Source organism: Colias philodice, chromosome 18 (assembly GCF_061535455.1).
Source record: "Colias philodice isolate Cphi_HAF_F1 chromosome 18, ilColPhil1 Martin Lab GWU primary, whole genome shotgun sequence".
Classification (NCBI taxonomy): Eukaryota; Metazoa; Arthropoda; class Insecta; order Lepidoptera; family Pieridae; genus Colias; species Colias philodice.
Genome location: NC_143103.1, coordinates 8,812,766 through 8,884,854, shown reverse-complemented (window position 1 = coordinate 8,884,854; position 72,089 = coordinate 8,812,766). Strand labels below are relative to the sequence as shown.

Genomic DNA, 72,089 nt, shown 5'->3' with positions numbered 1-72,089 from the left:
CATGATAACAAGAACGAACCATAATCCAAAATTTAGCTAAACCGTTTTACACTTGGCTAGCCCACTGTCGTAATTTGCACTTTACCGCGTTAAAGCTAAGCCAGTTTATCGATATCGATGGTTACTGTACATCACTATTAAAAGACAAAATGCCTACACTCGCGGTACTGTGAAAAGGCAAAATATTAAACGCATTCCGCCACACTGTTGTAAAGGTGAATTTATCGGTTTTGCCTTTATAATCTGTGTTTAAAATCTCTTATATAATGTTTTTTAATTTAATGTTTATATTTTGTATAATAGAATAAGAGTAAATAATGAAAAATATATTTGGTTTGAAAATAAAATGGACGAGATGTCGATAGTTTTAATAGTTCTTTCAGCTCAGCTGCTGTAATTACCTGCTTAATTATCAAAAAAATGCATAAAAATTATGTACCAGTTTTCTTTGTAACTTTGAGGAAATAAAATCTTCTTTATAAAAAATGTTTCCTAACAGATACATAGAACATAATTTATTGTTAAGTAAGATGATACGATTATTTGAATTGATATTTATATATAAACTAGCGGTTCGCCCCGGCTTTGCCCGTGGTACATATTTACGTTTTCTCTACATAAAAACCATCCTCGTACTTCAAGGAATATAATAAAAAAAGAATTATCGAAATCGGTTCAGCCGTTCCCGAGTTATGCGTTTACCAACACATTTTGCGATTCATTTTTATATATAAGATTGATTGTGTAATTACATAGATATCAAAAGTGATACAAAAAATTTGTACCTACTTATATTTTCTGCTGATGCACGAAGAATCATATCCATAACAATTCCTCATTACTTTCTCTCTACTCTTATTGTGTTCATAATTTAACACATTGACTGCCAGAGTAATAATGACGAAAATCACAAAAAAAATTTTTAGTGCCAATTGATGTTATAGGTCTAGATATATATAGAATTAAATTTTGGGTTCAATCGGACGCAGGGTTCCGTAGAAAATTAAAAAAAAACTTCACGAGGTCACCGGTGCCCTACATGGCGCACAGAAATAATTAAGTTGATTTCTGTTACCAGGCGCCGTGCGGTCACCTATCCGGGCCTAAACTCCGGGCACCCGCGCACCTCAGTCAAAGACAAAAAGATTAATTAAATTATTTTTATTTTTCTTCCTATTGTAATGCATTCACAAGCATTTTTAACCAAATAAACCACAAACACCACCGTACAATACAAAAACAGCATTAATCTCTATTTTCCATACTTCCCGTACAAAGGCTCGGATTTTTTCATATTTTACATGAATCACTCGTATGTAGCAAAAGCATTGTCTTTCAAATACGATTACAGCGGTTTCAACGGAAAGAATAAAAATTGGTCAAGTGCGAGTCGGGACACTAAGGGTTCCGTATGGATAAGCTAAAGAGCAACTGAAAAAAATCCTACCCATGCAATGTGTGACCGCGCCAACCGTTGCTTAACCTTGTTTTTTTTATTATTTGTTGTTATATCGGCAACATATCTATGAGTTTTTCAACTCTATCACTGTTCATGAGATACAGGCCTGGTGACAGACGGGCGTACAAATAGCCAGAAAGATAATTAAAAGGTCCCGTTTTTACCATTTGTGTACGGAACCCTTAAAAGTATGGGGTTAGACATCTTCTTTTTGTGTGAACCGAGTGGATACATTTCTCTTTGTAATTTTTCGATTGTAAAACGATTCAGAGATTGGCGGACTATTGTACTTTTTAATTGAGTATTGAAATTGATTTGCGCTTTACTTTGGTTGGGAAATTTCTATGGTTTTATGGTAACATGAAGAAGAGTGAAAATTTCCTGATTCATAATATTATGTAGTGTTATGATTTTGTATAATTAATGTAAATTATATAAGGTAAATACAGGTAAATGTTAAAAATATGTTACAACGATTCGAAAGTGCTTTTATAAGAAATCTTATTGAATAAATAAATGTTTGTTTTTAAAGAGTTTAGTAGTGCTAAATTTAAAACTTATGTAGAAAATGTATTAGTACAGAGAGCTTATTACAGCGTTAAGGAATATATGGAAGATGAAAATCCATGGAGGGTTGTCGCGTAAGAACCACAGGACAGTTCTATGGCTTATAATGTATGTAGTTAGATATAAGTTACATATTGTGTAAAATTGAATTGTAGATATTCTCCATATATACTGCTTTCCGAATCGGTGGTAAATGTTAAAAATATTTAATGACGATTCGAAAGTGCTTCTAAAAGAAGTCTAATTGAATAAATAAATGTTTGAGTTTGAGTTTGAGTTTTGCGTTTGTATGTGAATGTAATGGAATTTAATTATATCTATACATGAAATATCAATAAGAATACAGTAATTACTCGTATTTAATTATTTTTGTATGTATGTTATATCTGTTCGATGTGCAGTAATGAAGTACATATATATATATTATGTAGCATCTGCAAAAATATAAATTTAAAGTAGTGCAATTCATACATTAAAGCAACAGTTTTCAACATAAAGGACAGCTAATCTCGCGATTGCTACATGAATATGAAAATCATAGTTTCTTAAGAAAAGTTTCTCTTTTTCTCTAGGGAGCCGATGTCTAGAACTACTACTATAAAGTGACGTACCTATTTCCAACAATTCTTCTTATTGTTTCTTAATATAGGATGTCTTATGTTTTTTAAATGAAACTTCTATAAGCGCGTTTAGAGTAAAATTTCAAGATCGCGTCATGGCAATACCGTCACGTCATGGAGTAAGGCTACGACTTTGTTTTCTTTGAATTTTGAAAGAAGTTTCACTTCTGACACGTGTGCTCGGCACACACGCTTTTTTTTCGTATCTTTTGAAGTCTCTCCTTTCAGTACAGATTGGTCAATTCACGAAAAGCACCCAATTCAAAACGTCGCCAAGCTAACCACGAAACCCAACGAGTGAAAAAATATTCGCAAAAGCATTTCACAATGAATATTACTCGCATTAAGGCGCTTCAGACAAATCACGGTTGTAACAAGATATTTATACAAATTCCGAGCTAACAGCCTGAGGCCACGAAGCACCTATTTACGAACATAAATGATTCATTTTTTGCTCTCTTTAAATTTTCCGCTTTCTTAACCGAAGCGCGGGTAATGACGTTTAGAAGCAACAATGACGTCATAAAACGTAGTCGAGCCTTGTAATAGGTTTTGGGGTCTTCACACCTGAACGTACTACGGCGTCTCAGATTTATCTCGATACGATCACGATTTGATTTAACTAGAACAAAACTAGGTTAAATAACAAAATGTAGGCATAGATACAATAATAATAAATAAATACACTTTATTTAGTACCAAATAAAAACAGACAATATAACAAAAGAAAAAAGACAATATAATATATAGCCAAAAAGGCGGCCTTATCGCTACTGAGCGATTTCTACCAGGCAACCTATGGGTAGGATACAATATTATGTGCATTGTACTGATCAAGCGTGAACTTTATAAAATTTATTAATTTTAGCTGATAAATGGTTGCTATTTAGGAAAAATAATTAAAATTAACATAATTCCTGCTTATAACAGTTATAACAGTGGAGCCATTGAAATTGAATGAGATATAATTATTATGAAATAAAAGCTGAATTTTATAGTGTTTAAAAAAACCTTCTTGTTCTGTGAATTGCTTCTTGTTATATTTTTATTATATTTGTCCTTTTTATGTCGCTGATATTTTCATAATATTTTATAAGAAAACAATATCGTGGTAACACAGTCTGTTACATTCCCGCTGAATAGGTATTTTAATTATAATCTCGAATATTAAAAACTCCTTTCGTTTTCTTTATGTTGGGGAAAATGCGCGAAATTAAAGGATCAAAGTGCGCCCCTCGTAAACCTTAATGGCATACTTATATTATATTTACTGTTAAAAGTCTATGATACTTTTATTTTTGCTTTCATCACTAACACTTTAATTAACGAATCATTTTTAACTACCCGACAAACGCATTTATAGCTTCTCTAAAAATCATGTATAAAATGTATAAAATCACAAGATTTTAACTGTGAGTTAAAAATAAGACTAGAATTTGAAACATGGACGAGGATAATAAACCCAACAATTCATTCCATACACGACAATAAACAAAATGTACCAACAATTATGAAGCAAAGTATAAAAAGACACTAACAATACGCCATCTAAACCTTTGTACACATTTTCAAACGACAGAACCTCAGAATGCAGAAGATTTTAATTAGCACAACCAAAACAGTTCTTTTTATCCAGAACCTAAAAAGAGATGCCGAATTTAAATTGAAAATGACATAAATGATGTTAAATCTACACGGTATAAGTTTCACGATCACGATACAAAGACAATGGCGCTATTATATTGAGCTCACAATGTACTGATTAAGCGCTACCCTGGTGATCGTAAATTATTTCGATCTTAGGCCCGTTGGGACGCTTCAGACGAGACGCTTTTACAAGCTAAAACCACGATATCTAATATTGTCTTGTATTATGCAAATTATTGCCTAGCTCAACCTGCTATCACTAATTACTACTGTTAAATGGTAACCTTTGAAAAATTACTTCCAAATAGCTCTTCTATTTTGCCACCTTTATCAAAAAGACGATAAAATAAAGTTGAATTATTCAAACTGTGATATTTGTAAAGCATAAGTAAGTGGTCAATATCAAGGTATATCCTTCATATTGTCAAACTACTCTGCCAGAGTACAAAATTAACTCTTTCATTATTAAACTTAGTTCGTCTGAAACGCCTTTTCGATACGTACACAACAGGTATTGTACTAAAACGCATTGATGAAAATGATTTACTTTTGATAGCTCCATTATGAAGTCCATGATAATAAATTCGCTTAGAAATTGACGCGTAATTTCGTGAAATTGATGAATAAATTTATGATTATGAGTAGAACGTGTTTTGAATAGAGAGCCATAAAATTTTGATAAAGACGTGGTAATTATATTTATAGATCTTTCTTATTTTAAACATTTATATTATTCAAGTAATAAAGTACTAATTAGCCTTTTAAAAACGCTATCCAATGCAACAAAAGCAGACTCGAGTGCCATACGCCAACAATAAGTAGGCTTTAAAAATGGCTTATATTGTTTGTAGACGAATAAAAGTAAGCATTGCTTACAAACTAGTAATGCATCATGCTTACAAACAATTATATTATTATAATGAGTAATTCGAGTAGACAAGTATCAAAATTAAATCCCTATATTATAAATTATCGTCACATATTTTACGATAAGATAGCCAAACCCAAATAACATCGGAACTTAGAGTAATGCAAGGTGCCTAACAATGAAGACCTATTTAGTATTTTTATTAACAATAATTCTTGGAACCTCAGCTCTAAAACAAACGTTTGAAGGTTATAAAGTTTACAAAATCATTCCTAGGACTCAAGATGAGGTGAATACTGTTAAAGATTTACAGAAGAATGGGATCGGGCAACTATGGGATGATCAAGTAAATATTAATTATGAAGCTAGAGTAATGGTACCACCACACAAAGATGATGCATTTAAAAACGCTTTGGTCCGTGATCATATAGGTGCGGAAGAGTTAATCAGTGATATGCAAAGGTAAAATTATTTAAAAGGTTCTAATTAAAAGTGTTAAAGAAACTGAGAAATTTTTTAATTGTAATTATAGCCATGCTTGAATTATGCATGCAAGATTTATTAATATCTTAAAAGATCAAAAGTTGCAACTGAAATAAATAAAATTCATATTATTAGTTTGTTTTAAGAAGTTGTTATTTGTATTATTGTTAAACCAATGTCATTTCACAGAGTTATAGATGATCAGCTACAACCAGTGAAAAGAAACTCAAGAAATAGCGAAGCATTTCTAGGCATGACGTGGGACAAATACCATACTTTAGATGAAATTTACAAATGGCTCGATGATCTGGCTGCTACATATCCAAATATAGTCAAAACAGTAGTAATGGGTACATCGTTCGAAAACCGAGAGATTAAAGGTATTATCATCAATTACAAACCAGAAAAAACAGAAAAAGTAATTGGCATGTTAGAAGGTACACTGCATGCAAGAGAGTGGATATCACCAGCTACTGTTAGTTGGATTGTTAAGGAATTTTTGACTAGTAATGATCCAGCAGTAAGAAGTATGGCAGAAAATATAGAATGGCATGTGTTTCCTGTAGTAAATCCTGATGGATATGTTTATACGTTCACTGATGTAAGTATAAGATAAGATTGTATTATTAATTAAATAAATTAGCATCTAAATCATAATATAAAGTTAAAAAATTTGATCTGATACGTACTTTAAATCTTACTCTTTGAAGACATTTTAAATATTATGTACCTATTTCTCTAACCTTTTTATTATATAAAATAGAAATTTTTGCTTCTTAGAAATTTCCCATGAAAAAATACATGTTGTTATGTTGTTGTTCTAATTTAGCTCCGTATGTGTAACGAAAAATGCATATTTTCAGAACAGAATGTGGAGAAAAAATCGTGGAACAAGAAACTTTACATCCTGTGCTGCATCAGGCTTAGTTGATGATGCAAGTAATGGCGTTGATTTGAACAGAAACTTTGATTTCGTTTGGATGTGTAAGATTTTTATTTGTTTAGTTTATTTTTTATTGATAAAGCTACTAATAGTAAAATAATTTCATCTTTAATCATTCGATACCTTGACCGTAAGCACAATGCTAATGAGCAGAACAATTATACTGTTCACATTTGAATAAAGAGATAATACAGTATTCTTCCCTTTTTATATACCGTGTATTAGGTTTTAAACCATCACCACGCTCGCCATGTCAACAAATTGTTTGCGCATTACATGTCGATAAATTTTTGGTTCTCGAAGTTCTGGTTGCCAAAATATTATTTCCTTCAATCATTAGATAGCAGAGATGTGGATAATGGTCTCAGATCAATTTAATGTAGTTGTTGCATTACTTATGATACTTTTTCTTTCAGCAATGGGAGCATCGTCTAATCCCTGTTTAAATACTTTTGCGGGATTAGCACCGTCATCAGAACCTGAAACAGTGGCTATTGTGAATTATGTCAAGAATATAAATGGTCAAGGAAAATTCATCTACTATTATTCGTTCCATTCCTACACTCAACTGATAGTCGTACCGTATAGCAATGTTACTGGCATGGATGTATTGAAGGCGGATAATTACGGTGATATGGTAATTTTACTTTTATCTATTTATGACGTCACATTTTCAAGGATACTGCTGTTTATATTTTTCTAGTACTGTGAGCAGTGTTCGGTGTATTCGATGGTGTCCCACATTTGATCTTCGTTAGAGTCTTCAAAAAAATCTGCTTTCAAAGAGGCTTTTCTTTCAGAAACTTAAGAAAAACTTGAAAGTTTACTTTTTAGTTAATTATCTTCACAAATATTATTATTTTATTTCACCATCATTCACACAACCACAATGTTCAAAGGAATGCCTCATGTACGTAATTAAATTATTCTATTCTCAAGAAAATGTCTTACAATTCACAGTGAAGCTCCATTTATATTATGACCTACTTAGATTAGATTCTATTCTCAGTTAATATTCTGAAACGAACATATTCAAGGCAATACTGGTAATCGAGAAATTGCATTTCAGTTTGAAATAGCAGCGAGAGGTGCGGCCAAGTTGAGACAGCGTTTCGGGACTGTTTATAGATATGGGATCGCGCATGATACTCTTTGTATGTATGAATTGATTTAATTTATCTAATTTAGAAAATAAGATTTTTAACGGATTTTAAACGCGATTTATTCATTTTATTATTACCGACGTTTCGCACACTTTGCAGCGAGCGTGTTAAAAATCTTTAATTTCTAAATGCATAATACTCGCGTAAAATCAAACACTAGAAAATATTAATAATTTATCTAAGCTGATATGAACAGATATTGGACAGTTTTGTTCGCTTGTAAAGGATTCACTGAAAAACTATTGGAACTGAATTGAAGATTCTTTCTAAAGTAGAAATCTACATGAGTGACATGATTAATTATCTTTTTCCATCCCGGGTTGTATTAAAAGTGTTCCGGTTGCAGTTTCCTTTCGTTTATACCATTTATGAAAAAGATATTAGTAGGTACTTATTTATACCCCAGAAAGTCAGAAACATAATCATTATTTAGAATTTAAGGATTATACTATCATCATCGTGTAGCTGCCACAAATATAGCTGAATAATCTGAAATTATTGCCAGCAATTTATTCAAACATTGTCCTATATAGAAGCTTACTATATTCAGAATTCAAAACGCTTACTAGTTTCACATCAAAGTAAGTAGGCAGGTTAGAGCGCGAATGTATCGCACAGTTTCAAGGCTCCAATGTTGCTATATTTAGATGTTATTTAAGCTGATAGAATATACCTAACATTAAGGATAAGAATCATCATATTGTAATCGTGTATAAAGAATTTGAATCATTTTATCAGCTCATCAGGTTTGATAATTGTGTAATTTTAGTACAATCGGCGGTCATCATTATTTTAAGTTACAACTAATTGTTATAAAATGATTATTTTGAAATCAATTATGGGTCACTTTTGATATAGGATATTGTTATTCACTATATCTTTACGTATTAGTAGTATTAGTTAATATTATTATAATGATAAAATTCACAGAATACACGATAAAACTGGCCCAATATATTTCAACCAAAACATTATGTTGTAATATTATGACGAGACAAATCACATATTCGTCAACTAGTTCCTTTTGTTAATATTACCTTTCTTACAGACGTAATGAGCGGGACCAGCTTTGACTGGGTGAAACAAGAGACAAATATACCTGTTAGCTGCCTTATTGAGTTAAGGGACTTAGGAGAATACGGCTTCCTGTTACCACCTGAACAAATCATACCTAACAATTTGGAAATTATGGACGCCCTAGTGGAAATGGATAGGGTGACGCGCCAGATGGGCTATTACTCTGGGACAATCCCAGTCGTTTGCACGTTGAGTGTGGTCACTTTGTGCGCTCTTGTGTCGCTTCTGATGTAATTAAATGAGATGAATTTAATGCGTGTTTTATTACACCTGCTTTCTTCCAACTGTTTAAATTTTACGTATTTTAATAGGTTAACTTCATAAAATAATAAAGTAACTGCTACGGTTCCAGTATTTCGATTCCACTGAATCTTAAAGGTTAACAATCTTGTGATATATTTCGTGGAATATTTTATATTGTGCGCTGTTAATTAATTTAAGAACAAAATAGTCTTCGGTGAAATATTCATAATCATTTATTTTTATTGATATAAGTGCACAAGTACTTTGTAATCAAGTATGACACGTGTTGCTTTCGATATAATATCAAATGATAATGTAATTTGACACCTAAATCACTCATTAATGCAAGACTGATAATAATTATCGCTTAATTTCATAGATTAGCTATTGAAATAATTTCAAGCAGCAGTAGTTAGTTGTAGGCTTACAAAATGATAGCCAAAATTGGAATAATATTTATAATAACAATATTAGCTGTGAATGCAGAATATGTTAATTACAAAAACTATAAGGTTTACAAAGTTACACCAACTACAGATGATGAAGTGAAAATTTTGAGTGAGTTAAAGGATCAAAATGGATACATGTTTTGGTTAGAGTATGTTAAAAAAGGCCATGAAGCGAAAATCATGGTCGAACCAAAAAAACAGAATACATTTGAAAGATATTTAGCAGATAGAAAAATTAAGAGTGAATTGATCATTGATGATGTTGAAAGGTAAGTCGACTTTATGCAATTATTATATAACCTAAAACATAACAATAAGAAGTATTGCTTATCTGATATGTGTATACGATACAAAGATAGAAGTAATAATTAGATAGCACGATATTAATAAAATTAAATGTAGTTCAAGCACAAAGAAACAAAATTAAGAAAATAAAACTATCACAAAAAGAGAATCGATAACATTGGATCTTAGAATTCGATTACTGTATTGACGACATTTATATAAAGTTTCAATTTATAATTTCAGTGCTATCAATAATCAGCGTAGACGTCCAGCTGCTCGATCATCAGAACCCTACAAATGGGATTACTATCAAACCTGGGAAGAAATAGAAGCATGGATGGAACAAATCGTAGAAGAATATCCAGATGTAGCATCCATAGTAACAGCTGGTCTGAGTGTTGAAGGACGTTTAATTAGAGGAATTAAAATCGATTACAAGAAACGTGAAAGACCAGTCATGGGTATGATTGAATCTGCACTCCATGCTAGAGAATGGATTACACCAGCAACAGCGACCTGGATTATAAATGAGTTTCTAACAAGCAATGATCCTGGTGTTAGAACTTTGGCTGAGAATGTTGAATGGCATATCTTTCCGGTGACCAATCCGGATGGTTACGTTTATTCTTTCACAGATGTAAGAGATATATCTTAAGATACTCTGAAAATAAGGGCTTCCGTAAATTTTTTGAAACGGGGTTGAGACTTAATTCATAGTCATCAATAGGTAACCAGATAAAACTCATAGTCTTATTGGTGAAGTGGCATTTTTCTTAAATTTGCCAATATTGGAATATAGAAGTGGCCTTTATTTTCTTTTGTTTAGTTTGTATGTTGAGATTGCACTTAATTTATTGATTAATGTATAATAATTGTTTTGTAGAATAGAATGTGGAGAAAGAACCGTAACAAATCGAGTTTCACGAACTGTAGTCAATGGAATCTTAATGACGATATCAGCAATGGAGTGGACTTAAACAGGAATTTTGGTTATTTATGGATGGGTATGAAAGTTTTATTACCTCTTTAAAAATTAAACGTACATGGAATTTTTTTAAATCGTAGATCGTATTGTTCCAATCCCTTTACTCAATTATTATGCATGTATCAGTAACAATAAACAATAAAGTCTTATTCGTATAAAATTTTATTTTATTAACAACAAAAGTAGATAATATCATAAGTTAAAATTATTAAAAGGTAGATAGATAGATTATTCTAATAATATTATGAAAATGTGTTATGTACACGTAATTACAAAATGAGAATAAAAACATGAGCATAGCTAGGAGAACATACCCCAAATTATTGTGCTATCTATGAAACTTCTACCATAAAATGTTACAAGCCTAATTTCGATTTAAAGTTAAATACATAAAATTTTACATTAACGATATTTATGTATTTTCCTTTTAGTAATAGGAGCTTCACAAAACCCGTGCGCTGAAACTTACGCGGGAAAATATGCCTTTTCTGAACCTGAAGCTATGGCAATTGCCAATTACGTCACAGGACTACAAAGGAGAGGAAATTTGGTGTATTATTTCGCTTTTCATTCATATTCACAGATGATTCTAGTACCATACAGTCATGTAGGAGGAGCTGATGTTGTAAACGTACCTAATTATGGAGATATGGTAAGTTTTAATGGTGACAATTTTATAATAGTTAAATTACTTTTTGATCAGCTTGCGTAATGTTGGTTTTATTTTTGTGAAAATGTAGCAGTGACGAAAATAATTCAACAATTAATAAAATCGGTCATTTTGTGACCATCAATTAAAATATTCTAAAACCATTCCCTTGACTTTAAATTAATATTCACGTATTTTATATTTCTTGGGATAATACAGGAGCATTTGTTCACAGTTTGAAATAGCTGCAAAAGGGGCAGAGAAGTTGACGCAGCGTCACAATACATCGTATGCTGTTGGGACATCTTTAGATATTTTATGTAAGTTAATTTTTTTATTTATTTGCGTATTAAATATTTGAGAAAAACTGAAAGAACACTGAATGTCGCCTTATATGATATTGTTGATAGAATGCAATGTAGGTTGTAATCTTATTGTTTTCGAAAAAAAAAACCATAGTTTTTTCAAATAAAAATATCGTAAACATAACAATTGACACACTCGATTAAAAAGTGATGACTTTCAATTAAAATTGACTATTTATTTACATCCAATTATAGCATGATAATAAACAAAATAAATATGAATTTCCTCTTTTTTAGACCCAGTAACTGGATCAGCATTTGATTGGGTAAAAGGAGGTGCTCATGTGCCCATCGTGCTGTTATACGAACTGCGTGATGTCGGAGAATATGGTTTCCTTCTACCACCAGAACAAATCATACCAAACAACGAAGAAGTAATGGACTCATTAGTTGAAATTGAAAAAGTAACAAGAGCACTAGGCTACTATGGCCATAGTTCTGCCAATGTGATAAAAATAAGCAGTGTTTTAGTAGCTATAGCTCTAATGTTCAATTTGTAAGATCATGTTCATAATAAACTACTTACAAACCCTATGTTTATGTTTGAGTGTTTGATCCCAGATCCGATTAATGATAATCTTATCTCTTATCGTTGTAGCACACGTTTATAGGTTTATTTAGATAAAACTAAATAACTGTAATATATTTTAACACCGTTCAATGTACTATTAGATATATTGTTCATTTCTGTGATGCAAGTGTTACAAATTTTCTAACCAAAAAAAATATGATTTATAATATGAAGTTTATTTATTTTATTTTGAATGCTATTGTGTTAAGCAATGCATATAAAAGTTATGAAAACTACAAAGTGTATAAAGTGATACCTAACTCAGAAATGCATCTGCAAATGCTGTCTGATTTACGTAAAGATGGTTATGATTTTTGGACTGATGTGCCAAAAGTTGGAGAAAATGTTAGAATAATGGTATCACCCTCGCAAGATGAAGAATTCATTGAATATGTAAATAGTGTTGATTTAAATCCTGAATTAGCTATACCTAATGTACAGGCGTAAGTATACGTTTTACTAAGAAAAATGACATTAGTATTAATTTAGCTATCCAAAGAAAATACAAGTTAAAAATATGTGCCGTGTTTTTAATTTTCACTAACGTTGTTAATTATTTTATGTTTTGCATTATTTTTTTTTAATGCGTATGAATGAAGACGTAACAAGAATATAAATAAAGCATCATCAATATTGTTTTTTAGATTAATAAATGATCAATTAAAACCGAGTACTAGCACAAAACGTAGTAGTCTCGGTTCTTACTCGTGGACAAAATATCACAATCTGGCAGAGATCCACGCATGGCTTGATGAACTAGTAGATTTATACCCTGGTATAGTATCAACAATTACAATAGGAAATTCGAACGAAGGTAGACCTATAAAGGGTGTTATTATTGACTTCAAAGAAGGTAAAAGAGGTGACAAGCCTCTAATAGGAATGCTAGAAGGAGGCATACATTCAAGGGAATGGATTTCCCCAGCAACTGTGACGTGGATTATAAAGGAATTTTTAATTAGTGATAACTCTGATGTGCGATTAATGGCTGAGGCTTTTGTGTGGCATATTTTCCCTGTTATCAATCCAGATGGCTACGAATATTCGTTTGTTGAGGTAGGTTTGTTATGTTCAGTTTTTTAATTTAAATTGAAGTTTAAAGTGATTTTAATAAAATTAGTTTTGTTGCGTAGTAGATAATATTAATATGTTGAAGTTTCCTTCATTTTCATTTTCATGATTTGAATATGTGAAATGCAAACGATATTAAAAATATTTAAACGTATTTAAAATGAGATTTATTTACACATGATAAATAATAAGTTATTAAAGTTGACGACATAATTATTTCTTACAGAATCGTATGTGGAGAAAGAACAGAAACTACCAGCATTCGACTAATTGCAGTTCGGACGATGATTTGAGCCACGGCATTGATCTTAACAGAAACTTTGATTATGTCTGGATGAGTTAGTATCTCTTATATAATATATAACTCTATTGTTTTTAATATGACAAATATTGAAACTAACTAGCTTAAATATGTAATTCGTAAAGATTTAAACCTTAGAATACTAAAAGGAAAACTAGTTCACAGTCCGAATAGTGTAAGTTTATTTTACTTTTGAGATGTTAAACACATTAATAACTTCGAATAATTATTATGGTAGCTTTTCCTAACATTTATTAAAATGTAAACAAATTAAACTTAAGTATGTTAGCATAGTCTAGTATAGCAAACATTTCAATCGGTATTAGCAAACAAGAAGCATTTTGATGTTACTTGTCATATTTTTCTACCTCTATATCAATGGCTTCTCATAATTATCTTATAGCGATGGGAGCATCATCAAACCCTTGCGACCAGACCTTTGCAGGACCTTCTCCTGCGTCTGAACCAGAGACGCAAGCGATATCGAATTATGTACAAAAACTAAAGGAATCTGGCAATATGATCTATTATATTGCTTTCCATTCCTATTCTCAGATGATTCTCATTCCCTATAGTCATGTTGGTGGTACCGATGTTCTGCAGGTGGAAAATTATGGTGATCTGGTAAGTAATTTTTCAGTTACTTTGTCGAAGAAGTTAAATAAACATTTTTTTTCGTTTATTATAACTCTATATCAAAATTTACATAATATATTAATTATTAAATAATTAAAAGTTTAACAATACAAATAAATGCGTAATGCCAGGTGGTTTACTTCACCCGATTTTATTTTGATCAATGCTTTGTATGCGTACATAAATTAAATATATTTTACAGTATGAAATAGCGATTCGTGGGATTCAAAAATTATCTGAAAAATACGGAACTCCGTATGTCACGGGAACATCACGGGATATTCTTTGTAAGTTTTAATGTTTCTTATTTTTTAGATGATATATTTTTGTATATAATAGCTGATTTCTAAAATACATTTAATTGGCAAAACTATCGAATTGGCATATTCAGTAATCATTTTTATCTCGTGAACAGTTTCATAATTATGTTAATTAAATTTAAACCTTACAGATGAAGTAACAGGGTCAAGTTTCGATTGGGTAAAGGGTGTAGCCAATATCTTTATAGTTTACCTGTTTGAGCTTCGCGACGTCGGAGAGTACGGGTTTCTCTTACCGACAGATCAAATAATACCAAATAATGAAGAAATTATGGCATGTCTGATTGAAATGGACAAAATTACTAGGGATTTGGGTTATTATTATTCGAGTTCTGGAACTATGTTAGCGTCGTTACTAGCGATATTGTTTAATGTTGTTCTGTTGTTTGTCGTGCAATAAAATTGATGATATTTTTGTTTTATTTTCTTTTATTTCTAGATAAATGTTAATGTTAATGGTGTGATTTTATAATGAGTAAGAAAGTATATCAAAATAGTGTGTATTATGTCGCAGTCATCTGGTTGAATCTGCTATTTGCTTGAATGACTATAGTATAGTATAGTATAGTCATTATATATATATATATATATATATATATATATATATATATATATATATAGTAATGACTATAGCGCGTTCATTAAATGATGACATTCCATTTAATGATTGGACATGTCGCAAAGTTTTTGAATGTCGTTCAACGTCTTGACAGAACGCATTTACCTAACATAGTTGTTGTTTTGGATAAGGGGATTGGGTAGTGGGTTTGGTTAGGTGCGTGTTATTTCTTTGAATTATTAGTGATTACTGATTAGTAATTAAATCAGAAACCAATAAGTATTTTCTACTAAACTTTTTTTAACTTAAGCATAGCATAGCTTAATTGCACCACACCATCTAAATAAGATCGTAGATTCTTCGCATTCTCATGAAATGTCTACGAATAATAACAAGAAATCACTTCAGACAAGGTATTCCGAGAAAAGGATGTTTAGATAATTAACTCTGGATATTTATGATGTTGGTAGACCTGATCACTCCCGTGGGTATTGGTTTGAAGATGTTTTAGTTTTCTTTGCCTCGAATTAGGACAAATTCATATTGGGAACAAATTGGAGAAACAACTATTCAAAATGTCAAGATGTTTATAAGGAATCTTCGGCTCATTGTGACAAATTCATATTGGAAACTATAAATGGAAGTTCCATAAAATTAATATTATAAATGCCATATTAAGAAAGTCTGTCTGCTACCCTTTTACGATAACTACAGTTCCGATTTGGACGGAGTTTATAATGAAAATAGTTAAACACAGGGATAAATACAGGCTATGATTTTAAAAAACAAGCCCGAGATAGTTGGATTAGGTTCATTTATTTTTTGCGGAAGTAATAAAACAGAAAGGAAAACCGGATCTGTTCCGGTAGTATTTAGTGTTTTTGACGAAAGAAACAAATATCGTAGTAAAACTAAAGTACAGTTTATTAATGACCCTATCCACTTAAAAACAGACTGAATAGGTATATCGTCAATATGTTTTCGTTTTGGTATCGAAACTTTTATATTGTTGTTGTATTTGTTTATCAGGCAACGTAATCTAGACGTCATAATATTATTTTTTCTTTTATGATTCATTTCAACAATAATTTATTGTAAGATTACATTTAAGACGTGGCTCTTAGTTGTAACATATTTGGACATTATTTTCCTTGTCTTATATTTTTAACCAACTTCAGAAAAGGAGGAAATTCTCAATTAAACTGTATTTTTTTGGCTTTATAATTTTATTTTATTATAATAACTTTCGACTGGGTGAACCGATTTTGACAATCCTTTTTTATTTGAAACCCTGTTTCCATATAAATTTGCTTTAGTTCTGACATTATCATTTTTTGTTTAAAAATAGTTATACCTAATATAACATACGTTCATTCATATTTAATAACATTATTTACACCAACACACGAGTGGGTTAACATAATATAAAAATAAACCATTACGTCTCACCGGATGATATGAGCAGTAATAAATTACGGAACCCCTGACACTGTGACGCTTGACTGAAATCAGATGTCATGCGGCCACAAATCATAGTCCACACCTATTTCACTTGTTTGGAACAGGAATGGAGTGGAGTCGCGTTTATTTCTTTTTTGTAGAAGTTTTTTTTTTGGTGGCCTGTGTGTGAGAGTGGATGTAGATGTTTATTGTGTGTAAGAAATGGTTCGTTATTTCTGTTTACAGAATCGTTATTATCCTAATTTTCTTATGAAATAACTGATAGTTTTTCGTTATAGGTGACGTGAAAGTTTATCTAGATTTGCATTTAAATGGCAAAACTTATTATTCACTTTTAGATAGATAGAAAGATAATTACACTGTAAATTAAAACAACTGTAGCAGTATGTATAAAATTCCCAACACCGATATTCAAAGATTAAATAATATTATAATAACTGCATCACTTGGAAATTACAAATAATAAAAGTGATTACCCATATTTAATAATAACGATATTTGATTAATGAAAGTAAATAGAAGGATTAGAGATCAACTAAAATAATAATAGTCAAATAAATTACAATATTGCATAACGGTACCTAACTATAAATACAGAAATATATTTAGCATATTCTGATGAAAATAGCCAGTTAATTTTGTTAAGCTGTCCATTTAGATACAGCTAGAAGATAAACTTTGTAACAATATTAACTAGATGTTCGATAAATTTAAGTGCTTATTAAATACAGAAAGCAATTTTTCACTTGCTTTTAACAGCGACTTTGCTTACAATATGTACGTCATCATGGAGAACTTTCTCTTAACACAATTCCATCATACCTACCAGTTTTATTATCGAAACAATTTATTTATATTAAAATATTCTCCAATGTTCTATCTATGTTCATCATGTTGCAACCTATGATATTTAGAAATAACATTTATATACTGTTGAAAGAAGTAAAAATTCCATGATATACAGGTCAAAATTATCTCTTATTCATATTTTTTAGATAATATTAAATGTAGACCATCACGTAATAATCCATACTAATATTATAAATGCGTAAGTAACTCTGTCTGTCTGTCTGTTACTCAATCACGCCTTAACTACTGAACCAATTTGCATGAAATTTGGTATAGAGATATTTTGATACCCGAGAAAGGACATAGGATAGGTTTTATCCCGGAAATCCCACGGGTAAGGTTTTTCTATGACTGCGCGGGCGATGCCGCGGGTGGAAAGCTAGTGTATAATATATATTATATACCATCTATCAAAATTCATTCAAATTCGTAACATGACAATTAACTTCCCCATTTATAATCTTAGTACGGATATTTCGTACAAAATTTTATATTTAAACACAAAATAGACGTGGCCGCAAGCCAAGTCTTAATTGGCAGCGCTTTTAATGAGAATCGTCTCCATGGTTTTCTTTAGCCAAAACGTTTTCAATTTATATGATAATATTTCGTAATGATCCTTTTTATTGTTTTCCCTTTTATCCTTGCGTAAAATTTAATTACGGAAAGGATTTAATGGATATATTGATTTTAATAGCTTAATGAATGTAGGGCCGGGATGTATACGATAATACCAAAATAAGTCTCTAGAAATCGAACTCAGAACAAAACAATCATCATGAAAATCCATACTAATATTATAAATGCGAAAGTAACTCTGTCTGTCTGTCTGTTACTCATTCACGCCTAAACTACTGAACCAATTTGCATGAAATTTGGTATGGAGATATTTTGATACCCGAGAAAGGACATAGGCTACCTTTTATTGCGAAATATGTACCACGGGCGAAGCCGGGGCGGACCTCTAGTGTGTTATATTTATCAAATGAAAGTATGTACCTACTTATAAAGGAATACTAGTCGACTACATAAATTAATATGTAACTAGGAATCGAACCCAGAAGTGCAATTTTCTTGAAAATGTATAAATTTTAGCAATATAATCTACATTATGAATGTTTGTAATTAATAAACGACCAACCCAACTGATTACCTACATGCATATATAAATATTTGACCATTTCAAATATTCAAGAATTTTTAATCTATATTCGTATAAATCAATCACCCAATCGTAAATGCAGCATACGTAAATATTTTCCTTCAAAACACCAATATTTTATGATCTGTCACTTTTATTAGGAAACTATACCAAACGATAAGCCACCAACATAACATGAACTACACAGTCGCATTTGAACCAAGCTACGCGAAGTCTCAAAAAACTGGTCCATATTTATCTTTTAAAATTAACTCAGTTTACGTCTAAAACTATTATAAAAGCCATAAACAAGTGGCATAGTCGTTTATTGATGCTTTAAACTTTAACGAATAGTTTTCAGTTATTTTTGTCTGAACGGATGCGTATTTGTATTCATTATGCATCAAACAGTTATTTTGACGGCCATATTTTATGATATTATGATCATAATCGAATGTTATGGATATAATTTTTGTACTCTTTTATGTGGCAGGAAGGTAAATGAATAACGATATAGGTAATGTATTATCTGATAGAAATGAGTGATTTACTGTTATTTAATTATTATTGAAGAAGTAATAGTTAAGTAACTAGTTCAGGATCCATCGCCCATTTTTGCAAGTGATTACTATCAAGCTAATTTTCCGTGAGTAGCTTTATTTTGATGAGATGACCAATAATTTCCTATACGAAACTCTCGATTGTGGTAGCTAACAGAGGTAACAAGGATACAATTTTTTGATTTGATGGTTCTCAAATATTTATTAACTGAACTGATTTTTTTTTTTGTTCAATCTCAAGATAATTACTTATCTAAATTATTCGAAAAAATATTTGTCCTACAAAATCTATGGTTTGATCAAAGAGTCCCCTCTTTCCAATGTGTATCGATACGAGGTCATCATAAATGATTACTAACCAGCTGATATTTTTGTTTTCACTCAGTTAATATTTATATAATTCAACAGACATATTGTCCTACAAATTATTGCGTAATCAATATTTGAGAACCATCAAATCAAAAAATTTTATCCTTGTTACCTCTGTTAGCTACCACAATCGTGAGTTTCGTACAGGAAATTATTGGTCGTCTCATCAAAATAAAGCTACTCACGGAAAATTAGCTTGATAGTAACCACTTGCAAAAATGGGCGATGGATCCTGAACTAAACTGAATTCTTTTAAGATTTTTCAAGACAAGTAAACGTGGCATTTGATGGTGATATCAAACGTGATAATAAGTTAATAATTAGAACAATATATGCGATCGAATGAATATTATTATTATCAATACTATCCGAACTGAAGTAATTTATTGCTTTTTGGTATCTAATAAATTCTTAAGTTGTTCTAAAATTAGTTTAGATAAATAAGTAAATTAATAAAAAACAAAAAATTATTCTTTTAATAATATAATGTAGAGTTTAGATTGTGGAATCTATATAATATGTACTTATATAAAATATTGTTTCGCGTTGTCACGGCATCACGTGTGAACGGCTGAACCGATTTCGATAATTCTTTTTTTATTATATTCCTTGACGTACGAGGATGGTTCTTATGTAGAGAAAACGTAAATATGTACCACGGGCGAAGCCGGGGCGGACCGCTAGTAGGTCATAAAACGATATTATTAAGGCAGTTTTGCTTTATTTGTATTAAGCTTTATCATTGTCTTTCACCGACTTCTCTTGCCGTTATTTCACTTTTTCGAGCTCATGCGATCCCTGTACAGATTTCTATCTCCTTAATTACATTTGTACCATACATAAAAAATTGTTTAGTGAAACTTTTATTACTTACATCGTCTCAAACTTTTTGGTCTGTGAAGCGCATGTCGCGTGACGGTCGGCTGCCGAGTAGGCATAAAGCAGTGTTCGGAAAGTTTCACTTTTACCGTGGTTTCATATTAAAACCACACAGTTTTTTATTTCTTTTCACCTACCTTATCTATTTATAACAACACTCACTCAAATCATCGTAATCCGTTCAAGTCTTAAACGAAAGACTACCCATGACTTTCACAACATTGGCACGTAGTATTTACACCAATAAGGGTGCACTCACACACATCAGTCACCGTCAAGTCACCGATGACTGATCGGTGACGGTTTGTGTACGTATCCACAAACACCAGTCACCGTCATGTTGTCCGTCAGTCACGTCGCCGGTTTGACTGAATCATTGAACACATACATCAGGTTAGTGAGTGATTAGACGTGTGTCACGCTAGAGAACATGTAGCAATTGACGGTAGCACGACGCTGACTGAACTGAGACGTGACGGCACCGGGTGAGTGGGGATAAAAGTATGATACATGTATGGAAAGATTATTTGACGTGCCTGACCGGGGACGTCACTGATAGATTTCGTGCCGGCGACTGTCGTGTGGGAACAGAGTCATACTAGAACTATTGATACATATTTTTTTTTAATCCTGTCCGGTGACGTGCCGTGACGGTGACTGATGTGTGTGAGTGCACCCTTATTGTCCAAAAGCGTCGAAGTGAACTAAATGAACGTTATGGGAGAGTGGTATAACGTAATTTATCACGTGGTGACAGGTTCGAGTCCGCCCCAGCGTTTGACGGGACGTCACAGATTGTCAACTCGTAAGGGTGTGGTTATAGGGACAAGATGTAGCAATTTATATTTTTGCCGTATTTTTGTTAACTAGTGATTATAATTTTTTTTAATTTTCATGATCCGTGGCGGTGGTGACAGACCATCAAGTGACACACCTACTCGTTTGTCCGCTCTAATCAAATTATTGAAAGTGGATGAGACTGAAGCCGTTTGCCATTAAATATTGTTTTATGACATTTCGTTTCATAAAATATAAAACAATTGACCAACGCTAATAGAGAAATATGATTTTTATGCTTAATGCTTGATTTACTGCTGTATTCGCATTTTTATTTTTGAACGACAACAGGAGCAAAAATCCATACTAATATTATAAATGCGAAAGTAACTCTGTCTGTCTGTCTGTTACTCAATCACGCCTAAACTACTGAACCAATTTGCATGAAATTTTGTATGGAGATATTTTGATACCCGAGAAAGGACATAGGCTACCTTTTATTGCGAAATATGTACCACGGGCGAAGCCGGGGCAGACCTCTAGTACTATATATAATAATAATAATAATTTTGTACTCTACTATTCCGTTGCCATTCATATATTATTACTTTATGTATATTAAATTGTATAAACCATATCTATACCTACTTAACAATAATAGTAATTGAAATTATTAAAGGGCATAATTTAAAATAATTTAATTACATAATATAATCACAAAAATCGCTTTCTCTCATAACATTCACACTTAAGTCCCTGAAACTTGTGATTTTTTACACAAATTCTTGTGCGCTTAGGGAGCATTTAGCGTTCAGTAATTATGTGTTTGTGACTTCCTTAATGCTTTGAAAAAATATTCTCATAACTAGCTGTGCCCGCGACTTCGTCCGCGTGGAATAGTGACTGCATAGTAGTTACTACTTAACACACAATTATTGAGTAAACACGTCTTGAAACACGTACTATCATATACAACTAAATTATAAGTACTTACACATTATTATAAAGTTAAGAAATAAAATAAATAATAACACAAAAGAACTGTTAGTAAAATTTATTACTAAACTGAGCTATAAAACTTAGGTACAGAAGAGTTTAAAATTTCCAGGATGTGGTTATTCTCCCGCTCCCATATTCCTTCTACTTTCACAGACGTTCAACTTTTCCCTTTCACCCCTAGTAAATGGCAGAACCGATTTTGATCTAAACCATGTCTAATCATACCTATATATTATGTACATGTCATATCCTTTCGTTTGGTACTCCATTTGGATTATTTATCCCCACTATCACCCCTAAGGTGCCCTATATGTAATAAACAGATTAACCAATTTTGATAAAACATGACTAATTGTAATTCACACGTCATTTGATATGCCGCTTGATTATATTATTTGACCACATTCGATTATTCATTCCCACTTTTACCACTATAAATCAATAAATGGATGAACCGATTTTGATTAAATATGCCTCATCATACTTCTCACGTCAGGTCATGCCCTTTCATTTGATATGCCACTTGGGTATATTATTTGACAACTTTTATTCCCACTTTTATACCTATATCCAATAAATGGATGAACCAATTTTGATAAAATATGTCTTATTGTACTTTAAACGTCATGTCTTTCATTAGATACGTCACTTGAGTATATTTGATAAAATTCATATATTTATTCCCACTTTTACCCCTATATCAAATAAATGGATGAACCGATTTTGATAAAATTTGACTAATTGTTTCTGACATGTCGTCTATTTTCATTTGATATATCACTTGGGTATAGCCTACATTAACAACCTACATTAACAACTAACATGCGTTTTTTTCACCCCTATAATAACTTATGTAACAAAAAAACGCATCTAATTCGTATTACCCGTTAGCGAGCTACGGTGGCACAGACAGACACGCAATACACACATAGCGGTCATAACACCCCTCTTTTTGCGTCGGGGGTTAAAAATATAATACCTACGACATAATTTCAAAGACCTTTTATATAGAAAATTTACCTAGAAGTAACCATAATGCTATTTGTGCAGGTTTTAGACTTATGAGCAAAAATCTAAATAAAGGTCCTTTGACCCTCCCCTACTACCCCCTCAGCATAACCACCCCCCCCCCCATGCTTGGGGACTTTCGATATGATCATCTGGACATGTCAAGGAATAACTTTAGCGTATAATTTACGTAATAAAGTAATTCATGTATAGAATGCCTTAGCAAATGTTCGCTGTGATTACTTAAATGGTCATAACTTTTTTATTTATGAACCGATTGACATGAAATAAACACTAAATGTTAAATGAAGCTTACCACAATATATTAGTGAAAACCGCATCTAAATCGGATAAGCCGTTTCTGAGATTAGCGTGTTCAAACATACAGACAAACAGACAAACCGACAAACAGACAAACAGACAAAAATTTTTTTAACAACAGTTTTGGGTTTGGGATCGATTTAGTAATAACCCCTGCTAATTTTTTTTTACATATTTTCATTGTACAGACACCACTTTTCTAGAATTTTATTATATGTATTGATGATGATTAGGTTACTTTTCTCTCATTAGTGGTTTCGTTTAGTTATTGGTTAGTGCCGTTTTATCGGTATTTATATTACTGTTTTAGTTAAAGTGAGATTTTATTTGGTTTTGGGCCATTTCGTTGGACTTTTAGCTAAGTGTGTTGTGGTTTTGAAACTTTAATGTAGAAATAGAAGTCGATGTTAAAACTGCTGATTTGAATGATTCTATTTTTAAGGATATTTTATTATTTTTGATCGGCAAGTTTTTTGAAATAAGTTTTCATAATACGGTCCAGTGTAACTTGCAAACGCCTAAATAACATAATTTTGCTATCCTTCTTCGTGGCAATGTCCTGATAACTTGAAATGTTTGTAAAATTACTTTACCTTAAGATCGACTCTGTTGTTAACTATTCAATAAATATAACGGAGAAAGACGGTGGTGATGCTAAATCCATACTATACTATCCATACTAATATTATAAATGCGAAAGTAACTCTGTCTGTCTGTCTGTTACTCAATCACGCCTAAACTACTGAACCAATTTGCATGAAATTTGGTATGGAGATATTTTGATACCCGAGAAAGGACATAGGCTACCTTTTATTGCGAAATATGTACCACGGGCGAAGCCGGGGCTGACCACTAGTAATATTATAAATGCGAAAGTAACTCTGTCTGTCTGTCTGTTACTCAATCAAGCCTAAACGACTGAACCAATTTTCATGAAATTTGGTATGGAGATATTTTGATACCCGAGAAAGGACATAGGCTACTTATTAACCTGGGAAAATGACGCAATCCCGGAAATCCCACGGGAACGGGAACTATGCGGGCTTTTCTTTGACTGCGCGGGCGAAGCCGCGGGCGGAAACCTAGTTATTATTAATTAAACAACTATTAATAATTTGTTCCGACAGATATTATTCTACACGCCATTACAGTAGGTATATTTTGTTATCAAAACAACGCTTTTCTTAATAAGTTAAACCTCAACCCTGTCCAGTATAACCATCATAATTCAATCTCAGTAACATAATCCTCCATTATTGAAATAGGTTAACAAAGGCATTGTTATGGAAATCCACAAGATATTTACGTCAACGGGAACCGAAACCACGTAACAATTAAATTAGTGAAGTTCGGATTTAATGCGGATATCTTCGAATAGTTTCGTGTCCGTTTAATTGTAAGCTTCTAGAAGTTTCTGGAAGTTTCGGGATGTGTCCTTGTCAACGAAATGTACGGTATGTGGTGAAAGTGTGTGAGGATATTGATTTGTATCTAGTATATCCTATCCTTCTTACTAATATTATAAATGCGAATGTTCGTGAGGATGGATGTATGTATGTTTGTTATTCTTTCACGCAAATACTACTGAACCGATTACAATGAAATTTAGCTCACGCCTCACATATAGGGGGTAACTTGGATTAACACATAGGATAGGTTTTATCCGGGGAAATATGCGGGGAAAATGCGGGCGAAGCCACGGGCAGAAAGCTAGTGCATACGGTACTTAGTATGTTTAAAACAAAGTCGTGTTAGTTGCTTATAACTCAAAATGAGAATAGAATAATAATGGTAGAAAAAAGCGATCTAGGCGGACCTTGGACGAACAGTAACCTAATTAAGTCCTGACTAAATACATTTCAGGACTCTTCACACCATCCGATATAACTCCATACGAAGAAAATCTCAAATAAAACATCTGTAGGACATTATCGCCTAACCATCACCGGTTCGAACCGGAAACCCGCCTTCCGTAACACTAGCTGCCAACAAGCAAATATAATTGATGGGGAAGCGACACGCCATTTCATCAGCTGTCACGTGATGATGACATTCGAGACAATGTTACAGAGGACGTTTAGAGCGTACGATATTTGCGGTACGATAGATCGTGTCGTGGTCGTTAGGTGTAATAATGTTTTGTAAGAAGACATCGGATATCGGATAAAGTTTATAATATGAATGTTAGGATGGATGTATTTTAATTTTATTAGAAGATGATTGATTTATCCTTAATTTAATGCGCAGATTATAATGATTGTATTGTTTACGTATTAATAAGCAAAGCTGCAGAAACGAGCTTATAATATAATAAAATAACGTGTGGCACACAATATACCAAAATCGTCGCCTTACTCCATGACGTGACGATATTGTCATGACGCGACCTTGAAAATTTACCGACATCGAGCCTAAATAAGTTTCACTTCAAAAATACTTATCATTAATTATACAATTATACATTCTTCTTATTTAAGTAGATTAATTTACAATCGTGTCGTACGCACTAAAAACAAATATTACTAGTTATGACAGTTGGGATGTTTTACCGTCGTATTTAAAAAGCTTTCAAGTTGTATTAATATAGCTATAATGGCTTGTTATTTTTACGGTTGTTTTTCAATGATCACCATTTTATGACAAATGTCGTGGGTTTTTTATGGTATTCAATTTCATTTCTATCAGAAATAGACGTTTTTTTTTATTAGTCAAATGCAACGTAGCTGATATGAATTCATGATTTATCTATTTTTGAGCATCAATGTACAACCAAATATTTAATTAATCCATCTAAACAAAAAAAAAAAACATTTTTGCTACGAAGTTTTTACTTTACATAAAAAAATCATGATTTTTCATTACCTACACCAAAATGCCAGTATTCCAAAACCTCAAATCAGCAATACATGAAAAATGTAAAAACATCGAGTCAACCAATTAAAAATAAAACAACAGTAATTAAAAAAAAATCGCACCCCGATTCGTTTGAGTTATTAACCCCAATGCTTGCTTTTTTGCTTTAACTTCTGTTTTTTTTTTACCTTATTAAATTGGGGTAATGGTCGAATAAATTGTTTATTTTAGGGCCGATTTTTCAATGCTTGGATAAAACTTATTCGTCGAATAATATATAAAACTACCATTTTAAAAACGTATTCTAATTGCCCGTATTTGACAGTTTACGTGACATTTTATAATTATCGTGTAATACTTTATTGGACGGATAAGTTTTATCCAAGCATTGAAAAATCGGCCCTTAACAAAATTGCAAAGTCATTTTTGTATGATAAATAAACAATACAATTTGATACACTCAGTTTGTGAATAAAGTGATCTGTAAATAATGTATAGGATTATTGAAGCTTTTAAAAATATTATCAAACTCAGTCAAAATGTTTTTGAGTCAAGACACTATAAACATTATAGGCAAACACATAATCTTTGCTATTTATAATTTTGTTTACATGTTAAAAACTATTCCAATTGGCAATTAATGAGTTACAACTTTTTGTTATAAACAGGCCCAACTTTAATTCTATCCAACTGAGTTTACAATTTTGTTTCTTAAAATAAATATTACGTTTTCTTTCATTGTTATAAATTATCTTCTATTAAAAGACAAATTCAAACTCAAATACTTTTCAAACTGACAAATAATATTATACAAGTATAACATAATTAATTGGCACTTTTGAGAGTTTCTAACTCGACAAATTATATACACAGAGTCTGATAAAACCGCTGTCTTTTAATAATTAATTTTGCTCAGAGATTATTAATATTGTTATTATTTCGTAAAGTTTACGTGTCGTGAGTTTACAATGAAACCGAGGGAAGGGAATTTTATAAATAATTTGGAAAATCCAAAAGTGCACGCCTCATAATTTTTTTTTAATAAATATTTATTAATTATTATTTTTGTTTATTTAATAACAATTAAACCACATCGAATCAGACCCTGAAAAATGAAAGGGTTCTATTCCTGAGCATACTCAAGCGTAAGAGAAAAAAAAAGACTCGATTAGTAAAGTATTTCGGTCGCTATCGTGTTAACAAGAAAAAGGATCCGCACATACAGACACACGGACGTCCAAGACAGAACTTTTTTAAACTGTTTTTTAACTCGTTTAAATAACAAAAATGACATCAAAAATATCATGAACGTTAAAAATAGTGTTTTTTCTTAATATGTGTGTGTATGTATTATCTTACAAGTGCAATGTATGATACATAAAGACATTTTAAGTTTGAAAAATCAGATGTTTTGCGCGAAGTGACAGTAACGTAACGGCACCAGTCTTGTACAGATTAAGGAAAAAATTGAAGTTTTTTGCAAATTTCTCGTAGGTTTTTTTACTTTATTGCATATTGTTTAGTTATACCTTTAGTTCAATGTTAGTTTAACGTAACCAATGTTAGAAAAAAGATTACAATGCATAAATAAAGAAGTTATTTATAAATTAAAAAAACACTTTTTTGCACCAGTGTTGGACAGTGAAAAATCTAATGATGGACACCCAGTTTTGGACAACATCCAGTTATGAACACCCATTTATGGACTGTACCTAATGTTGTTTCTCCAGTTATTTACACTTGGAGAAGACTTATAGTTAGCAATAGAATCTTGAAAATGATGATTGGAATACAATAAATCGGGGATGCATTTATGAAAAATAGTACTTAATAATTATTTTGCATACTTATAATATTTAAAACAGTCTTAATTTCCATTTTCTAGGCAAAAATTGGACAAATGCATCGATAAATACGAGTTATGTCCTTTAAGAAACACCATTATTGTTTTTTTTTTTCAATAAGTCAGGGATGAAAAATATAAGTACTGCCATTCCATCCATTTTGGGACTTCTTCTTCGTTATATCACTCTAGTCAGAGCGAACGTGGTCAACATGAGGTTTGGGAGGGTAGATGTTACCCGCTTCACCATGTTCCGCCATATCTCTCTGTTTCCTGGCATTCCGCTACACTCGTGAAGTGAATCGCCAATCTGAATCCGCCAGCAGCCTTAATCTGATCAGTCCATCGATATGGATTCCAAATTGTAGCACGAGGCAAAAAGCTTTTTTTAAACTGTTGTCAAGATGGTGTGGATGAAATTTAAGCGTGTATGCTATATGGTGGTGGAATTTAGCAGCAGACAACGATACAAACAGTTCATCAGAGAACTCTCTATGATAGATGCGTTACAATACGCATAAGTATGCGACTTCTCTACGCTGTGATAGAGAATGAAGCCGAGAACGAGTCGCACAGCACATAATGACCCATTGTTCTAAAATATATTCTTCATGTTTAGATAGATATTATGTTGTTGGACCCATTAGTGTAATTTTAACAAAAAATATCAATGTCCATTATTGGAACCAAAGCAAATCCAGTCATGGACAATTGTTGTACAATATTGGAACCCTTTGTTTGAAATGGTCGTGATAGGTATATTATTAATCAGAAAGAAAAGACAATACAGAGAAGCGCATGTAAATAATAACTTTAAAAAAAGTTTATTTTCGACATATGTCCATAAATGGATATATCCATAGAATTAAATCCAGTTATGGACACTGAAGAATTTTATTTAAACAACATAACGTATCATGATACTAAATCGTGTAATATTTCGTACACTTAACTACTATAAATAAAAGTAATATCAAATTTTGCTGACATTTATACAAAAATTCTTATAACCAAAATTGTGTCCTCACTTCCTTTCCTTAGTAAAAACGGATTTCTTCGAAACGAGTCGCAGCAACTAAACATAACGTTCTGCCATCTTCAAACATTTTGGCCGAATAAAATGAAGTGTCGTATTCTGATAGCTTATGAACCAAACTTTTATTTTAAGTATTGCCAAATTATATAATGTTAATTTTGGCCTTAATATTTAAATTTAATATTTATTTTGTCCATTACTGGATGCTTGTCCACGACTGGTGCCGTTACCTTAGTACCCACCTCAACGCTTCGCTTATGAGGCGTGCAATATGATAAGCTGTTTGCGCCGGTTTCATTTAAAATAAAATACTTTGATGTGGATTTCTCGTGGTGGGCATAATAGTAATTAATAACTATAATATATTTTATGTTACTTGCTGACGCACGTAAATTCGTCAGTCTTCCCCGACAAATAAACTAAATCTCAAAACTAAATATTTCAGTACTTAACTATTTTTTTAATTAATAGCGCGATAACTAAAACCCAACTAAAGGAAAACAAGAAATTTTATGTAGAAAATTTTCCTAGAAGTAACCGTAATGTGTTTTGTGCAGGTTTTAGACTTATGAGTAAACATCTAAAAAAGAGTCATTTGAAATATAGAAATGTTTACTCTAATATTATTTATACGAATGATTTTTCGTAGTTGTATTTTAGTTCAAGATAATGGCTAGAGAAATAGCAACAAGGCGGTGAGGAATATAGATCAATGAAACGCAAACTGTTTTATAATTTGGATATAAATATCATTCATTGTATAACATATTTTAAATGAATAAAAATTATACTTACATATTACTATAGTCAAAGGAATACACGCGTGGTTTGATTGACCTTTTATTTCAATCAAAACGATTCAATTAAATGTGCATCACCACTATTTTTAAGGTTATCACTGTGTTGAATCTGACAGGACCGAGATCTATGTCACTGTAGTTACATTCAAAATTAGCTAATGATGATACTTCTAGGAGGATACTAAACTATGTGTGTCTGTATGCATAGATGGATAGCACTACGCAACAGATTTTGATTCCTTAAATAGATAGAGTGATTGTCGAGCAAGGTTTTAGTATATAACATTATAATAGGTTTTAGGTAAAGAGAGCGAAGACGTGGCCGAAGTGCTTATCATCACATAGTATAAAATAAAGTCACTTTCTCTGTCCCTATGTCCCTTTGTATGCTTAAATGTTTAAAACTACGCAACGGATTTTGATGCGGTTTTTTTATATATAGAGTGATTCTCGAGGAAGCTTTTAGTACATAAATTAGTTTTTGATAAATCGGGCGGAATGCTCATGGCTCTATAAAAATATGATCTATGCAAAATTTTAGAAGTCAGAGCTTTGTTTTGAAACTTCGCGTTACGTATGAGGTTCGTTCGCTTGTACTTTCACGAACTTTTGAAATATATTTCCTGAAGTAAGTGATAAGCAAATAATAGAATGGAATAAAATGGCGTGTGTTCCGTTGAGATTCTGTGAAATGATATTCATAACTAACTGGAATGACGTATGGTTCTAGTTTAGATATTTGCTGGTTTTTGTCTTTTATATTTTCGCTCAGCTACTTACGCTTTTCTAGGTTTCTTATGAAATATGAGTTGTTTAACAGTAACATAGACCTATAGAGTATAGGTATATTGTTTTCATTTAGCGTCAGAGTGTTTAAAATAGGTAAATGAAGCCAGTTTTTTTCTAAAACTATTTGTATAGAAAAGATAGTTATTATTTGTTGCCGATGAAAAAAGAAGTCGGATTCATAAATCAAGAACTAAGACAATACTATGTGAATTATTTTTATTTCCAAAACAGCTCAATCAATTTCCATAAATTTCACTGCATAGGGAAGCAAGACTGAAACAATTATATTCAAAAGAAAAAAAATATATTTGAAAAAATTACAAAACATCATACACTCAAACTCCAACACGTTTATCATCCACACACCATTCACTCCCTAGCATTTAAATCTATACATTCAAAAGATATAATGATAGTAATAAATCATACGGATCGTTAGCCGCGGGTTCGATTCCCGGCGGAATGACATCGTCTGTCAATCGTATGAAGTGACATGACTTGCTAATGGAGTAGACTATTGTGTAATCATTATGGTTATACTATGGTATTGAAAAACAAGTATAAATAAATAATATAATTTTTCGGTTCATAGCATTTGAATGCGGTTTAAAATATTTTAAACTGTGAAAGACAATCATCTCACAATCTCACAACAATATAGTTTTATCAATTACCACCGATTCGGAAAGCACATTCTACGAAAACTCTGTAGGTAGTTGCTCTTTATTATTATTAATATAATGTACATACTTATTATACCTAATCTATACTTAATCTATACTTAATATTATAAAGCTGTAGAGTTTGTTTGTTTGAACGCGCTAATCTCAGAAACTACTGATCCTATTTGAAAATTTCATTCGTAGTTAGATAGCCTATTTATTGAGCAAGGCTGTAAGGCTATATTATTACGCTAAGACCAATAGGAGCGGATCCACGCGGGTGAAACCGCGAAGCACAGCTAGTACGTAAATAATTAGGTATGCCAAAGAACTGAAAAATATGAATATTTTAGATTCCTACTAGCGGTCCGCCCCGGCTTCGCCCGTGGTACATATGAAAAATAGATATTGGCCGATTCTCAGACTTACCCGATATGCACAGAAAATTTCATGAGAATCGGTCCACCCGTTCCGGAGGAGTATGCAGACTAACATTGTGACACGAGAATTTTATATATAAGATTATATTTTATCCATTTTAGTTCCATCTCACTTCAAGAATAAAATTTAGCTAAAGATTTATCTTCATTATGTACATTTACATTCAAGCAAAACTTCTACAATAATTAATAACATAACGAAAAATGACTAACAAGTTACAATTAAATGTTATCTCATAATGCAAACAAAAGTTTTTCTATGCTAATGAAAATTAATTAGCCAAGCAAAAACTATATATCCACCCACGAGGATGTCACTTTTAGCTATCAGCTAAGGGAAATTACATTACTATGACTAAGCAAACGAAGTTATTATGGTGTATGCCGTATTCGACTTTAACGTAAATGACCAGAGTTTAAAAAATATTTGGATTGATATTGACGGTTCGAACTTGTACTTACAAATAAAAAGGCTTAGGCTTATACTCGTTGCTTACATATTATAGTTATAAGAGAAGTTGTTTAATTTGTTACAAAGTTTCAATAAGCTTAATTTATAATGTATGAAAAGTGGGTTGCTAAGTGCAGATAACACAAACGCGAAACGCTTTATTGTTAAACACATAACCAAAATTGGAAGCAGCAACTTGTATCTTATGTTATATATTTTAAAAACCATTTTGTAACGAGAAAATAAACCGAGTGACTACTATACAATTTTTACTACTTATCCTCATAAGAAATTATAACTGAAATAATGACCATAAATCCGTTGAAAAAATTTAAACTTAATTTATCTTGTATTCTTGTATTTGAAGTGTTTAAATAATAATATTTAAATAATATTGACGACGCGGTTGGCGCAGTGGTAAAGTAACTGCCTACTGAGCCGACGGTCCCGGGTTCGATCCCCGGTCAGGGCAAATATTTGTGTGATGAACTCAATTATTTGTTCTTGGGTCTGGGTGTTATTATCTATATATGTATTTATAATATTATATTTATCGTCGCCTAGTACCCACAACACAAGCCTTAATTGAGCTTACTGTGGGACTAGGTCGATTTGTGTAATAATGTCCTATAATATTTATTTTATTTATTTAATATTATTTTATTTTTCTTTCAATATCATAAATAGGTTGATTATGTACGAGACCAAAGCAAAGACACGGCGTCACTGCTGTTGCGGGGCGCGGTAGACGTGACTTATTACGTTAATTCGTCACATCTCGTACGAATACGTGCGACCTTTGGGACGTATTCAATGGTATTTTAATGGGGCCCTGACCTATACATTATAGCAGGATTTGTAACCAATGCAACGAGACTATATGTAGAGTCATTTAACTCCATTATCAATTGTAATAATACATAACTTCGTGATAATATGAAACTTTATGTAAGCCTGATTCTTACATTTTCTTCTGCTTCTGCTTTACACATGAAGAGGAAAATAAAAACAAGACAATCAATCATGTTTTTCTAAAGCTTCATACATTATGATAAGAAGCATCAAGGCACACATTGTTTGATAATTTAAATTCCTTTTGAACTCTAAAAATAATAATTAGTTTCAGCATATTAAATTTTCGCTTTCTCTTTGACCTATCAAATAAGTAAACAGACTCCTTCTTCTGACCTCATACTAACTCAACTAAAAATTTCGTAAAATACAAAAGGAAAAACAAAGAATTACCTACTATTTTATTTTTAAAATAAATAATTATATTAATCGGGGCCCCAAGTACGTCCCTGTTCTAATTCAGAAACATTTACATTGTGTTAGTTGATTACCCTTGCGTACGCTTCAACTGACGGTTAAATAATGAGAAATTATTAATAAACGTTACTATGTTTGTATGAATATTTCGTATTAAGTAATTCATTTGATTTATGATGTGAAAATTTTCTATTTTTTTGTCATGATAACAAAAACAACTCAAGTTTGTTATAATTATTAATTGCTTTTATATTTAAATATAGATCTCATATTTTAATAGAAGAATAGTTAAATGAAAAATAATAATAATCTATACATATAATAAAATCGTAGGAAAGTCAAAACTGTACATTGAATATTTTTTTAAAAGAATACATAATCCATGATCTATAATCGATATAGAAGCCAAAAATATAGTTTTTAGAATTTTTGTCTGTTTGTCTGTTTGTCTGTTTGTCTGTTTGTCTGTTTGTCTGTATGTTTGTCCGAGCTAATCTCGAAAAGTACTGCATAGATTGACTTCAAATTTTGCATGAATATTACTAACAGGTCGTGTGAGGTTTTTTTAAACATATTATCATGCTATCACCTCCGGGGGAGGAGCTGTGAACCTTTACTTTTCTTACGTATTCCGTGAACTACGACAGCGTACAATCTAAAGACTCATGTTTAAATGTTGTTTTTGAGTAAGCCATGCTATTATCTAGCTTTACACTATAAAAACTACGTCATTTACGTTATTTGGGCAGAGAAACTGTTTAATGAATCTTAGTACTATAAAGACAAATTTGATTCAGCGCCATCTATGAGATTTCGTAAAAATCAAATCAATTTACATGTTAACACTACTGAACACAATGTTAAAAATTAATAATTTAAATATAATTATGTTATTTATTTATTTAACTCTTTAACCCATAATAAATCTTCCCTTCCCTATAAGGTGCGCTTATATAATTCGTGTGAATATACTACATTTTTAAAAGTGAGGGTAGATGTATATTATTTTAAGTCAAACTAGACACCATTACAGTTAATCTAATATTGATTGTGTTCATTGGTTACATTTTTAAAAATCTTCGTGTTTTAATAATTCGATCACGAGGCGGGACTCTAATACAAAAAGGTTAGTTCGTTGATAATTATTATTCCTTCATCATTTACATGTTGTTAGTAAAAATATACTTTGACTGTTAATACTTTTGTTCAGTATTTATCTGTATGATTATTGCTTGGTAATTAATATATTTTCATGTCGTTTACTTAATTATAAACATAAGTGTGATGTGAAACTAGCTGGATTTATTTTTACACACTCACAGTCTTATATTTTGTGTTAATGTTAAAATAGTATTAATAGTGTAAATCATAATATTTTTTCAAAGTTAAAAATATTTCCTTTTTTCTGATGGTGTTGCCATCGAATTAAACCGCGCTGTCGTTTCGTTCACAAAAAGTCATGTTATTAGGACCGAATATGTAGCCGCCTCAACTTACGGAAACGAGAGTAACCTGCGTTGTCTGTTAGTTATTATATAGTCGAATTTAACGTTACATGGAAATTGGAATCTAAATATATGTATACCTACTTATATTAAATCTGTAGAGGTCAATTCTGCACATGAAATATATTTCCTAAATAACTATCACGAGGTGATTAGAGATCGACATCGACGTCAAAAATGTTTGTCCGTCTGTCTGTCTGTATAACCGTTATAGAAACAAAAACTACTCGACGGATTTAAACGAAACTTGGTACAATTATTTTTCATATTCGTGAGCAGAGCAGCAACTCCATTTTTAAGCTTTCGTCGCGTGTGCGTTCTTAATGCGTGTATCTTAATGGTTAAAGCTACACAGAAATCAAGTATGAAAGAAATGTTCTCCATATTATATAAAAAATATCTCCCGACATCATAAATGTCTATCTTTTATGGTTGAGCTTAGGAGTTCAAAGCTTTCTGATTATATTTGTCTACTAGCTGTCCCCGCGACTTCGTTCGCGTGGAATAGTGACTATGGGACCTATGACCATGGGCTCAGGGTGGGGCAACAATAAAAAATCATTTTTATTTTCATGCTCCCACTCCCGCGCCCACTCGCACTCCCACGCCATATGCCACGTTCAGTCCCAATCCCACGCCCACGCCCACTCCCCTTCACAATTAGTACCTACCAGATCAAAGCCAGGGTAAGCGCCCCACCCAGCCCCACCGTGGCTACGCCCATGCTGAATTACTACTTAACATACAATTATTGAGTAAATACGTACAACCATACTGTACTGTTGTACTACCATAAATAATTAAAAGAATTGTTATTAAAATTTCTTACTAAACTGAGCTAAAAAACTTACGTACCAAATTATTAAAGAAAATCAAGAAATGAAATGCCTAACCTATACCAAATAGTTACTACATATTGTAATTAAAAATTATGATTAGTATATAATATCGAAAATCAAAAAAGAAATGCCTAACTAATTCAACGTAAAATTTCTTTTAAATTATGTCATATTATTTTTTAGGAACCAGGGGGGGGGAGAGGAGCAAATTCTATTTCCTTCCTTTCTTAAACGGATGTTTTTAATAATCTATGGTGTAGCCAGTAGCCACTGATCAGCTTAATCGATACTCAGTTTTTATCAAATCCAGAAACAAATCCAAATTAGATCTTTCCTGTCTCACGCACGTAACTAAAGGCTGAAGAGAGAGAGAGCACGTAACTAAACCGTTTAGACGAAGAAAAGTGTATAGAAAAAGGAATAAATAATTTCATAAACTTCCCGACGATCTTTAAAAATAAATTATAACTTTCATTTTTTTCATTCCCACTTTTACCCCTATGTAGGTATAATAAGTGGATGAACCAATTTTGATACACTTTATCTAAGAACCAGCGTCGGAAAATATTCTGCCTAACAAAAAAAACCGCATCTAATTCGGTTTACCTGTTAGCCAGCTACGGTGCCATAGACAGACACACACACACACACAGAAATACATAGAGGTCAAACACATAACACCAGTCTTTTTGCGTCGGGGGTTAAAAATATAATACGACATAATTTAAAGGACATTTTATGTGGAAAATTTACCTATACACCAGGGTAGATAATTTTTGAAACAAAAAAAAATCGCAGTAGGATGAAACCCATTAGAAAAGGATATGATAAAAATGTAAGGAAAAATAAATTACGGTCAATCGGAGTTCGGGAAGTGGGAGGGGGGGAGCTTTTAAGAGAAAAAAATGGTTTCTCTCGATTTCTCGATAATAATAACACCTGCTAATTTTTTTCTACATATTTTAATTGTACAGACATCACTTTTCCACAATTTTATTATATGTATTGATGATGATGATTGAGATTATAACACTCTTAGTCCGTTTTAATTTTTATTCACCCGCATCAGTGCCACCTAAAAAATCTTTATATATCGAAATTCGAGCAAAGTTAAGAAAATGAGAAATAAGAGTTCTCAAGGATCGTTAGAGATAAGAGGCTTACTATTGACCGAAAACAACATGTGTTATGCCGAACCTGAAACCGCTTCACAACGAGAATTGCGGCTCACAGCTGACCGCGAACGGCATGTGAGACCGAAACCTTCACTGAGGGTATATATAACGTCTCACAGCTGATCGCAAATGGCATATTGTACTTTCCCGTGAGACCGAAACCCTCACTGAGAGGGAATTACGTCTCACAGCTGATCACGATCGTCATATTTTATCTCGAGAATTCTGAAACTTTTACTCAATATGAAGACCGTTTGACAAATAATAGGGTGCACCATAATATTATTCGATCTCTCGAAGATGAACATGAGCATAAGCAATGACTAGAGTAGGGACGCGAATATTACCATTATTTGAGACAAGAACGATTAATAAGTTTGTTTAATGTAAGATTAAGAATTGAAACTATTGGTCTCTTTAAACGGACGAATAGCGAGAGGCCCGTCTTATTGCAAACAGATTTCGACATAGTCTTAATGACTTAGAGGTAAACATAGAAGATCAATCTACAAATTCGGTGGTGTGGTCCGACAAAATAATATAAAAGTGGGTTTGCTTATAACCTCACAATTGATTACAGATCATCTTCTGTATAGGCGATATTAACGTAGTATGTTCTTTTTGTAATGCTTTAAAGTGGAGTAAGGAGTCGGCTTTCGTTTGAAGATACGCCGGAACCTTTGAAATCACTACTTTTAAGTTTTAGAGGAACATGTGCAATCTAAACAGTTCTTAGACAATATTAGCTCTTATAGTATTGCGTTTTAAATGATCCTTTGGTGCTCAACAATTATTAGATGCTCCTTTCATTCTTACTTTTAAGATACAAGGTCAAGTTTATCATTTGATAGGATCCCTTTTGCCTGAAGGCCAACCTAAGTTTCTTTAAATATATTTTGTATTCGACTACGACGAATAATCGAATACAAGAAATCAATATTTCTCGAATTTAAAACTGAACTCATTTCACAATTTTAGAACATGTTAATTCATCAGGTTAATCCGTATATATGCGTTTTAAATCGACATTAGAAGCTTTTCCTCAAGATGGTGATATTAATATAAAATTGGTATAAATGCCGATAGACGGAAGTCTATCAGCACTCAGGAATTCCCTGAGCGTGTTATAACGCCCAGGCCGCAGTATTACAATTTTTCCTACAGTAGGGCGACGAATGTATTTTCGCATAGCAACGGAGGGGAACTCGTGGGGGGTAAAGTGACGCGGGCCACGTACCACAAACATGTTTAGTTTGTGGTACCGAGCGCGAAAGAAAGTCATCGTGTTTTTAGTAAAGTTACAATGTAAACTAACGTAATTTATTACTTAGGTACATATTCTATAATGGTGCGCTCAAACTGTTAATCTACATTTAATTTAGATTATTATTTTAATTACTAAGAAATGTAGAATTTAAATCACATTCATTCATGTTTTCTTCAGATATTCGATGTCTATGATTTTCGATGATTTTAAGATTTTCTTATCAGAGTATTCAATTTTAATGTAGTTAAATTTTATAAGAGACAATTAAGAACATTCAAAAATAAAGTGTCACGTATTTTTTTTAAACGACGAATGACGAAAAACGACCGAATCGCGGACGAAGTCGCGGGCAACAGCTAGTTATAAATAAATGCAAATCATTCGGATAATCTCATATCATTAATCATTATTATATTTATATCTATCAATTTTTTTACATTTATTATGTATCTTTAATCCCATGAATAATTAGCCAGATTAATTAACTTTTTTTGAAAACTCAAAAATTCATCATGTTAACATTATCTTGTAGGTAAGTCCAATACAATTCTTATACTTCAGTTGGTTTAGGACAGATTGTTCCTAAATTTTCTTACTGTATTAAAAAAAGACGTGTGGCACTTGGGGACTGCCGCGGTAAAGCATGCCTTCAAGCCACAACTCCGAGCCCGTCGGAGTGGGGCGCGTGAGGTTTTTTCGTTACGGAATTTCTCGATTCGGTCCCCGCGCTCAAGGCCCGCGATATAAGCTATGCAATAGCTTAAAAATCTATTCATACATAATAAATATATCAACACTTTCTAACACCAGACATCCATACGACCTATATGTATAGTCCAGTCCAGTCCAATCCAATCTATAGTCCACACCAATAACCACTCTCACCAAATAATTAACTACTAATATAATATAGGTATTCCACTCGTTAAACACACAAACTAGAAGAACACCTTTATAAAGACACTCCAAACTTGTATCGTTTAATATCGAGCATACACTTCAAAAACTTGAAGCACGCTAGTTCTGAAACTGCATCAAAAATTTGTGATTGAATTTTGCTGGCATTAACTCGCAATATGCGAGGGATTAATGCACCCTCCACTTTAAGTTGGAAGTTTGATTATCAAAGCGTACTGGGATTAGAATTTGGTCGGTAAAATAGTGTTGCATCTAGTTATAGCAAGATGAAGGCTGAAATCTGCAGAAATATGAGCTGTGAATTAAACATAATCTGAGTCGTTGTTTTGTACTAATATCAAATATTACTAAAAAGTTACTACCTACTTAAGTAATATAAGTAAGTGTGTTTGTTTGTCTTTCTTTCTGTTGCAATAGCGATATTATGTTATGGTTTTTTGACCGTGCATGCGGGTGAAGCCGCGGGTAATGTTTAGTGGTTATTATAATCTGTTGTGTTTAAAAGCACCCGTGCCGTAGCAGAATTACTGACCTGTTATTTATTGCACTGCATATTTGCATTGACGAAATATTATTCATATAACGTATTTATTTGAAATACAAAATTATGTTTGAATTTGAATCATGCAGATTTCATAGTAACTTGTTTGCAATTATTGATATTATACCTACAAATGTACCTAACGTAATTAAGATATTGTGTTTTTGACTATTTTTACTAGAACTACTAGGTACTCATTTTACAAAAGTATTTCTATCTTATATAGACAATTACCTAATAGGCTCTTTTTTAGAGTCAAATGTATCAAAATGTAAAAAAATAATACACCCGTAAAAATAAACGTTAATTGTCACGAAGCTATTACGTTAAAGCTTTAATCAAATATTTCCTAATCTAAACAGTCTCCTCAAGCCTATAATACCAACATTATTCGACTATAGTAAGCGGACTTTTAATTTCTTCAAATTGCCTGTTAAAGAGCCTAACTTTGAGATCCCATTAGGTGGCTGTCATTTAACAATGAGACAGAAGATTACGAAGTTAAATAAAAAAGCCGCTCTCCATAATAGGAAAAGTTTCTACGTCATCAGAGTCTATTCTTTACTGGATCTGTGGATAGTTGGAATCTGTTTGAATAGTAGGTACATATCGATAGATGGATTATATAGCTGTGAAAGGATTACGAAGAAATGAAAATGGATCGGGCAATTGGCAATTGTAATCGTAGTTCCGTCTCTAGTTTTTTATAGGTGACGTCTTAGATACTTAGGTCAATGAACCCAATGACCTGACCTGAAAAACCCAAAGGTCAATGAAATTTAAGTGTGATTAAAATTATTTTTACTGCTTTTAAAATATGATACTTTGTATCAATTTAATTCATGATCTCGCACAGAAAATGCAGTTAAGTTTATGTTCTGCTGTTTGATACTAATTGAAAGAAGCAAGTCAGCATTTCTACAAAACTTTATTTTGTAATTTAAATTTATTTTAAAATCAATTTGATATTTAAACACTATCTACATTGGATTCTAACGTAATTGAAAAAAAAATCTGAGTTTTCTAATGGTTAGGACCTCTTTAACTCATTCGAAATAAGTATGGTCTTGTACAAAACTTTATCAACTTTTCCCTTATTAAAACCAATCAACAATGTTACATTTACAAGAACATTTTCATACCTTTCGAAAATAATTAATTGCCCTTAATTAAAGATAAAAATTGTATGCAAATGGGAACATAGAGTAAATTCAAAGACGTTGTTCACAGGACAAAGTTCCCGCATTATTCACAAAAACTTAGTTCTGAAGACAGCAGTTTCTTCCGCTGTTTTCATCGCTGGCAACTTTTAATGAGCTGGACTTTGTTACTGTGTCAGCGGTCTAGATATTTTTAAGTGTTGAATATTAGTAATTATAAAGTTGGACTGGAATTGGCAATGGGGTAATTGTTCTAACTATGTACAATGTACATGTAAGTACCTAAGTGCTAGAGAGTTTGTAAACAAAACTAATGGTTTTATATGATATCGCAAGTTTCTAGTAATAATATTTTGGAGCGATTGCCTCCTAAAGGCAACAATAATATAAAATATAAGAAAATAATATAAACATAGACTTCCAGAAAAGTCTTGGTTTGATGTAGTATGTATATAGTTCTGATCACCTACTTACCTAGTCACCTTCTTAGTCTAAAGGACATCATTATACTAAAATATAATTTGCTTCCGAATACTCCTTTTACCTATATCCATACTAATATTATAAATGCGAAAGTAACTCTGTCTGTCTGTCTGTTACTCAATCACGCCTAAATTACTGAACCAATTTTCATGAAATTTGGTATGGAGATATTTTGATACTCGAGAAAGGACATAGGCTACTTTTTATCCCGGGAAAATGACGCAATCCCGGAAATCCCACGGGAACTATGCGGGTTTTTCTTTGACTGCGCGGGCGAAGCCGCGGGCGGAAACCTAGTATTATATAATACTAGCGGTCCACCCCGGCTTCGCCCGTGGTACATATGAAAAATAGATGTTGGCTGATTCTCAGACTTACCCGATATGCACAGAAAATTTCATGAGAATCGGTCCACCCGTTTCGGAGGAGTATGCAGACTAACATTGTGACACGAGAATTTTATATATAAGATTATAAAAAATACAACGAAAATTATGAATAATTCGCAAACTATTAACCAGCAAATTCCTCTACCCCGATTATAATATTATAAAATCCACACAATAGGTAAGCGTTGTTGTAATAAAATATGTCATCCATTCTTCTAAGAAATAAATATAATGAGGGTCCAACTATTTCGAGTTATTACACAATTTTCATTATATTCTATGAAATAGAAAAGGGACGGAGAGTAATGGCTGCCGCTAATGCTGCGTGTATAATATTTTATTAAACTTATTTTGGAATTATCCGTTAAATTGGATATTTCAAATATGCTATACTAGGTGAAATACGCGAGTTTGCCTGCGTTTTTGTTTTTGCGCTGTGAATTGTTTAGATGGGGGAAAAGGTGTACTTAGGTACATCAGTTATGTTGAAATTTGTAATTTTAATGTAATTGTTAATAATATAGCATTCTCTTATTTTATAATATAAAGTTTAATAAATAATTTGATATTACCATGATATTACATAATATTATCGAAGATGATAATATACATACTCGTAAGAAGCCACCTAAAAGTAACCATATTATTTTTAAATACATAATTATTTAAATTCTCTCCAAATAAATTGTATCCCAAAATATGAACATGTTCTAGTCGTAAGTCCTAAAGCAGGATTATTTTTTACAAACCTTTACACCGACAAGTCCATGTTATTCATAAAATCGAAATCACATCTAATAACGAAAAAATACGTAAAATATTAAATACGTTCACAGAACAAAATCTAGTTAATAATTCTAAGAAAGCCTTAAATATTGTCTGCGATTTAATATATTGTAGTATATTTTATGAAGGTTATAAGGAGAATTTATATCCACTACATAAATTAAGACCTCCGTCAGAATAGTGTACAGATTTAATAAGGGACGGATAAATTTTGGACAACTGAGGCAAGATTAAGGTAATTTTTGATTCATGTATGCAAATTACATCCGTAAACATGGTGTATTAAATGTAGTTTAGGTTGTTTATTGTTTAAAGGTGTTTTAGTAATGTGAAGAACTTGTGGTTTTGAGGTGAAGAATGTAAGACTTAATTTAAAGAAATTAATCAAAAAATTCATTTTTCCAAAAATTAATATACAAACAATATCATCGAGATTCCAACGAAGCATAGTTGATATCAGTGTCCTGTGATTGCTACGTACCTATACTGCTACGAAATTTAATAACCAAATGTAATAAGTTTAAAAAAATATATGATCTTAAGTTTTTCCAAATATTATAATCAAAGTAAGTGGATTTTGGGTACAAGAAAGAATAATCTATAAAAAGCTGAAGAGTTTGTTTCTTTGTTTGTTTGAACGCGCTAATCTCAGGGACTACTGGTCCGATTTGAAAAATTAATTCGGTGTTAGATAGCCCATTTATCGAGGAAGGCTATATATTATTATCTCGCTAAGACCAATAGGAGCGGAGCAATGCGGATGAAACCCTGCGGCACAGCTAGTATTAACATATAACTATTTATTGGAGAACGGATGATCGTTGTAATTCCTCTTTTCACGAATCCGCATTTCATAAAACCACTAACGATATTGTCACTTCTGTCAGAACTATGCCCGAAACACGACAAAAATGAACATTTACAATTTGGCCTGGTTTTTCGTGTTCCTCATTAGAATATCTAAAAGCAAGCGATATGATAACTACAGTTTGTTTAACGTTGTCCCCATGGAACGGTACCAGTTGAAATTTCTGCAAAATCTCGAGAGTCAGAAATACATGGATGTAATGTTCTGGAGGAGACCGTACAAGATGTTCTCTGATGTACAAATATTGGTGAATCCCGTGGACTTAGCTCTGTTTAAGGAGAGATTGGTGCATTTTGGAATGAGTTCGAGGCTGCTATCGTCAAATATACAGAAGTAATACTATCTTTAAATTTAAAATTTTCAAAATGTTTGTTAGAGATCATAGGAAGCTTAAATTACAGCATTTGATAAGTAATTTTTAAAGTGTTGCTATACAGTAAATAATCTCAAATTTTTATTTTCTTCTCTAATAAATTTTGAATAGTTATATCGTTAGTTCTTCTTAGAATCAATGTCGTATCAACTATGTATTTTTGTATTAAATTTGCAATATACCTACATAGGTACATTTTTTAATTACTTATCACTTATAATATTATATGCCCAACAAAATATTGAGACACATAAACGTATTAATTTAACCTTATGTATTTTTACAGACAATTCGATCAACAATTCGTTCGAAGATACATGCGACTCCGAGTCGAATCATATACGTGGGATTACTACCACTCGCTAGAAGATATCTACCAATGGATGGCTGACATGGCTGCCCGATACCCCAAAATAGTTAAATTAAAAGCAATCGGTAAAAGTGCTGAAGGCAGAGAGATTCTAGCAATTAGTATTAGCAGGCCAAAGAATAAGGCAAAAGTGATTGTTGAAGGGGCACTACATGGCAATGAATGGATATCAACAGAATTTATTACTTATCTAGCGAATGAATTGATTACAGCAGATAGATCGCGTAACGCAAAATTGAAACGTGTTGCGAATAGGTTTCATTGGTTATTGATACCCGTTGCGAATCCTGATGGATACGATTATAGCATGAAAGTTGTAAGTTTGCTGATTAATTTATTAGTATGATTAATCAGGGTGTAGAATATTATCTCGTTATGATTTTATATGGTTACTAAACTCAATAAGTTTTAGTTTTTTAGTAATTATTTTATGAATTAACCACGTAATTCGCACAGATACTGCTAACATAAACTTTATTTATGAAAGATTAAGGCATTGTTAGCATAGTAAGAATAATGTAAAATTTTAAACAGACCTGTAAAAGTAGAACAATAATTTTATTTATCTTTAGCAACGTTGTTAAAGCTTTTGAATCTGAAATTAAATCCGACTTTATGATACACGAATAACTTACATGATATAAATAAACTATATGCTATTGAAATAAACATGCATATCAATCTTCAAACAATCGCTTCACTATTTTTTGATAAAAATATATATATATACGCAAAATGTTCGCAAATTCTGTAGTGTACAATTTTTATTTTAGGTTTTTGTAATAATTTATTTTTATATGTTTTTCATTCAGGATCGCTTGTGGCGTAACAATAGAAACATCCAATCTAACAATACCGCCGGAGTTGATTTAAACAGAAATTTCGACTACAATTTTTGTTGTACGTTATACAATTGTTGTTATATTTATTTACATTTTACTGCTGTTATAAGTTTAATTTTTTCATGCGTACATTTATTTTTTATGAATTTCCATTGTATGATTGTAGTATGGATTATATAATTATTTTATGCTCAAATTAAACGGAATGCTACTCTTACTATTATCTTCAAGCGTAGAGTGAACAGGTACCTTCTAGGGAAGCGCGAACAATCTTAGACCACATAATCTTAGCCTAACATCAGGCGAGATTGTGGTCAAGCGCTTCCCTATTCTCAATAAAAAAATAAAAGTTACTTTTGATCATTTTATATTATAATAGGTACATTTTTTTAGCAATTAGTATTGTGTAAATTATATTAAGTTTATCCTTATATTTTCGATCATTTCATTCATTAACATTAGTCACAACATTTCCAACAAAAAGTAAAAATACAACTTCTTCAAACAATAAAATTAATTTAAACGTTTGCAGCTCAAGGTGGCAGTAAAGAGCCGAATAATGACTTCTACTGTGGTCCAAATTACTTTTCGGAGCCCGAGTCAAGGGCCCTCGCTGACTTCGTAGGGCTACACAGGAAGGATCTTAATTTCTACTTCTCGTTTCATGCGTACGGACAAAAGTTTCTGATACCGTACTCGGATAGAGTGCGCCACGTTGAGAATTTCTCGGAAATGGTATGATTTTGGTGTTTTAATTTTCGTTTAAGGAAGTGTTCTGGTGAATTTCGTAGCGCTACATTATATATGAAAGTATTCTTCGTAATTATTTGTATTGACGGTTTAAATCTCCCTTAACTTAAATATATTCTTATATAGGTACATACTATATGTTTCGAAAAAAAATAGGATTCGAACTCGCGTCTTCCGCCAAAACAATTTGTAATACTAGTTGAACGGGATAACATTTAAACCACGGTTTAAACCTTTCCATAACTTCCACAAACATCTCGGTGTCAATTAGCCAAATCAATTGAGTTGTTTCAAGTTTTAGTGAGACAAACGTAGAGCAATTAATTTCTATACATATCTGTCAAGATAAGGGTGCAAAATGGAGTGCGTTCAATTATTTCATTTTAAGTAGGAAATATTGTAGCAGACAAAATTGGGCCACTGCAATGACTGCCATACACGCTTCAGTGTACGTAGCATGATGAAACCTACATTCATAATATTATAACTAGTGGTCCGCCCCGGCTTCGCCCGTGGTACCTACATGTTTAAACTATCCTATCTCTCAAGTTGGATCGAACTGCACATGGTGTGCGAATTTTATTATAATCGGTTAAGTGGTTTAGGAGTCCATTGAGGACAAACATTGTGACACGAGATTTATATATATTAAGATCTGAATTGTACTAAGAATATAACTATGTACACTGCATTATGACTGTTTAACTGTTTAATCTCAATATGATTAAACAAGCAATTTATTTATTAGGACACAAAACAAAACACTCCATTAGGTTAAGTGGATCTCATCCACAAACTATGTCATATTTACTCATAGGTAAGAGTGGTCCTTACAATTTTGTAACTTGAAAAATATCGGTTCTAACTATAATAATCGATAGCATTAGTCATTACCCTTAACTTACCAGTTTTTAAATTTAATTTATTTAAAATATACACCGCTTAAAAGCGTAAGAAAAACAATTTTCAAAACACGGTGTTAAATTGTTTAAATTATAACATATCGCTCGTTTGCAGTCCGACTGAGAAAAAGATAAAATTTTACAATTATCAGTCTATTTCAAATATCAATATCTAGATTATTATTATTTCAGGAGATAATATTCATTATTATCATTTCATGATTGTAAGAAATCTGGTTTTTATTCAGCTTTATCACAATTACAATAAAGAATGTAATTACATTTTAATCGTTTTGTCATATTTTTGGTTCTTATTTTTTCCTAAAAATATGTACTGATATGGATCAATAGTAGATGACATTTTTAATGAAAGTCTTCTTCTAAGATACAGATCTACTAGAAAATAACCTAGTTCAGAATACAAATAAATATGGTAAAGTAGATATTTGAACTTGCTGATAAATTAATTAATGTCATTTTCTTATTATATTTGGCAATGATATTTTATGTATAGATACGTTATATACTCACAATATATCCAAAAAAAATGCTTCATATGCAGTGTCAGGCACGCGTATTTACAAACTATACATAGCCAGAACGCAACCATAGGAAACTGCTCGTGTATACTTTGTAATGCTTGTTTTTAAGTTTGTTATTACAAAATATACACGAAGTTTGCGTACTGATCGTGTATACTTTGTAACACGGATGCTTGCTTCTTCGTTCCAAACTATACACGATCAGTACGCAAAATATAACTAAATATACCTACTACACCACTTACGCTTGAGCGAAATAATAAATAGGCGTAGGCAATCAAAGACTTGTAAAGCTATCTATATCTATCTACTTTTATTCTTCTTGATTGATTCAGTAAAATATGGAATAAAAATATTATTAGGTGAGCTTAGAAAAATAAATAGGTAACAGATAGGTATATAAGAGTTACCTATGGGTTAGGTTAGGTTCGTGTTTTAACTACACAAAAATTGCCGTCGCCTCGCAACCGTCTTCTTCTGGACTTATTAGATTCTTACATTTTAGCACTATTGTCAATTGTAAGTCGTGCAGTATAGTCGGGAACGAAGACACAAGCATCCTCGATACAAAAAAAATACGATCAGTACGCAACATTACATACACAATACACATGCATCTTAATACTATTATAAAGGCGAAAGTTTGTATGGATGTATGGATGTTTGGATGTATGGATGTATGGATGTATGGATGTTTGTTACTCTTTCACGTAAAAACTACTGAACCGATTATAATGAAATTTAGCACACATATAGAGGGTAACTTGGATTAACACATAGGATAGGTTTTATCCCGGAAATCCCACGGGAACGGGAACTATGCGGGTTTTCCTTTGAAAACGCGGGCGAAGCCGCGGGCGGAAATCTAGTTTTAATAATAGATTTCAAAACAGCAATACAATAATATAAGCGCGAGCAATGGAAAGACGCCGCGCTTACTCCTAAACATACACGATTAGTCCGCATGCGTACTGGCGCTGTATATTTTGGAGCGCTATTCTTACTTACTTCACTACAAAGTATACGCGAGTACTTGCGTACTGCTGTTGTATAGATTGGAAGAACTTTGTGAAAAAGTTATTTCCAAACTATACGTGATTAGTTTCACACCGTTGCGTACTGGCCTTGTATAGTTTGGAAAGACGCGTCAGGCACACACAAATACAAGTATCATTTTACTTAATTTATTACATTCACAGACTGTATAAGAGAGATGGCTCTAATAAAATGATATAAACAAAAAAGACAAAGATAGTTTGTCACTTCCGCGCAGGTGTAAGCGAAAGTCATAAGAATTCACCAATTAAATATAAATAAACAAATAGTTGCCATGGTAATTGGCATAGACTAACGACACAGAAGGTTCAATGTTATAGATGTTATGTTTCCTGCACAAGTAAACAAATGTGACAATTTCATTTACTACATATTTAATCTTATACATATATAAAAATGAATCGCAAAATGTGTTGGTAAGCGCATAACTCGAGAACGGCTGAACCGATTTCGATAATTCTTTTTTTATTATATTCCTTGAAGTACGAGGATGGTTGTTATGTAGAGAAAACGTAAACATGTACCACGGGCGAAGCCGGGGCGGACCGCTAGTTATTATTAATTATTATTGATGATTGATGTTGTATTAAAATGAAAAAACTTTTTTGGAGATATAACTGTATTAAGTATTTATTACTAGCTGTGGTGTTCGTTTTCGGTCATCATCATTTACCCGATAAACACCCACTGCTGAGCATAGTCCTCCTTATAGAATTCCATAAGGACCGATCTTACCACAGACATGTATATTTAAGTAGACAACGCAAGTACCGCGATCTGTATGAAAACCAAGCGTGTCATATTTTTTGTACTGACCTTGACGCGTTATGACGTCACGAGCGCTTTTTAGTGATGGTAATTTCATTTTACGCTAAATCGATTAGGACGCCACTCGCGCGGCGATTCTAGTATCGTCCTATCCTATCGAAGTAAATCGAAAGAAATCAGATCAAACGGTTCTAAGAGGTAGACAGATCTATGTCTAAGAGGTAGTTAAATAAATGAATCGTAATCGATTACTAAATCGATTCAAGACAGAAAAATGATAATTACCATAGACAGAGGAATGATAAAATTATAAACCTTTTAATATTCTAACAAGTAAACTAATGTGTTTTAGCTTTTTCTTACATATGCCCATTGAGTTACCATGTACTACGTACTAGAGAGGCCATCGAAAGAAAGTAATGAAACTGTCAATCAATCAATCTTTATGTCCCGTTGCATCGATCCATTTTCCTTCTATGTTCGGGTTACTTGGAAAACTGAAAAAACAAACATAGTCTAAGCAATAAGGAGTTTTCTTAAAAAACTCCCAAGATGACACTTTAACTAATGGCGTCCATGTCATAATATTTATTTTTAGTACCTTTGTATTAAAATACTTAAAAGTTCTAGGTCAAGTCGTATTAAATGACAAAAAAAATCTATGCCTTTTTTTCTGAAAAATTGCTCCTTCAAATTATCATTATTCTGTTCGATTATAAAATCGATTAGAATCGAGAACTGTTGCATCAAATGAACATCACTAACCACAAAATTGGACAGAAAAATGAGAACAGAAAAATGAGAAGACGCTATTCATTGCTTGTTATCATACGACGCGATCTTTACCGTGCCAAGTAAAAGCCGCAATGTATTCCGAATCATTTCGTATGAGTTGGTATCCGTGTTTGTCACGATCGTTTTCCACAAATATTCTTTATTTGATTTTAAAATAAATAGTGCATATTCTGATTAGAAAATTACTTACCGGTGGAAGGAAACATCTCTGCTAACTCGGCCACTCACAGTTGTGGAGTTTCTACAGTTTATAACGGCGCAATTCGGCATTTTACTTTATTCAGCTTCACGTCTTTCCTTGGCGAACTGCAAGCGCGGACTGAGTGTAGGCCAGCGTCAAGTATGTTTCATAAACTTAGTTTGGACACGGGAAGTACATACACTCGCTTAGTCTATCTTGATACATGTCTGTGGATCTTACGCTATTCGTTTCAAGGCAGTTCCCGAAACCCGTACAAAGTCATCACTCCAACTTGTAGAATATAATAATAGTGGTGCCTAGATGAAAAAAAAGGATGAAATAAAAGAAAGGATGAAAAAGCCTTTTTTATCTAAAACACAAATAAAATTTATGTTCAATAGCTATTTACAGAAAAGCAAATAGCATTTTTCGTCAGTAGCGATAATATTTTCTTTAATGTACTTATAGGTACGTATATTCTACATCATTTTTGCAAAAAAACATTTTTGCCATCACGATTTCTTTGTATATAATAAATAGATATATTTGTTAACTAGCTGTGCCCGCGACTTCGTCCGCGTGGAATAGTGACTGTATAGTGTATAGTAGTTACTACTTAACTTTTATTGAGTAAACACGTACTACCATAAATAATTAAAAGAACTGTTAGTAAACTGAGCTAAAAAATAAAAAATAAATGCCTAATTAATTTTTTACGTAAAATTTCTTTTAAATTATGTCATATTATTTTTTAGGCACCAGGGTCGAGGGGAGCAAATTTATTTACCTTCCTTTCTTGTATGTGTGTTTTTAACAATGTATCGTGCAGCAACTGAGCGCCGAGACAAACGTCAAAACGCAAAGGAATAGAATCCGCTATCGATACTAATTGACATAAGCGTATGATGTTTTGCTAAGGATTTGTTCACCCTACCAACGACGACGACGACCACGAACAAAATTTTCATTCAGTCGCAATTTAACACAATTGTGTTTTGCACAATCTTATATATATAAAAATGAATCGCAAAATGTGTTGGTAAGCGCATAACTCGAGAACGGCTGAACCGATTTCGATAATTCTTTTTTTATTATATTCCTTGAAAAATTTTCTTTTATAATTTAATTTTCTTATTTTCATGTAATATTTTCAAGTGAGCGAGACCGAGCTATCAATTCTACCTCCATATTACATTCCTACATCATATTGATATCTATAAGCTTTTTGCTCCTTGAAATCTTTTAAGTTGGGCCGTAACCGTGCACAAATTGCAATGGACCACAGTGGCAAAAGAAGTAGGAAGAAGGTATATTTAGGAAAAAAAATTTCCAAGGGCCAGGCCTATGTGGCTATGAGTAGAGTTCAAAATTTCCAGGGTGTGGCTATCCTCTCGCTCCCATGTCCCCTCTTTTTTCACAGACTTCCCTTTCCACCCCTAGTAAATGGCAGAACCGATTTTGATGTAAACCATATCTAATTGTATCTATATGTACATTGTACACGTCATATCCTGTCGTTTGATGCTCCATTTGGTTTATTTATCCAACAACTGTCACCCCTAAAGTAGGACTGTTGATATTTTTTAAAATATCGGATTTTCGATGTATCGATATTTTCAAATATATCAGTATCGGAGTTCGATATATCGAAAAAAAAATATCGATATTTCGATATATTTATATATATATTGATATATATCGGCTTTATAAAAAAAATCGTAAGTCAGCTCAAAAATGATTACACAATTTATAGTCTAGTAGATTTATTAAACAAATTCAATTATGAATGTACATAAGTAATAGTTCTTGGTAATTACTTTTTAAATTTAAATAAGACAATTATGTATACCAATACCAATATTTTTCTGTAAGAGTTTTTAAAAATACTCCTTGTTTTAAATATGTTCAGCTGTTTGGCTACTAAGATTGTTAGGCACTGAAAGATTGATTGAAGAAGCAACTCGTTCAGATGTTAAAAAATTGTCAAGCGACTGCTAACATTAAGTTTACGATGATTTTTTGGATTAAATATATTACGGAAAAAAAATTATTAAAAAAAATATCGACCATTGATATCGATATTTCAATACCGAACTATCGATATATCGTCCAAAAAATATTAGTAATAAATATCGATATTTCGAAATAATAATATCGATATTTCGATAAACATATATATATTTTATCAACAGTCCTACCCTAAAGTGCCCTATATGTAATAAACGGATGAACTGATTTCTATAAAACATTACTAACTAATTGTAATTCACACGTTGCCCTTTCATATTTCGATATGCCGCTTGAGTATATTATTTGACCACATTCGATTATTGTTCATTCCCACTTTTACCTCTGTAGTCTAAAAAATGGATAAACCGAATTGGATAAAAATATAACTAACTGTAGGTAAGTACTTCACCCGTTATGCACTTTCATTTGATATATGTCTCTTAGGTATATTTGACAACATTCGTTTTTTTCATTCCCCCTTTTATCTATATATAGGTATAGTAAATGGATGAACCGATTTTGATTAAATACGTCTAATTAAACTTTACACGTCATGCCCTTTCATTTCATATTATGTCACTTGAGTATAATTGACAAAATTCATTTTTTTATTACCGCTTTTATACCTATATCAAATACATGAATGAACCGATTTTGAAAGAAAGAAGAAAGAAAGAAAGAAAGAAAAAACATTTATTTATTTTGATAAAACGTTCACTTTCATTTAATATATATCACTTAGATTCGACAACTTTAATTTTTTTCCCACTTTTACCCCTATAGGTAGGTATAATAAATGGATGAACCGATTTTGATACACTTTATCTAAGAACCAGCGTCGGAAAATATGCTGCCTAACAAAAAACCGCATCTAATTCGAATTACCTGTTAGCGAGCTACGGTGGAACAAACAGATACACATACACAGACACACATAGCGGTCAAACACTTATCACTCATCTTTTTGCGTCGGGGCTTAAAAATATATTATGTAATACGACATAATTTAAAGGACATTTTATGTATAAAATTTACCTAAAAATAAGCATTATTTTAATTTGACCCCTCCCCCCTACTACCTCAGCTTACCCCCCCACCCCCACCCCACCCTTGGGGACTTTCGATATGATCACCTGGACATTTTATAGAAATAACTGTAGCGTATAAAGAGATAACTTACGTTTTATCGTACTCTGTATAATAGTGTAGGTACCATAGAATGCCTTAGCAAATGTTCGCCGTGAATACTTAAATGGTCATAACTTTTTTATTTATAAACCGATTGACATGAAATAAACACTAAATGTTAAATGAAGATTACCACAATATATAAGTGAAAACCGCATTCAAATCGGATAAGCCGTTTCTGAGATTAGCGTGTTCAAACATACAGACAAACAGACAAACGGACAAACGGACAAACAGACAAACAGACAAAAAAAATTTTAACGACAGTTTTGGGTTTGGGATCGAATTAGTAATAACCCCTGCTAATTTTTTTTTACATATTTTCATTGTACAGACACCACTTTTCTAGAATTTTATTATATGTATTGATGATTACATGCACTGTGTGGATTTAAATATAAAAATAATCAAGTATTAACCCATATCGAAATTAATAAAATAACCGTTATATTTTCAATAATCGTATCTACATGATAATCTTTGAACACAGTGTACGCTAGCTTTGTCTCACTAGTGATTGAAGCAATGTTTTATCCCTTTCATTATTTCAATACAAGTGTCAAGCATGTGTCATTCATAAAGAATTGTAAATTGTTATTTTTACTCATAAACTGTAATAATTTAATATATTTTCCTGTGATATGATATTCCTTTATCTTTTTGCACGAATACGTGCACTTTCTGAACACACAGGAAGGCATTTTCGACAACTTTAATGTACCTATCGGCACATGCGCTCACTGGGACCGGTGACAATCTGACTGATTGCATTGGTCCCAATTAGGACCAATTCACGGAAGCAATTTTGGTGCGTTGATGACGTATCTACCTCTTGTTTCTATATATAATATCATTGATATTTGGTACATATTTTTTACTAGCTGTTCCGCGCGGTTTCACCCGCATTGCTTCGCTCCTGTTGGTCTTAGCGTGATGATATATAGTCTATAGACATCCTCGATAAATGAGCTATCAAACACCGAAAGAATTTTTCAAGTCGGACCAGTAGTTCCTGAGATTAGCGCCTTAAAACGAACAAACAAACTCTTCAGCTTTATAATATTAGTATAGATTTCGATACCACGCGTGTAAACGCAGTAACAAGCTACTTATACACACATAAACTTGTATAATCATCAGCCAAATTGAAACGCACTAAAGCGATCCTAATTCGAGCATTCCGCATAGCATACTTGCTGGTACAATGGTCGAGATTTACGAAGCTATGCACGTCATGTGGAAGATGCCTCAAGTTGCAATTTATGGGGGTAATTTATGGATGTTGACACGCTGTGTACTTGTTTCAAATGGTGTGCTTATGTGATTAAAAGCATGTGTTGAATTGTTTGTTTTGTAAATGGTTGATGATTTTGATGGCGATATACTAGGTTATATATTTATATAACTAGTATCGTTTATGAAATGAAGAATCAAAACCATTTGTTTTTTCAATTTCACATTTTCATAGAGAGTATGAAAGTGAATAAAGAGAAAAAAAAATACCGGCCGAATTGAGAACCTCCTCCTTTTTTTGAAGTCGGTTAATTAAATGATACCTACCTGTAATCGTTTTAAATTTTATTGTATAATTTTAAACTTTGAAATAAATGTGTAAATAAGTAGTAAGATTGCTACATTTATCACCTATCATTTGTAAGTTAATTTCAAAATACATATTCTTATCTGTCGTAAAAGATCTATCAGTAAAATTAATAATAAAGAATCTATTCGTGCCACTTCCCTTGAATAAACACCAATCAGCGTCGATATTTCGAAAATGTCGCGCCATATTTAATTTAGAGGTTCGAATAAATTGAAAATCAGTAACGAACCGCGAAGATTTTTTTTTTTGTTAAACGAAGATAATCAAAATGCTGACTCGCTCGCACTCGGAATATTAATGCGATTTCCTTATGATTTTACACGAGTATTATATTATATTTTGAAATTAAAGACTTTTAACTGATTTTAAACGCGATTTTTTCATTTATTTCACCCGATTAGAGTCCGTGACCACGCTTGCTGTAATATTGTGTATTAGGAACGTCGGGTTAAATAATTTAATGAACAAGCTGCTCCAGCAGAAAATGTTCTGCCCCTTATTCAGGTTTTCCCTCCTTAGGAACCTTCCTCCGTAACAAAAATGTAAAAAAAAACGTGTGTGCTGAGCACATGTGTCAGAAGTGAAACTTCTTTGGCAAGATTTAAAGATACCAAAATCGTCGCTTTACTCCGATATTCCCATAACGTGACCTTGAAATTTTATTCCCAACGGGTGTAAAGAAGTTTCATTTCAAAAGTTCACCCGAATTTGTTGAGCCGTTCTCGAGTTTCACACTTACATTTGGCGATTCATTTTTATTCTATAGATATTATTAGTAGCACATTTTCAGTTTTATTAGGTATATAAATAATTTTAAAATTCTTTAATTTCTATATGGGAGTTTTGAATTCCAAATCTCGTTGCAGGAAAATTATGGGAAACAAGCAATATTGAAAATGTACAAACTGAATGGAGTCAAGTATGGCGTGGGGACGATTTACGACACTCTCGGTAATGTGAATTTTGTTTGGAGCATTTGGAATTTATAATAATAATTTTTATTATGAAAATAATATTTACAAAACTGTAAAATGGTGCATTGTAGCTTTTGAATTTGAATTATTAAGTTTTCATTATGAAAATGACGAAAAATATTAATATTGTAATACGGCCCCTGCACAGATATCAGAATTAAAGAGGGCTTCGCCCGTGTGGTGTTTTGATAAAAGGTAGCCTTTCTCAGGGTCTAAAGATTGTTTGGCCAAATTTCATCAAAATCAGTTGAGAGGTTTAAGCGGGAAAGCGTAACAGACAGACAGACACACAGAGTTACTTTCGCATTTGTAATATTAATAGGGATAGAGCAAAACACCATTATAGTATTTAAGCAGAAATATAATGTGGTTTGTACTTTTTGCAGTTAATTAAAATAATAAAGGTTTTGTTTTCTTATATTTAGGTTATAGAATTTCTGGTGACAGCGCGTCTTGGGTGAAAAAAAATCATAAAGTCAAGTAAGCAACTTTAATTTAATGTAAGAATTGATATAATGAATTATATATTGATAAAACCACCATCTTGTTAATAAGCGATTTAAATAGGAACATTATAGTAGGGGAGCCCAGGATGCTAAATGTGGATTTACTCGAGCGCCACGGGAACCTATTAGAATTGGTAGATTAGACCATAGCGAGAAAAAAAGGTCCTATAATGTTTTCACTTTTAGCGGTGGGGAAGGGTTTTTTGATTTTTTTTAATTTAAAAAAGAAAAAAATTGGCTTGGAAATACTCAAGCGCGTTAGATATTGATATTTTGCATGCTCCAGGACGTCACTGAAAAAAAGTATACGTTAATCTGACGATTTAAGTGGCGATTTAATCGCTATGAAGAAAGGTTAAAAAAGTAAAGTTATATTATTCGAGCGCGTCAGATTAATATATGGGGGGGTTAATTACAATATAAGAAGTCCCCATTTCGCTAATCTGACGATTCGAGCTCAACCTTAGGGAATTATGGATTATTCAAATTTTCCAGCGGGGCCCCTGAGCGCACCCACCAACCATAACTGCTCATATTGACTAGAGGTACTAATGAATAGCTAAGGTACCGTCCCTTATAGTAATCTGACGCGCTCGAGTAAATCCCAAAATCCCCCTCTTGGCCTCCCCTACTATTACACGAATGACATTGAATGTTTAATCTTGACTAATGAATATAATATATAATGTGTACCTTTTATGTAAGACAATGAAATAATGTACTTTTTTTATATAAAATAATGTTGCGGAGCTGATAATATAATTTGCACGCCATTCATGGCTAATGTGTTGATTCGACCTATAATGTAATTTGTTATCTTTGTACACACATTATGCAAATAAAGAGATTTATTTATTTAACTATAACTTTGATATACTTATACTACTGGAACTTTTACCCAACTGCGCCAAAGAACGGCTATACTTGAAACAATCAGATTCAGAATCAGACAAAATTGTTCGCCTACAATTGCATTCATATGAACTAAATGCTTCTTCTTTGGAAATATTATAAGTAAAAACGATTACAGATAATAAATAATAAATACAAGTACTCTTTCTAATCACAGATACGTCATAACCTTCCTACTCCGGGACAATGGTACATTCGGCTACGCTCTCCCCTCGGACCAGATCCAAGCCACCTGCAAGGAGACCCTCACTGGTCTGCTTGAGATAATGACAGCCAGACACAGACGCGTCTCCCCCGTACTGTTTAGTTCTGTTAATGTTTTGAGATGTGACACATTTGTTATTGTTTTGTGCTTTTTGAAATATATTTTTTAGATTTTTATTGTTTTTTTCTTGGTTGAGGAGTAAAAGATGATGTCTGATGCAAAGCAAGAAGTATGGTACTGAGAATATTATATTTAGATTTTGTTAACTATTTTTTTCGATAAATAATTAAAACACTCAACTAACACGATATAATTGGATATGATTTAGGAAAAATATAGAGTATTCCCTACGTTTGGGCATTCGATATAATAGGTACAATATTTGAGAAATAAATTTGGATTTAATCAAAGTCCAGAAATTCTTTCATTGCACTGTGTTTCATTGCACGTATCAAAATGCATTATTTAAATTCTGTACCTAATAAAGTAAATAAAGTTAAACTTCATAGATATTGACGTGTATAGCACGTCTAAAGACGTCACTCAGTCAGTTTTGACACTACGAAATCTACGAGGTCAAGCCAAACTTACCTTTTAATAAATAGAACACCACAACAATGAAAATACAATACATATCAATATTTACAATATTGCTATTCGTATATACTTTAGCAAATTCTTTGAAAAAGTACAAAAATTACTCTCTCATTCGTGGCATTCCTGTTGAAGAGGCACATTTGGATTTTTTCAAGAACTTAAGTGAAATGTATGACGTTAATTACTGGAGAATGCCTGGACAAGTTTATAGACCTATTGAATTTATAATTTCCCCGAAACATAGACATGATTTCTTACGAAAGGCCAAACTAAAGGGGGTGTACTTTGCTACGATTATGGACGATGTTCAAAGGTATGTTGTAAATGTTATCCAATCTATATATATAAAACTCAAAGGTGACTGATATAGTGATCTATCAACGCACAGCCCAAACCACTGGACGTATCGGGCTGAAATTTGGCATGCAGGTAGATGTTAGGACGTAGGCATCCGCTAAGAAAGGATTTCCCGAAATTCTTGCGGGAACGGGGAAAAACGGGGATGCTCGTACAAAGTCATGGGCGGAAGCTAGTGGAATATAAAGTTAAATAAGCTTATTTTTATGCTATAAAATACTAGCTATCTTTTAATAATAGTTTTGTTCAAGAAGAGTTAAAACACACAAATGTGAGAAATGATGCCCTCGCTTATATTTCCCATCATAATTTTATTCTTTTATATTTTAAATAAAAATTGCAATATAATTGATAGGATTGCACACACTGAACAATCACAAGAAAAGGCTGTAATTATTACATGCACAATCGTAATATTAAGTTATAGTACATACTTATCATTCATAATTCCCAAAGATGTCCGAAAACTTTAGTGGTTTAATCTCTCTATATACGTAGTTATCGATAATATTATAAGCCATTTTACACAATTCATCTTAGTACAAGAATACTATCTCTATAACATGAAATAACTAAAATACTTTTACAGAGCACTCGAAATGCAAACCGTGAAATCGTATATACGTCGTAACATGGACTCCTTTGATTGGAGCAGCTTCTTCCGCCTGGACGACATTTACGAGTGGCTCAGAGACTTGGAGACTCAATACCCGAAGATAATGCAGGTTTTCAGTATTGGAAAGTCTGTGCAGAACCGAAAAATATTGGCCGTTAGGATCGCTCATAAAGGGTCTAGTACGAGGTAGGTATATGGTTTCGAGAGAATAACGTTATTTTTAGGGAACATTGTATAAACTATTTGTATTTTTTGTGTTAAATAAGGCTATTTGTAATTTTTAGATGATACTGCATTAAGATTTTCTATTTTTATTAACTTATTTTACCAATAATTCGTGTATACGTATAGCTTAACGTCATTTCTTGGTTAACTTCTCTATTTGAACCTAAGATTTGAACAGATAGAGATAATAATCCCTGAAAACTAAAAATAAATTATAATTTTAATTTAATTACTTTTGCTGTGGTCCTTATACTTAATAAAATCCTATAAAGTGGCTATAATGCTCAGAAATTATTCAAAATTTATATTCTTTAGGCCGAAAGTGATTGTGGAAGGTGGTATCCACGCGCGTGAATGGATTGCACCCGCGTTTGTCACCTACTTCATCCACCAGATTCTGACAGCACCAGAACAGAATGGTACCCTGAAAACTGTGGCTTTTATGTACCAGTGGTATTTTGTACCAGTTTTGAACCCAGATGGATATGATTATACTCATACTACGGTTTGTATTTTTTATTTTAATAGCGAGGTTAACGGGACTAAAAATAATTGTTTAGTGGAAATTTACTCAGGTGTAACGGAAAAAAATTGTTTCACGTCGTAATATTTGAAAGGCAAATACAAAAATTTCAATTTAGCATTTATGTCATACTTTGAATTAATGAATATATTAAAAATCTAAATGAAATGTTGTTTTTTAGGACCGAATGCACCGAAAGAATATGAATCATGTTGATTTGAATAGAAACTTTGGTATTGCCTTTGGAAGTGAGTCCTTGAACTAATAATATTAAATGAATGTAGTTAATCAGTTGATTAGATTACATATTTTGTGCAGACAGATTAAATGTTTTAAACGATAGTTTATCTTTATCTTTATTACATAGTTTTATTATATTATTCTTATCTTTTAATAAACATGAAGAAATTGTAGGTATTGAAGTAGAATTAAATAAATGTCTTATCAATGTATTGGTTAAGTACTTACGCCTTAACTGCCAGTTTGTTTACTGATAATAAATCGGATTGGAATATGAACTATTTACCGAAATCGGTCACAAAAAAAATTAGTAGGTATCTCCTGTTAAAAATCTAGAAAATATAAGTGAGAAATTTAATTAAGGGTGCACTCACACACATCAGTCACCGTCACGGCACGTCACCGGACAGGATTAAAAAAAAATATGTATCAATAGTTCTAGTATGACTCTGTTCCCACACGACAGTCGCCGGCACGAAATCTATCAGTGACGTCCCCGGTCAGGCACGTCAAATAATCTTTCCATACATGTATCATACTTTTATCCCCACTCACCCGGTGCCGTCACGTCTCAGTTCAGTCAGCGTCGTGCTACCGTCAATTGCTACATGTTCTCTAGCGTGACACACGTCTAATCACTCACTAACCTGATGTATGTGTTCAATGATTCAGTCAAACCGGCGACGTGACTGACGGACAACATGACGGTGACTGGTGTTTGTGGATACGTACACAAACCGTCACCGATCAGTCATCGGTGACTTGACGGTGACTGATGTGTGTGAGTGCACCCTAAGGCGTTATAATACATTTTTATACATTAGATTTTGATGGTATTTAAGTCTGAACTACTGATTATTTTTACTCTTCCCGCAAGAGACCCAAATAGTATTTTTTCAGTATTTCAGGACAATTTTCACACACGGCACAATCTGATCCCATACTAAGCTTTCGCTTGTGTTATGGAAACCAGATGGCTGATATGTATATAATTTTTAAATAAATACTTATATAGATAATTAACACCCAGACACAGAGCAAACATCTATGTTCATCACACAAATATTTGCCCCGGGTGGGAATCGAACCCGAAACGACCTCTGGCTTGGAAGGCAGGGCCACTACCAACCAAGCCAACCGGTCAGTCAACCTAGTAATAAATAGTGTTTTATAATCAACTGAATTCGTTATTTCTAGCTGTTGGAGTAAGTTCAAATAAATTTAGCGAAACATACTGTGGACCAAATGCCTTCTCCGAACCAGAATCTCAAGCTATGGGTAATTTTGTGAGCGCAAACAGCAAAAATCTTAAATACTACCTCGCTTTTCACGCGTATGGTCAATATCTGATCATACCGTATACACATTCTAGCAAACATACGGATAATTTTGATGTAGTGGTATGTATGAAAATATCCTACAAGTACAAATCTATCATCATCATCATCAGCCCATATACGTTCCCACTGCTGGGACACGGGCCTCCTATGAGGGTACAGGCCATAATCCACCACGCTGGCCATGTGCGGGTTGGCGGATGACACATGTCGTCGAACTTTTTAATTCTTCGACATGTCGGTTTCCTCACGATGTTTTCCTTCACCGCTCGAGCAGTGGTAATGTTACAACATGCGCAGATAAATTGAAAAAATCAATTTACAAATCTATACTAATATTATAAAGCTTAAGAGTTTGTTTGTTTGAACGCGCTAATCTCAGGAACTACTGGTCCGATTTGATTTATTTCGGTGTTAGATAGCCCATTCATCGAGGAAGGCAGGCTATAGGTATATCATCACGCTAAGACCAATTATTTGCTTTTCCCATTAGAAGAAGAAACTATTCGTGAATTTATTTAATCCAATTTTATTTAATAGTTATTAATTAGTATTAATTCTTAACCTTACAAAATTAATCTTGTTTTAGCGCGATATTGGTTTAAAAGCAGCGAAACAAATAGAAACTAAGTTTGGAACTCAATATACAGTCGGCACAGCATATGATACAGTAGGTAATAGAATATTATTACAGTGTTTTGATCATGGTACTATATGCTTAATTATATTCTTCAAAACATATTTATGTGAAGTGAATAATTTCAGACATTGAGAAGATGAAATCTGTATAAAGCTGAAGAATTTGTTTGTTTGTTTGAACGCACTAATCTCAGGAGCTACTGGTCCGATTTGAAAAATTCTTTCGGTTTTATATTGCCCGTTTATTGAGGAAGGCTATAGGCTATATATCATCACGCTAAGACCAACAGGAGCGGAGCAACGCGGGGCACAGCTAGTTAAGACATACAGATAACCTTAAATATTATATACACATTATTTCATACATGTTTAATCATTTCAAACAATATATTTAATCCTGATTAGGACACTCGAGTAATAAAGTACTGTGAGCTATCTAAAATAAATATTGTACAGTAATTTATTTGCGTGTTTTGATGATATAAGTGCCCTTTTTCAGAGGTACGTAAAGCTGGCGATGAAAAATTAGCGAAATTAAAAAAAAACAACACCAGAATTTGTTGCTTATTTGTTGCTAATTAGTTGCTATAATGATGATTTTGTTGCTCAACCCGTTCGCTGAAAATCAGCAACAGTTCTAGCTTAACGTTAAGGTAGCGTGCAGAAATCGGAAAAAGGGATGGATCGTTCCAAAAATGCAGATGAATTTGTTGCTAATTTGTTGCTGCATAAAAACAGTGAAAATTTTAAATTTTTTTCATTGGCGCCAAAAATAACACTGGCCATGTCAACTTAATTGTCGATTTTCGGTAGTGAAACATAAAAAAAAATTTGTTGCTCCTCACATCGTTCACTGGCAAAGTGTACAGAGCCAGCAACAAAATAGAAACCGGAAGTAGAATTAATTTTGAAACCGGTTTGCTAGAAAATCGTCCACGCCAGCTTAACTGTCGATTTTCGGTAGTGAAACATAAAAAAAAAAAATTGTTGCTCCTCACATCGTTCACCAGCACAGTGTACAGAGCCAGCAACAAAATAGAAACCGGAAGTAGAGTTAATTTTGAAACCGGTTTGCTAGAAAATCGTCCACGCCAACTTAACTGTCGATTTTCGGTAGTGAAACATAAAAAAAAAATTGTTGCTCCTCACATCGTTCACCGGCACAGTGTACAGAGCCAGCAACAAAATAAAAACCGGAAGTAGAGTTAATTTTGAAACCGGTTTGCTAGAAAATCGTCCAAGTCAGCTTAACTGTCGATTTTCGGTAGTGAAACATAAAAAAAAAATTTGTTGCTCCTCACATCGTTCACCGGCACAGTGAACAGAGCCAGCAACAAAATAGAAACCGGAAGTAGAGTTAATTTTGAAACCGGTTTGCTAGAAAATCGTCCACGCCAGCTTAACTGTCGATTTTCGGTAGTGAAACATAAAAAAAAAAATTTGTTGCTCCTCACATCGTTCACCGGCACAGTATACAGAGCCAGCAACAAAATAGAAACCGGAAGTAGAGTTAAATTTTAAACCGGTTTGCTAGAAAATCGTCCACGCCAGCTTAACTGTCGATTTTCGGTAGTGAAACTAAAAAAAAAATTTGTTGCTCCTCACATCGTTCACCGGCACAGTGTACAGAGCCAGCAACAAAATAGAAACCGGAAGTAGAGTTAATTTTGAAACCGGTTTGCTAGAAAATCGTCCACGCCAGCTTAACTGTCGATTTTCGGTAGTGAAACATAAAAAAAAAATTTGTTGCTCCTCACATCGTTCACCGGCACAGTGTACAGAGCCAGCAACAAAATAGAAACCGGAGGTAGAGTTAATTTTGAAACCGGTTTGCTAGAAAATCGTCCACGCCAGCTTAACTGTCGATTTTCGGTAGTGAAACATAAAAAAAAAATTTTTTGCTCCTCACATCGTTCACCGGCACAGTGTACAGAGCCAGCAACAAAATAGAAACCGGAAGTAGAGTTAATTTTGAAACCGGTTTGCTAGAAAATCGTCCACGCCAGCTTAACTGTCGATTTTCGGTAGTGAAACATAAAAAAAAAATTTGTTGCTCCTCACATCGTTCACCGGCACAGTGTACAGAGCCAGCAACAAAATAGAAACCGGAGGTAGAGTTAATTTTGAAACCGGTTTGCTAGAAAATCGTCCACGCCAGCTTAACTGTCGATTTTCGGTAGTGAAACTTAAAAAAAAAATTTGTTGCTCCTCACATCGTTCACCGGCACAGTGTACAGAGCCAGCAACAAAATAGAAACCGGAAGTAGAGTTAATTTTGAAACCGGTTTGCTAGAAAATCGTCCACGCCAGCTTAACTGTCGATTTTCGGTAGTGAAACATAAAAAAAAAATTTGTTGCTCCTCACATCGTTCACCGGCACAGTGTACAGAGCCAGCAACAAAATAGAAACCGGAGGTAGAGTTAATTTTGAAACCGGTTTGCTAGAAAATCGTCCACGCCAGCTTAACTGTCGATTTTCGGTAGTGAAACATAAAAAAAAAAATTGTTGCTCCTCACATCGTTCACCGGCACAGTGTACAGAGCCAGCAACAAAATAGAAACCGGAAGTAGAGTTAATTTTGAAACCGGTTTGCTAGAAAATCGTCCACGCCAGCTTAACTGTCGATTTTCGGTAGTGAAACATAAAAAAAAAATTTGTTGCTCCTCACATCGTTCACCGGCACAGTGTACAGAGCCAGCAACAAAATAGAAACCGGAAGTAGAGTTAATTTTTAAACCGGTTTGCTAGAAAATCGTCCACGCCAGCTTAACTGTCGATTTTCGGTAGTGAAACATAAAAAAAAAATTTGTTGCTCCTCACATCGTTCACCGGCACAGTGTACAGAGCCAGCAACAAAATAGAAACCGGAAGTAGAGTTAATTTTTAAACCGGTTTGCTAGAAAATCGTCCACGCCAGCTTAACTGTCGATTTTCGGTAGTGAAACATAAAAAAAAAAATTGTTGCTCCTCACATCGTTCACCGGCACAGTGTACAGAGCCAGCAACAAAATAGTTAAATTGAACAAGCGCTCTTAGACAATATTATAATATATAAGTGCTTTCGCGGTTTTGCGTACAAAATAATATTGTCATTGTAGTACCCTCGGACGGTGAAGTGGTGAGTGTACCAAAGTACATGAAGATTAATAAGAATAATTATTGTGTTATCGTCTCCTCAAGCACGTAAACACTTCTTTGCAAGAAAAACGGGCACCTTAGATTTTCTCACGTATTTTTAGTATAAACAGTTGTTAAAGGAATTTGATGCAATAAAATAAAATAAATATTATTTACTGCTGGCGTGGACGATTTTCTAGCAAACCGGTTTCAAAATTAACTCTACCTCCGGTTTCTATTTTGTTGCTGGCTCTGTACACTGTGCCAGTGAACGATGTGAGGAGCAACAAATTTTTTTTTATGTTTCACTACCGAAAATCGACAGTTAAGCTGGCGTGGACGATTTTCTAGCAAACCGGTTTCAAAATTAACTCTACCTCCGGTTTCTATTTTGTTGCTGGCTCTGTACACTGTGCCGGTGAACGATGTGAGGAGCAACAAATTTTTTTTTTATGTTTCACTACCGAAAATCGACAGTTAAGCTGGCGTGGACGATTTTCTAGCAAACCGGTTTCAAAATTAACTCTACTTCTGGTTTCTATTTTGTTGCTGGCTCTGTACACTGTGCCGGTGAACGATGTGAGGAGCAACAAATTTTTTTTTTATGTTTCACTACCAAAAATCGACAGTTAAGCTGGCGTGGACGATTTTCTAGCAAACCGGTTTAAAAATTAACTCTACTTCCGGTTTCTATTTTGTTGCTGGCTCTGTACACTGTGCCGGTGAACGATGTGAGGAGCAACAAATTTTTTTTTTATGTTACACTACCGAAAATCGACAGTTAAGCTGGCGTGGACGATTTTCTAGCAAACCGGTTTCAAAATTAACTCTACCTCCGGTTTCAATTTTGTTGCTGGCTCTGTACACTGTGCCGGTGAACGATGTGAGGAGCAACAAATTTTTTTTTTATGTTTCACTACCGAAAATCGACAGTTAAGCTGGCGTGGACGATTTTCTAGCAAACCGGTTTCAAAATTAACTCTACTTCCGGTTTCTATTTTGTTGCTGGCTCTGTACACTGTGCCGGTGAACGATGTGAGGAGCAACAAATTTTTTTTTTTATGTTTCACTACCGAAAATCGACAGTTAAGCTGGCGTGGACGATTTTCTAGCAAACCGGTTTCAAAATTAACTCTACCTCCGGTTTCTATTTTGTTGCTGGCTCTGTACACTGTGCCGGTGAACGATGTGAGGAGCATCAAATTTTTTTTTTATGTTTCACTACCGAAAATCGACAGTTAAGCTGGCGTGGACGATTTTCTAGCAAACCGGTTTAAAAATTAACTATACTTCCGGTTTCTATTTTGTTGCTGGCTCTGTACACTGTGCCGGTGAACGATGTGAGGAGCAACAAATTTTTTTTTATGTTTCACTACCGAAAATCGACAGTTAAGCTGGCGTGGACGATTTTCTAGCAAACCGGTTTCAAAATTAACTCTACCTCCGGTTTCTATTTTGTTGCTGGCTCTGTACACTGTGCCGGTGAACGATGTGAGGAGCAACAAATTTTTTTTTTATGTTTCACTACCGAAAATCGACAGTTAAGCTGGCGTGGACGATTTTCTAGCAAACCGGTTTAAAAATTAACTCTACTTCCGGTTTCTATTTTGTTGCTGGCTCTGTACACTGTGCCGGTGAACGATGTGAGGAGCAACAAAATTTTTTTTTATGTTTCACTACCGAAAATCGACAGTTAAGCTGGCGTGGACGATTTTCTAGCAAACCGGTTTAAAAATTAACTCTACTTCCGGTTTCTATTTTGTTGCTGGCTCTGTACACTGTGCCGGTGAACGATGTGAGGAGCAACAATTTTTTTTTTTATGTTTCACTACCGAAAATCGACAGTTAAGCTGGCGTGGACGATTTTCTAGCAAACCGGTTTCAAAATTAACTCTACCTCCGGTTTCTATTTTGTTGCTGGCTCTGTACACTGTGCCGGTGAACGATGTGAGGAGCAACAAATTTTTTTTTTATGTTTCACTACCGAAAATCGACAGTTAAGCTGGCGTGGACGATTTTCTAGCAAACCGGTTTCAAAATTAACTCTACTTCCGGTTTCTATTTTGTTGCTGGCTCTGTACACTGTGCCGGTGAACGATGTGAGGAGCAACAAATTTTTTTTTTATGTTTCACTACCGAAAATCGACAGTTAAGCTGGCGTGGACGATTTTCTAGCAAACCGGTTTCAAAATTAACTCTACTTCCGGTTTCTATTTTGTTGCTGGCTCTGTACACTGTGCCGGTGAACGATGTGAGGAGCAACAATTTTTTTTTTATGTTTCACTACCGAAAATCGACAGTTAAGCTGGCGTGGACGATTTTCTAGCAAACCGGTTTCAAAATTAACTCTACTTCCGGTTTCTATTTTGTTGCTGGCTCTGTACACTGTGCCGGTGAACGATGTGAGGAGCAACAAATTTTTTTTTTATGTTTCACTACCGAAAATCGACAGTTAAGCTGGCGTGGACGATTTTCTAGCAAACCGGTTTCAAAATTAACTCTACTTCCGGTTTCTATTTTGTTGCTGGCTCTGTATACTGTGCCGGTGAACGATGTGAGGAGCAACAAATTTTTTTTTTATGTTTCACTACCGAAAATCGACAGTTAAGCTGGCGTGGACGATTTTCTAGCAAACCGGTTTCAAAATTAACTCTACCTCCGGTTTCTATTTTGTTGCTGGCTCTGTACACTGTGCCGGTGAACGATGTGAGGAGCATCAAATTTTTTTTTTATGTTTCACTACCGAAAATCGACAGTTAAGCTGGCGTGGACGATTTTCTAGCAAACCGGTTTAAAAATTAACTATACTTCCGGTTTCTATTTTGTTGCTGGCTCTGTACACTGTGCCGGTGAACGATGTGAGGAGCAACAAATTTTTTTTTATGTTTCACTACCGAAAATCGACAGTTAAGCTGGCGTGGACGATTTTCTAGCAAACCGGTTTCAAAATTAACTCTACCTCCGGTTTCTATTTTGTTGCTGGCTCTGTACACTGTGCCGGTGAACGATGTGAGGAGCAACAAATTTTTTTTTTATGTTTCACTACCGAAAATCGACAGTTAAGCTGGCGTGGACGATTTTCTAGCAAACCGGTTTAAAAATTAACTCTACTTCCGGTTTCTATTTTGTTGCTGGCTCTGTACACTGTGCCGGTGAACGATGTGAGGAGCAACAAATTTTTTTTTTATGTTTCACTACCGAAAATCGACAGTTAAGCTGGCGTGGACGATTTTCTAGCAAACCGGTTTAAAAATTAACTCTACTTCCGGTTTCTATTTTGTTGCTGGCTCTGTACACTGTGCCGGTGAACGATGTGAGGAGCAACAATTTTTTTTTTTATGTTTCACTACCGAAAATCGACAGTTAAGCTGGCGTGGACGATTTTCTAGCAAACCGGTTTCAAAATTAACTCTACCTCCGGTTTCTATTTTGTTGCTGGCTCTGTACACTGTGCCGGTGAACGATGTGAGGAGCAACAAATTTTTTTTTTATGTTTCACTACCGAAAATCGACAGTTAAGCTGGCGTGGACGATTTTCTAGCAAACCGGTTTCAAAATTAACTCTACTTCCGGTTTCTATTTTGTTGCTGGCTCTGTACACTGTGCCGGTGAACGATGTGAGGAGCAACAAATTTTTTTTTTATGTTTCACTACCGAAAATCGACAGTTAAGCTGGCGTGGACGATTTTCTAGCAAACCGGTTTCAAAATTAACTCTACTTCCGGTTTCTATTTTGTTGCTGGCTCTGTACACTGTGCCGGTGAACGATGTGAGGAGCAACAATTTTTTTTTTATGTTTCACTACCGAAAATCGACAGTTAAGCTGGCGTGGACGATTTTCTAGCAAACCGGTTTCAAAATTAACTCTACTTCCGGTTTCTATTTTGTTGCTGGCTCTGTACACTGTGCCGGTGAACGATGTGAGGAGCAACAAATTTTTTTTTTATGTTTCACTACCGAAAATCGACAGTTAAGCTGGCGTGGACGATTTTCTAGCAAACCGGTTTCAAAATTAACTCTACTTCCGGTTTCTATTTTGTTGCTGGCTCTGTATACTGTGCCGGTGAACGATGTGAGGAGCAACAAATTTTTTTTTTATGTTTCACTACCGAAAATCGACAGTTAAGCTGGCGTGGACGATTTTCTAGCAAACCGGTTTCAAAATTAACTCTACTTCCGGTTTCTATTTTGTTGCTGGCTCTGCACACTGTGCCGGTGAACGATGTGAGGAGCAACAATTTTTTTTTTTATGTTTCACTACCGAAAATCGACAGTTAAGCTGGCGTGGACGATTTTCTAGCAAACCGGTTCCAAAATTAACTCTACTTCCGGTTTCTATTTTGTTGCTGGCTCTGTACACTTTGCTTGTGAACGATGTGAGGAGCAACAAATTTTTTTTTATGTTTCACTACCGAAAATCGACAATTAAGTTGACATGGCCAGTGTTATTTTTGGCGCCAATGAAAAAAATTTAAAATTTTCACTGTTTTTATGCAGCAACAAATTAGCAACAAATTCATCTGCATTTTTGGAACGATCCATCCCTTTTTCCGATTTCTGCACGCTACCTTAACGTTAAGCTAGAACTGTTGCTGATTTTCAGCGAACGGGTTGAGCAACAAAATCGTCATTATAGCAACTAATTAGCAACAAATAAGCAACAAATTCTGGTGTTGTTTTTTTTTAATTTCGCTAATTTTTCATCGCCAGCTTTACGTACCTCTTTTTCAGGATACATGACGTCTGGTGTTAGTGGATGCTGGGTGAAGAAATCCTTTGCAGTTCCGTAAGACTAATCTAGAAGATTTTTATTTGTGTTTGTAGTTTTTAGAACTAGGAATTACTTAGATTTATAAATAAATGTATTTTTATCTTTTGTTTCTTACATTCGCTTTCAACCATAATTATTATTATAATAATCTTGTATCTTATAAATAAAAGTCAAAATTATATTACAAATATTGTTGACTTTTAGCTACACTACTATAATAATAGCTGACCCACGCGACTTTGTCTGCTTAGCTCCAACTGTTCGATTCTTCTCTTTCTCGATAAATAGATATAGTTCATCGCTAAAATAAATTTTCTCTTCAATCGAGTAGTTCGAGTAGTAGTTGAAATTAGCGCGATCAATAAAACAAACAAACTCATCAGATTATATAAGTATTGACTGCATGTTTTATTCCCCAGATATGTACTTACATTTGAACTACGTGATGAAGGTCAGCACGGCTTCGCGCTCCCACCTCAGCAGATTCTACCCACATGCCAAGAAACAATGGACGGAGTTCTCTCAATATTATCCCAAAAGAAAGATACGAATTTGGAGAAATTGTTCAGGGATACTTCAACACCTAGTATCAAAGCTGGTCAAGGGACGGTGTTCGATGGTTTTGTGATATTTTGGAACTGTTTCTTGTTTGTTATTATACGTTTTTAATATTTTTTTTGTTTTATTGCTAACTAGAGGTCCGGCCCCGGCTTCGCCCGTGGTACATATTTCGCAATAAAAGGTAGCCTATGTCCTTTCTCGGGTATCAAAATATCTCCGTACCAAATTTCATGCAAATTGGTTCAGTAGTTTAGGCGTGATTGAGTAACAGACAGACAGACAGAGTTACTTTCGCATTTATAATATTAGTATGGATGTGTTGTAGACGTTCCGATAAAACCGATTTCTGGCCTGGCGACACATGCCGTGGTGACATGTTATAATATGATGGTAATAGTCTATAATATGCAGTAGTGTGTACGATGTTTCACATCTACCAGGCGTTCCGTGAAAGCAATTGTTAATTAGGTAAAGTGATTTATTCTATTTTATCACTTTCAAATTCAATTATTTTATTTCATTAACATGGTTACTATTCTGATGTTACACAATACCTACACAGGTTGCACAATCACTTTAAAAGCTCAGAAAGGAATTTACAATAGAAGTTATTATGATTGACTGTACTATCCGTGACACGCCTTTGGATTTGAATTTTACCAGCTACATTTTAATAAACCATAGTTATGATTTATACTTTTTGCCACCATTTTGTTATGCATTCTCATTAATGGCTACCAGCACGTGATGGGGTGATTTGTAACTAGGCGATTACGGACCATTTATAATGTTACCACCTCTGATGACGTCAGCATTCATGGGATTTATGGCAATTTTATGGGTATTAATAGGTGGTCGTTAATAGGCGGTTTTTAATGGATGTGAAAAAGGTTTTCGTTAATGTGATGATTTGCTGTGAATTGAGTGGTAATTTTTGATTTTATTTTAAAATAGCTTGGTGGTTTGTTGATTGTGAATTGTTTGGAGCAACTCAAGGGTAACGGGTGGATGTTAAGGCCTGAATCGGGTAGAATTCCCTTTTAATACCGAAAATTAACTCTAGTTATAACCGTTTTTCTTCTTAGATTCGTAACGTATTTAAAAAATAAAATGTTGTGTGGTTTTATGAAACCACGGTAAAAGTGAAACTTAGGCACAAAATTATCGTATTTGTACGATAATTATCGTACGGTTCCGAACACTGCTTTATACCTACTCGGCAGCCGACCGTCACGCGACATGCGCTACACAGACCAAAAAGTTTGAGACGATGTAATAAAAGTTTCACTTTAAAATGTATATTAAAGTTTCGAATATGAAAAAGGGCATGGTTGTTTTAATTTGTTTATTTTACAAGCAGGTTTTTGGAAAAAAATCATGAACTGAGGTCGATTTTTGGACTTTAAACCAAAACGCTAAGTCAATATAA

General features: G+C 33.2%; 4 protein-coding genes across 4 annotated transcripts; all 4 read left to right on the top strand.

The window, feature by feature from the left end:
• The first annotated feature begins 5,329 nt into the window (after nt 1-5,329).
• LOC149480665 (zinc carboxypeptidase-like) lies at nt 5,330-9,080 on the top strand. The gene is made up of 6 exons (XM_089706529.1): nt 5,330-5,623; nt 5,834-6,245; nt 6,508-6,628; nt 7,004-7,224; nt 7,657-7,741; nt 8,799-9,080. The coding sequence occupies exons 1-6, from the start codon at nt 5,340-5,342 to the stop codon at nt 9,059-9,061; spliced, it is 1,386 nt and encodes a 461-aa protein (XP_089562655.1). The 5' UTR covers nt 5,330-5,339; the 3' UTR covers nt 9,062-9,080.
• A 407-nt stretch (nt 9,081-9,487) lies between these two features.
• On the top strand, nt 9,488-12,337 carry LOC149480664 (zinc carboxypeptidase-like). Its single transcript, XM_089706402.1, has 6 exons — nt 9,488-9,788; nt 10,048-10,441; nt 10,688-10,808; nt 11,221-11,441; nt 11,674-11,758; nt 12,041-12,337. The coding sequence occupies exons 1-6, from the start codon at nt 9,502-9,504 to the stop codon at nt 12,301-12,303; spliced, it is 1,371 nt and encodes a 456-aa protein (XP_089562528.1). The 5' UTR covers nt 9,488-9,501; the 3' UTR covers nt 12,304-12,337.
• Nucleotides 12,338-12,488: 151 nt separating this feature from the next.
• Nucleotides 12,489-15,122, top strand: LOC149480663 (zinc carboxypeptidase-like). The gene is made up of 6 exons (XM_089706401.1): nt 12,489-12,817; nt 13,019-13,430; nt 13,672-13,783; nt 14,150-14,370; nt 14,585-14,669; nt 14,834-15,122. The coding sequence occupies exons 1-6, from the start codon at nt 12,531-12,533 to the stop codon at nt 15,100-15,102; spliced, it is 1,386 nt and encodes a 461-aa protein (XP_089562527.1). The 5' UTR covers nt 12,489-12,530; the 3' UTR covers nt 15,103-15,122.
• Nucleotides 15,123-43,922: 28,800 nt separating this feature from the next.
• Nucleotides 43,923-70,770, top strand: LOC149480662 (uncharacterized). The gene is made up of 15 exons (XM_089706584.1): nt 43,923-44,032; nt 44,359-44,758; nt 45,255-45,342; nt 45,817-46,019; nt 55,946-56,030; nt 56,479-56,533; nt 57,629-57,737; nt 58,285-58,586; nt 59,220-59,432; nt 59,787-59,976; nt 60,176-60,242; nt 61,432-61,634; nt 62,161-62,245; nt 70,060-70,114; nt 70,519-70,770. Exons 1-15 carry the CDS (start codon nt 43,923-43,925, stop codon nt 70,766-70,768), a joined length of 2,415 nt encoding a protein of 804 aa, XP_089562710.1. The 3' UTR covers nt 70,769-70,770.
• Nucleotides 70,771-72,089: the final 1,319 nt, after the last annotated feature.

Excerpts from the sequence above, each read along its gene's own strand:
- LOC149480664 (XM_089706402.1), top strand. The coding sequence starts at position 9,502 with ATGATAGCCAAAATTGGAATAATATTTATAATAACAATATTAGCTGTG. Across the intron at positions 9,789-10,047 it reads ATCATTGATGATGTTGAAAG|TGCTATCAATAATCAGCGTA; the intron begins GTAAGTCGACTT and ends TTATAATTTCAG. Across the intron at positions 10,809-11,220 it reads TTTTGGTTATTTATGGATGG|TAATAGGAGCTTCACAAAAC; the intron begins GTATGAAAGTTT and ends TTTTCCTTTTAG.
- LOC149480665 (XM_089706529.1), top strand. The coding sequence starts at position 5,340 with ATGAAGACCTATTTAGTATTTTTATTAACAATAATTCTTGGAACCTCA. Across the intron at positions 6,246-6,507 it reads ATGTTTATACGTTCACTGAT|AACAGAATGTGGAGAAAAAA; the intron begins GTAAGTATAAGA and ends GCATATTTTCAG. Across the intron at positions 6,629-7,003 it reads CTTTGATTTCGTTTGGATGT|CAATGGGAGCATCGTCTAAT; the intron begins GTAAGATTTTTA and ends TTTTTCTTTCAG.
- LOC149480663 (XM_089706401.1), top strand. The coding sequence starts at position 12,531 with ATGATTTATAATATGAAGTTTATTTATTTTATTTTGAATGCTATTGTG. Across the intron at positions 13,784-14,149 it reads CTTTGATTATGTCTGGATGA|CGATGGGAGCATCATCAAAC; the intron begins GTTAGTATCTCT and ends ATTATCTTATAG. Across the intron at positions 14,371-14,584 it reads TGGAAAATTATGGTGATCTG|TATGAAATAGCGATTCGTGG; the intron begins GTAAGTAATTTT and ends TATATTTTACAG.
- LOC149480662 (XM_089706584.1), top strand. The coding sequence starts at position 43,923 with ATGTTCTCTGATGTACAAATATTGGTGAATCCCGTGGACTTAGCTCTG. Across the intron at positions 56,534-57,628 it reads AAAAAAAATCATAAAGTCAA|ATACGTCATAACCTTCCTAC; the intron begins GTAAGCAACTTT and ends TTCTAATCACAG. Across the intron at positions 60,243-61,431 it reads CTTTGGTATTGCCTTTGGAA|CTGTTGGAGTAAGTTCAAAT; the intron begins GTGAGTCCTTGA and ends CGTTATTTCTAG.